Below are 60,948 nucleotides of genomic sequence, written 5' to 3'. Positions count from 1 at the left end.
ACGGGCCCAGACATGTACTGGCTAAAGCAGGGGAACACGTCTGGTACTGCAGGATTTGAGTCCCTGGTGGCGTAGTGTGTTACTGATGGTAGCCTTTGTTACTTTGGTCCCAGCTCTCTGCAGGTTCTGGGATTTTTGATCACCGTTCTTGTAATCATTTTGACCCCACGGGGTGAGATCTTGCGTGGAGCCCCAGATCGAAGGAGATTAAAAGTGGTCTTGTATGTCTTCCATTTTCTAATAATTGCTCCCACAGTTGATTTCTTCACACCCAGCTGCTTACCTATTGCAGAATCAGTCTTCCCAGTCTTGTGCAGGTCTACAATTTTGTTTCTGGTGTTCTTACACAGCTCTTTGGTTTTGACCATAGTGGAGTTTGGAGTGTGATTGTTTGAGGTTGTGTACAGGTGTCTTTTATACTGATAATGTGTTCAAACAGGTGCCATTAATACAGGTAATGAGTGCAGGACAGAGGAGCCTTTTACAGAAGAAGTTATAGGTCTGTCAGAGTCAGAAATCTTGCTTGTTTGTTAGTGACCAAATACTTCTTTCCCACCATAATTTCAAATAAATTCTTACAGGGCTCTCTCATCTTTTTAAGTGTGAGAACTTGCACAATTGGTGGCTGACTAAATACTTTTTTGCCCCACTGTATGTCCTCTGTATTTAACCATCACTATTAGTGAGCAGTGGGCACCATGACAGGCACCCGGGGAACAGTGTGTGGGGACAGTGCTTTGCTCAGTGGCACCTCAGTGGCACCTGACCGGAAACATTCTGATTTTGGGGGTGCCACCACCAACAATGACATTTAATTCCCTCCTCCATTTCAATTCAAGTCCTATTTTATGTGGAATAAGGATTTATGCAGATTGACTGTTTGTCTACCTCATTTATCTAATTTTAATTTTACATTTTGTATTATGTTAGTATATAGTATTCTTTCTCCTTTTTATGCTTTCCTTATTATATATTTCTTCTTTTTTATAGATACCTCTCTGGCTCAGTGACTGCAACTATTTTTTTTTTTTATTTTGTAATGGTAATTATATATATTTTTTGTCTTAATCTACCAGCAAATGTATTTTATGTTGATAATGCTGATATAGATGATGATAAAGAATGGAGTCTCATAAAACCTTGACAGGAAAAAAAATGTAATTTAACATCATTATTACACTATAAATACTAATTATAATAATATAATTATTGCATTCTTAATCTTAATTCATACCGTTTATTTTAAATGGCAAGGTACACCCTCCAGTCCAGGCGGTGGCGCCTCTAAGCTGCTTTGACAATCACCAGAAATCATGCAGTCGCTGCACGCTCCTCCCCCGCAGAAACGCCGCCCTTCAGATTGGTTGTTGTCAACTGATGGGCAGGAGCAGCAGGCCAATCAGCGCCGTCTCCCTCGGGCGCCGCCCAGTTCCAGTCCGCCAAGATGGACGAACTGCGGCCCGTCCCGCGGGAGCGGGCCATCCTGGAGAGCTTCTTCACGCAGCTCGGCATGTTCTCCTTCGACCGGGCTAAAGACTATGTGGAGAAGGAGAAGGACAGCAGCAGGAATGCCCACGCCGGGCCCTTGTGGGCTTCTCTCCTCGCCGCCCTCGCCCACCTCGCCGCCGCGGAGAAAGCCTACCACAACATGAGCTTTCTCGGACAGAAACTGGGTAAGACCGCGGCCAAGATGCACTTCCAGCGGGTAAAACTCTCCTATAAACCACCGTGGGCTGCGTGGACTAACTCACATCGGAACTTGCAAAGTGAAGTGACGTGATTTTCATTGTGAGACACTGAAGCACAGCACACGGTGACACAACAAAACGTGTCCTCTGTATTTAACCGTCACCCTTGGTGAGCAGTGCCTTGCTACTGTTTAGATCTATATCAAATTATGACAAAAGCCATAGAAGCAGTTTGAATACTTGCCATGTGATGCACGGGACACAGAAAACTAGTCTCACTTGTTAAAACCAACTTCCACACCAAAAATCTGTCAACTCTTTTCAGACAAAACTATTGCATGAAATATTTCAATGTATAATGGGTGTCAAAACGGTGCAACACTTCAATAATGCAATAGCAATATATGCAACTAAAATGACTAATGTAATATCTCCTCTGTACGTCCATACCAACGTAATCTTGTCTCTCCTACCATCCAAATATTCTTTCTCCAAATCTACAAAGTCGCTCTCTTTCCAATTATGCATTAAAGAATACAATTCCATACAACTGCAGTGTCCTAAACAGCCTGGAAATGTCCATATTTTTCATAAATATTTTTTGTGGCGTCCACTGCTCGGTTAAATGCAGAGGTGGAACTGACTATTTGAATGAGGTGTGATGTAACTGCAATATTTCTGGCAGTGTGAACATAACTTTTTAATAAAAGTCTTATTGTGTTCTTATAGTCCTATGACTGTTTTAAAACTGCCAGAAACGTTGGGTGACATGTTGGTGTGTATGAGACAGGAGGCCAGTCCTTCTTCAGCAGGAAGGACTCCATCAGGACTATCTACACGTCTGTGTTCAACGAGCTGAAAAAGGTGACCACCATGGGGCGCCACGCCCCTGCATGCCCCGCCCCATGCCTGGAGGACCTGCTGTGCCATCTGGCTGAGCAGCTGTGCCATTTTGCGTCGGCACGCACAGAGATCGCCGACTTCTATGAGAAGATGTACTCACTGGCCAATCAGAAGAGCATTAACTCTGAAGAGCTGCTGGTCATGCTGGAGACCATTCTGCACAAGTACAGCTCAAAGTGAGTGAGTGTGTGTGTGTGTGTGTGTGTGTTGGATCAGGATTCCACCTCCATGTCTTCTCCCGTCCCCGCAGGTTCCACCACCCGATTCTGTCCCGGGTGGAGGGCAGTTTCCAGTTGGAGCTGGACGTGCTGCTGCAGCTGCTGCGTTGCCAGGTGGAGGTGTGCGAGTGGCGCTTCCTCCCCGCCCTGCTAGCGCTGCACACTGCACACACCAAGCTGCACGCCTGGGCGCAGCTGTTCGAGCGCCAGCGCGAGACGCGCAAGCACCTGTTCGGGGGACAGTCGCAGAAGGTCATGCAGCCGCCTCACCTGTACACGTGGCTACAGCGGCTGCAGGGGGCGCTGCTCGCCAAGTTCTCCTTCTACTTCCACGAAGTGCTGAGTCGGCAGACGGCCATGACCGAGATGCGAGCGCTGACCGCCCGGACCTCGCCCGACTACTGCGGCAAGATCTCCGCGTTCATACGCAAACACGACGCCTCCAGCGTCTCGCTCGTCTTCGACAACCGCGGCTCGGACAGCTTTCAGGGCCACGGCTACCACCACCCCAACTCCTACAGAGAGCCACCCAAGGGCATGGACCAGTTCCCTGCCGTGGTGAGTCTCCCCGGGGGCGAGCGGCCGCTTACCCACTGGCCAAATGTCATCATGATCATGACGGACCATTCTGCAGAGCTCAACGCGCTGGACAAGGTGGTTCACTTCTACGATGACAAGGTCCAGAGCGCCTATTTCCTCACACGCCCTGAGCCACACTTCACGCTGGTAGTGATCTTTGATGGACGAAAGTCAGAGAAGGATTCCCACATCATCACGTTCCTGCTGGAGATCTCGTCATCGCTGCGGAACAACAAAACCTTCATCTCCCTTAAACCTGGATCGAAGGGTTGAAGGTGGAACAGGCTGTCCCATTCCTCCAGCACCTCACACTCTTTCCTACTGGTGTACATGTTCTTGTCACATGACCCCAGAAGTATACCTGAGATTAAACACATGCTTTCTGTGACACATGTATCTCAAACACAGCTTGTTTCTGCTGAAAATTCTGCATTTGAACACAAAGCCATGGAGGTATGAGGTCCCATGGTCAATCTCTGGACTAATACATTTGATGTATTTGATGTGCCTTTCAATCAATGTACATTAATGAATTTATTTAGATATCTTTATGAAATTGTATTGAATAACTATAAAAGGACTTCTTAGCCCTTGTAAAACAGAACTAAATCAGAATTATAGCATAATAGAGCTTTTTAAGCCTGACTGCTTTAAAATCAAAAAAACATATGAAATAGGACCAGGTTCACATAACTCATTTCTTTTCAATCATTTAATAATTTATGTGAAATTAACACATTAATTAAGGTATTTCAATACATTGGCTTAATGTAGTGGTCTGATGGATGCAGAGGATGCTCATTTTGGGGACCGTCAGTCTGCAGCTACAAGAAGTTAAACTGTGAGTGCAGAAAAATTCTTGATCTGAAGCTGAATTTTGCTTCTGACTTTGTCTCCAAAACATCCAACCCCAACATAAAGGTCAGCATCTTCACCGTTTTCAATTCCAGAGTCATCCTACAAACCATCTATTTATCCTATCCTGTCACTACCTTTCAATCAAACTCATCCTCCTGCATAGGATCTTCCTCACTTTTATGTCATCCTGTTCTCCACCATCTGACCTTCTGCATTCCTCTTCACCACCGTGCCGATGGAAGTCTGCTCCAGTCACCACGTTCTCACTGATCTCACACCCCACCCGCGGAGCTTCTGTAATGTTAAATGATTTAGTATTTGCTGTGTTAGAGGTGGCCACAACTCCCTTTCCGTGCTCAGAGACCCGGATAAACGCCATCTTACAGCACGACACCGAAAACTCATCATGCCATTCCCCACAGTCACAGCTTTTCACACGTTGGTGCAGTTCTCACACCAGCATGTCATGCTTCTCACTTTTAATGAACTCGGGTCCTCGTTTCCACCACATAAATTAACATTTTCATTCACGTTGGGTAGGTGCCATCATGTCTTTCGTTGTGCAGTGGTTGATGAAACGTTTTCTGCGTGGAGATGGTATGTGGATGCTCACCATAGAAGCAATGGATTCATCACCATATGTGCATCATGCCAACAGCCAAAACAGCCGTTCTATGCTGACAGACGTTCTTATCAGGAAGCTGTTTTTTGTCTATGCTTCTTCTCTGCATTATATTTTCAGTGTTTCTTTTTATTTATTTTTAATAATAATTCCATCTTAAAGTACTCTGAAAAGGGTTTATTCACTGCTGATTCACTGCAACTACTGCTGAGTAATTGACCGCTTAGCGGCTTTTGCACAGATTAGGTAATGAGTAAGTAGAACGTAATTTCAAGAAAAATGATAATAAAACCTCAGACCAAGTTCCTGTTTAGTGTGAAGTCATGACTTCTTGTACTGTTGAACTCTCAGTTTTTTCAGTCTGGGCTTCAGGTTGTAAATGTAAAGGTGCAATGTGTCTGTAAAAATGAAATTATTAAGATATTACCTACGGAAAATAGCATGCAAGAAATGAATCAATAGGGAAATTGTTCATCAATAAATGCTTCATGGAAATGGTTAAAATGTGTCTTGCTTTGAAGGATCCACGCAGTGGGGAAAGAACGGCTTTCTTTATTTCAGACATTCAGAGAGACAGTTTCCATTTAAAATGCATTTCAACAGTTAACAGCACATGCCTACATATAATCCTCTACACAAGGGTGCAACATCACAATGGAGTAACTGCTTTTATATATTTCTATATGGTTCATTCATTGAATAACAGGAAATAATTGAACAGTAAGGTATCAGTAAGGTTCATGGCTCTACGGCTCCACCGTCAAAACACACACACACACCAGACGAGGCACTTTCCCATGACCCCGTCTCAGTAGAATTGCATTTATTGCAACTATTAGGAGGAGTCAGTTATAGGAAGACCCCTAGATCTTACTTACAAACACCCCAAAATGAAGATAAGAAGTCACAAGCTCATCTTATAGGAGGAACCCACACAGATCTTGTAAAGGTTAATTCTGCAGTATATAAAGTCAGCTTGATTTGGGTTTAAAATGCTGGGTTTATGGTAGGGGGTCCCGGGTTCTGTCTGTGGGTAGGTGTGGCCTGTGGTCTGCACCTCCAGACTTGAGTGTGTGTGTGTGTAGGCGTGTTAAAGGCGGAGTTAAAGCTGTGTACTCCACTAAGCACCGTTTCACTGGCGTTGAGGCCGTTGAGGTGAAGGAGGCTAGTTGTGAAACATTCAGAAGAGATACATTCAATGGCCCTCAGGTCTCTGAGAGCGGCGGTCCTCACTTCAGGTCATCAGCGGTCAGGCACCTGTGTAACATTCTTTAGAACATTCGGCTCCATGAGAGCACAGCAGCTTATCAACAAAGAAGAAAAGAAAGAGCAGCTTTTGGAACTGTCCGCCTTGCCCCTAGACATGTACATCTGGAAAACACTCCACTGAAAGACGAGAAATCCCATGAATCCCACAGTCCTCCCCATGTGTGTGTCTGTGTGTCCTGCATGTGCCTCCTAAACTTGCACACTACACACGTTAACTGCGATAAACACATTCAGCACGAAACATCTATCTGAGCGCTCAGCTAGCAGCCCTACGCTAATCTCTGTACACGCCCCGCCCGCCGCTGGATCACATGGTTCCAGACTTGTCGTGGGGGAGCTGCTGCGTGGGGGAGGGGTGCTGGGAGGGGGTGTGGCTTTTGGGCATGACTGCAGGCTTGGGCCGCAGTATGGGAGGGCGGGGCGAAGCCATCAGGCCAGAGCTGACTGGCTCAAAGCTGAGCGGCAGCTCAGAAAGGGCGGAGCTACGTCGAGACACAGGCCCAGGAATGGGTGGGAGGGAGGGGCCAACTGGGCTTATGGGGCTTGGAGATTCAGAGGGGCTAGACAGGGTGGAGGGAGTGGAGCCTGTTGGGGGAACGGGGTGCCCGTTCTTCACCGGCTCCAGGGTATCCAGGACCAAGTCCGGTTTCGCCGGATACACGCTTCCCTCCAAGCGCAGCCCACCTGGGGCTGCCACCACTGTCTCCTCCAGGTCCTACAGCAGGATCAGAAGAACACCACACAACTGAGAGAATGCGTGTGTGGTGGTTGGTCAGGTGAGTGTTTTCACGTTTGTCACTGACCTGTGCTGGAGAATTCTCTCTCTCCATGCGCAGACCCTCGTGTCGCGTCACCATGGCGCCACTTCTCTGTCGCTGTCGGTCAGGACTCTGATTGTGAGAAAGCGAGTGTGTGATGCCCCGCAGCAGCTCCCGTGGGCTGAAGTGACCGGTGACAGTCACAGTGACTGGAGGAGAGCTCCTCTCCATGGTCACGCCATTGCCATGATAATGACCAGGACCATGACGGAGGAGAACCTCAGAGCGCTTCCTGTGCCTAGAAAAAAACAGTCTATGGGTTATGCATGTTTTGTGTGCATCACACCACTTCCGACTCCACCTTGGTCCTATCTTCCTCCGTTCCTCTGGTTCTAACAAGGTTACCAGGCTCACCACCGGTTTCACTACATCATCACAACACTCTGTTTCCCTCCATTCCTCCAGTCCAGACAGAGTTACCAGGTTCTGTGCCACCTTGGTGCTATCTTCCTTCGTTCCTCTGGTTCTAACAAGTTTACCAGGATCACCACCGGTTTCACTACATCATCACGACACTCCGTTTCCCTCCATTCCTCCAGTCCAGACAGAGTTACCAGGTTCTGCACCACTTCCGACTCCACCTTGGTCCTATCTTCCTCCCTTCCTCTGGTTCTAACAAGGTTACCAGGATCACCACCGGTTTCACTAAATCATCACGACACTCTGTTTCCCTCCATTCCTCCAGTCCAGACAGAGTTACCAGGTTCTGCACCACTTCCGACTCCACCTTGGTCCTATCTTCCTCCCTTCCTCTGGTTCTAACAAGGTTACCAGGATCACCACCGGTTTCACTATATCATCACAACACTCTGTTTCCCTCCATTCCTCCAGTCCAGACAGAGTTACCAGGTTCTGCACCACTTCCGACTCCACCTTGGTCCTATCTTCCTCCGTTCCTCTGGTTCTAACAAGGTTACCAGGCTCACCACCAGTTTCACTACATCATCACGACACTCTGTTTCCCTCCATTCCTCCAGTCCAGACAGAGGTATCAGGTTCTGCACCATCTTGGTCTTATCTTCCTCCGTTCCTCTGGTTCTAACAAGGTTACCAGGCTCACCACCGGTTTCACTACATCATCACGACACTCTGTTTCCCTCCATTCCTCCAGTCCAGACAGAGTTACCAGGTTCTGCACCACCTTGGTCCTATCTTCCTCCGTTCCTCTGGTTCTAACAAGGTTACCAGGATCACCACCGGTTTCACTACATCATCACGACACTCTGTTTCCCTCCATTCCTCCAGTCCAGACAGAGTCACCAGGTTCTGCACCACTTCTGACTCCACCTTGGTCCTATCTTCCTCCGTTCCTCTGGTTCTAACAAGGTTACCAGGCTCACCACCAGTTTCACTACATCATCACAACACTCTGTTTCCCTCCATTCCTCCAGTCCAGACAGAGTCATCAGGTTCTGCACCATCTTGGTGCTATCTTCCTCCGTTCCTCTGGTTCTAACAAGGTTACCAGGATCACCACCAGTTTCACTACATCATCACGACACTCTGTTTCCCTCCATTCCTCCAGTCCAGACAGAGTTACCAGGTTCTGCACCACCTTGGTCCTATCTTCCTCCGTTCCTCTGGTTCTAACAAGGTTACCAGGCTCACCACCAGTTTCACTACATCATCACAACACTCTGTTTCCCTCCATTCCTCCAGTCCAGACAGAGTTACCAGGTTCTGCACCACCTTGGTCCTATCTTCCTCCGTTCCTCTGGTTCTAACAAGGTTACCAGGCTCACCACCAGTTTCACTATATCATCACAACACTCTGTTTCCCTCCATTCCTCCAGTCCAGACAGAGTTACCAGGTTCTGCACCACCTTGGTCCTATCTTCCTTCGTTCCTCTGGTTCTAACAAGTTTACCAGGATCACCACCGGTTTCACTACATCATCACGACACTCCGTTTCCCTCCATTCCCCTCCAGAGTCACCAGGTTCTGCACCACTTCCGACTCCACCTTGGTCCTATCTTCCTCCGTTCCTCTGGTTCTAACAAGGTTACCAGGATCACCACCGGTTTCACTAAATCATCACGACACTCTGTTTCCCTCCATTCCTCCAGTCCAGACAGAGGTATCAGGTTCTGCACCATCTTGGTCCTATCTTCCTCCGTTCCTCTGGTTCTAACAAGGTTACCAGGCTCACCACCAGTTTCACTACATCATCACGACACTCTGTTTCCCTCCATTCCTCCAGTCCAGACAGAGGTATCAGGTTCTGCACCATCTTGGTCCTATCTTCCTCCGTTCCTCTGGTTCTAACAAGGTTACCAGGCTCACCACCAGTTTCACTACATCATCACGACACTCTGTTTCCCTCCATTCCTCCAGTCCAGACAGAGTTACCAGGTTCTGCACCACATTGGTGCTATCTTCCTCCGTTCCTCTGGTTCTAACAAGGTTACCAGGCTCACCACCAGTTTCACTACATCATCACGACACTCTGTTTCCCTCCATTCCTCCAGTCCAGACAGAGTCACCAGGTTCTGCACCACTTCCGACTCCACCTTGGTCCTATCTTCCTCCGTTCCTCTGGTTCTAACAATGTTACCAGGATCACCACCAGTTTCCCTACATCATCACGACACTCTGCTTCCCTCCATTCCTCCAGTCCAGACAGAGTTACCAGGTTCTGCACCACCTTGGTGCTATCTTCCTCCGTTCCTCTGGTTCTAACAAGGTTACCAGGCTCACCACCAGTTTCACTACATCATCACGACACTCTGTTTCCCTCCATTCCTCCAGTCCAGACAGAGTCACCAGGTTCTGCACCACTTCCGACTCCACCTTGGTCCTATCTTCCTCCGTTCCTCTGGTTCTAACAAGGTTACCAGGATCACCACCGGTTTCACTACATCATCACGACACTCTGTTTCCCTACATTCCTCCAGTCCAGACAGAGTCACCAGGTTCTGCACCACTTCCGACTCCACCTTGGTCCAGACAGAGTTACCAGGTTCTGCACCACCTTGGTCCTATCTTCCTTCGTTCCTCTGGTTCTAACAAGTTTACCAGGATCACCACCGGTTTCACTACATCATCACGACACTCCGTTTCCCTCCATTCCCCTCCAGAGTCACCAGGTTCTGCACCACTTCCGACTCCACCTCGGTCCTATCTTCCTCCGTTCCTCTGGTTCTAACAAGGTTACCAGGATCACCACCGGTTTCACTAAATCATCACAACACTCTGTTTCCCTCCATTCCTCCAGTCCAGACAGAGGTATCAGGTTCTGCACCATCTTGGTCCTATCTTCCTCCGTTCCTCTGGTTCTAACAAGGTTACCAGGCTCACCACCAGTTTCACTACATCATCACGACACTCTGTTTCCCTCCATTCCTCCAGTCCAGACAGAGGTATCAGGTTCTGCACCATCTTGGTCGTATCTTCCTCCGTTCCTCTGGTTCTAACAAGGTTACCAGGCTCACCACCAGTTTCACTACATCATCACGACACTCTGTTTCCCTCCATTCCTCCAGTCCAGACAGAGTTACCAGGTTCTGCACCACATTGGTGCTATCTTCCTCCGTTCCTCTGGTTCTAACAAGGTTACCAGGCTCACCACCAGTTTCACTACATCATCACGACACTCTGTTTCCCTCCATTCCTCCAGTCCAGACAGAGTCACCAGGTTCTGCACCACTTCCGACTCCACCTTGGTCCTATCTTCCTCCGTTCCTCTGGTTCTAACAATGTTACCAGGATCACCACCAGTTTCACTACATCATCACGACACTCTGCTTCCCTCCATTCCTCCAGTCCAGACAGAGTTACCAGGTTCTGCACCACCTTGGTGCTATCTTCCTCCGTTCCTCTGGTTCTAACAAGGTTACCAGGCTCACCACCAGTTTCACTACATCATCACGACACTCTGTTTCCCTCCATTCCTCCAGTCCAGACAGAGTCACCAGGTTCTGCACCACTTCCGACTCCACCTTGGTCCTATCTTCCTCCGTTCCTCTGGTTCTAACAAGGTTACCAGGATCACCACCGGTTTCACTACATCATCACGACACTCTGTTTCCCTACATTCCTCCAGTCCAGACAGAGTCACCAGGTTCTGCACCACTTCCGACTCCACCTTGGTCCTATCTTCCTCCGTTCCTCTGGTTCTAACAAGGTTACCAGGCTCACCACCAGTTTCACTACATCATCACAACACTCTGTTTCCCTCCATTCCTCCAGTCCAGACAGAGTCACCAGGTTCTGCACCACCTTGGTGCTATCTTCCTCCGTTCCTCTGGTTCTAACAAGGTTACCAGGCTCACCACCAGTTTCACTACATCATCACGACACTCTGTTTCCCTCCATTCCTCCAGTCCAGACAGAGTTACCAGGTCCTGCACCACCTTGGTCCTATCTTCCTCCGTTCCTCTGGTTCTAACAAGGTTACCAGGCTCACCACCAGTTTCACTATATAATCACAACACTCTGTTTCCCTCCATTCCTCCAGTCCAGACAGAGTCACCATTTTCTGCACCACTTCCGACTCCACCTTGGTCCTATCTTCCTCCGTACCTCTGGTTCTAACAAGGTTACCAGGATCACCACCGGTTTCACTAAATCATCACAACACTCTGTTTCCCTCCATTCCTCCAGTCCAGACAGAGTTACCAGGTTCTGCACCACCTTGGTCCTATCTTCCTTCGTTCCTCTGGTTCTAACAAGTTTACCAGGATCACCACCGGTTTCACTACATCATCACGACACTCCGTTTCCCTCCATTCCTCCAGTCCAGACAGAGTCACCAGGTTCTGCACCACTTCCGACTCCACCTTGGTCCTATCTTCCTCTGTTCCTCTGGTTCTAACAAGGTTACCAGGATCACCACCGGTTTCACTAAATCATCACGACACTCTGTTTCCCTCCATTCCTCCAGTCCAGACAGAGGTATCAGGTTCTGCACCATCTTGGTCCTATCTTCCTCCGTTCCTCTGGTTCTAACAAGGTTACCAGGCTCACCACCAGTTTCACTACATCATCACGACACTCTGTTTCCCTCCATTCCTCCAGTCCAGACAGAGGTATCAGGTTCTGCACCATCTTGGTCCTATCTTCCTCCGTTCCTCTGGTTCTAACAAGGTTACCAGGCTCACCACCAGTTTCACTACATCATCACGACACTCTGTTTCCCTCCATTCCTCCAGTCCAGACAGAGTTACCAGGTTCTGCACCACCTTGGTGCTATCTTCCTCCGTTCCTCTGGTTCTAACAAGGTTACCAGGCTCACCACCAGTTTCACTACATCATCACGACACTCTGTTTCCCTCCATTCCTCCAGTCCAGACAGAGTTACCAGGTTCTGCACCACCTTGGTGCTATCTTCCTCCGTTCCTCTGGTTCTAACAAGGTTACCAGGCTCACCACCAGTTTCACTACATCATCACGACACTCTGTTTCCCTCCATTCCTCCAGTCCAGACAGAGTCACCAGGTTCTGCACCACCTTGGTGCTATCTTCCTCCGTTCCTCTGGTTCTAACAAGGTTACCAGGCTCACCACCAGTTTCACTACATCATCACGACACTCTGTTTCCCTCCATTCCTCCAGTCCAGACAGAGTTACCAGGTTCTGCACCACCTTGGTCCTATCTTCCTCCGTTCCTCTGGTTCTAACAAGGTTACCAGGCTCACCACCAGTTTCACTATATCATCACAACACTCTGTTTCCCTCCATTCCTCCAGTCCAGACAGAGTCACCAGGTTCTGCACCACTTCCGACTCCACCTTGGTCCTATCTTCCTCCGTTCCTCTGGTTCTAACAAGGTTACCAGGATCACCACCGGTTTCACTAAATCATCACAACACTCTGTTTCCCTCCATTCCTCCAGTCCAGACAGAGTTACCAGGTTCTGCACCACCTTGGTCCTATCTTCCTTCGTTCCTCTGGTTCTAACAAGTTTACCAGGATCACCACCGGTTTCACTACATCATCACGACACTCCGTTTCCCTCCATTCCCCTCCAGAGTCACCAGGTTCTGCACCACTTCCGACTCCAGCTTGGTCCTATCTTCCTCCGTTCCTCTGGTTCTAACAAGGTTACCAGGATCACCACCGGTTTCACTAAATCATCACGACACTCTGTTTCCCTCCATTCCTCCAGTCCAGACAGAGGTATCAGGTTCTGCACCATCTTGGTCCTATCTTCCTCCGTTCCTCTGGTTCTAACAAGGTTACCAGGCTCACCACCAGTTTCACTACATCATCACGACACTCTGTTTCCCTCCATTCCTCCAGTCCAGACAGAGGTATCAGGTTCTTCACCATCTTGGTCCTATCTTCCTCCGTTCCTCTGGTTCTAACAAGGTTACCAGGCTCACCACCAGTTTCACTACATCATCACGACACTCTGTTTCCCTCCATTCCTCCAGTCCAGACAGAGTTACCAGGTTCTGCACCACATTGGTGCTATCTTCCTCCGTTCCTCTGGTTCTAACAAGGTTACCAGGCTCACCACCAGTTTCACTACATCATCACGACACTCTGTTTCCCTCCATTCCTCAAGTCCAGACAGAGTCACCAGGTTCTGCACCACTTCCGACTCCACCTTGGTCCTATCTTCCTCCGTTCCTCTGGTTCTAACAATGTTACCAGGATCACCACCAGTTTCACTACATCATCACGACACTCTGCTTCCCTCCATTCCTCCAGTCCAGACAGAGTTACCAGGTTCTGCACCACCTTGGTGCTATCTTCCTCCGTTCCTCTGGTTCTAACAAGGTTACCAGGCTCACCACCAGTTTCACTACATCATCACGACACTCTGTTTCCCTCCATTCCTCCAGTCCAGACAGAGTCACCAGGTTCTGCACCACTTCCGACTCCACCTTGGTCCTATCTTCCTCCGTTCCTCTGGTTCTAACAAGGTTACCAGGATCACCACCGGTTTCACTACATCATCACGACACTCTGTTTCCCTACATTCCTCCAGTCCAGACAGAGTCACCAGGTTCTGCACCACTTCCGACTCCACCTTGGTCCTATCTTCCTCCGTTCCTCTGGTTCTAACAAGGTTACCAGGCTCACCACCAGTTTCACTACATCATCACAACACTCTGTTTCCCTCCATTCCTCCAGTCCAGACAGAGTCACCAGGTTCTGCACCACCTTGGTGCTATCTTCCTCCGTTCCTCTGGTTCTAACAAGGTTACCAGGCTCACCACCAGTTTCACTACATCATCACGACACTCTGTTTCCCTCCATTCCTCCAGTCCAGACAGAGTTACCAGGTTCTGCACCACCTTGGTCCTATCTTCCTCCGTTCCTCTGGTTCTAACAAGGTTACCAGGCTCACCACCAGTTTCACTATATCATCACAACACTCTGTTTCCCTCCATTCCTCCAGTCCAGACAGATTCACCAGGTTCTGCACCACTTCCGACTCCACCTTGGTCCTATCTTCCTCCGTTCCTCTGGTTCTAACAAGGTTACCAGGATCACCACCGGTTTCACTAAATCATCACAACACTCTGTTTCCCTCCATTCCTCCAGTCCAGACAGAGTTACCAGGTTCTGCACCACCTTGGTCCTATCTTCCTTCGTTCCTCTGGTTCTAACAAGTTTACCAGGATCACCACCGGTTTCACTACATCATCACGACACTCCGTTTCCCTCCATTCCTCCAGTCCAGACAGAGTCACCAGGTTCTGCACCACTTCCGACTCCACCTTGGTCCTATCTTCCTCCGTTCCTCTGGTTCTAACAAGGTTACCAGGATCACCACCGGTTTCACTAAATCATCACGACACTCTGTTTCCCTCCATTCCTCCAGTCCAGACAGAGGTATCAGGTTCTGCACCATCTTGGTCCTATCTTCCTCCGTTCCTCTGGTTCTAACAAGGTTACCAGGCTCACCACCAGTTTCACTACATCATCACGACACTCTGTTTCCCTCCATTCCTCCAGTCCAGACAGAGGTATCAGGTTCTGCACCATCTTGGTCCTATCTTCCTCCGTTCCTCTGGTTCTAACAAGGTTACCAGGCTCACCACCAGTTTCACTACATCATCACGACACTCTGTTTCCCTCCATTCCTCCAGTCCAGACAGAGTTACCAGGTTCTGCACCACCTTGGTGCTATCTTCCTCCGTTCCTCTGGTTCTAACAAGGTTACCAGGCTCACCACCAGTTTCACTACATCATCACGACACTCTGTTTCCCTCCATTCCTCCAGTCCAGACAGAGTCACCAGGTTCTGCACCACCTTGGTGCTATCTTCCTCCGTTCCTCTGGTTCTAACAAGGTTACCAGGCTCACCACCAGTTTCACTACATCATCACGACACTCTGTTTCCCTCCATTCCTCCAGTCCAGACAGAGTTACCAGGTTCTGCACCACCTTGGTCCTATCTTCCTCCGTTCCTCTGGTTCTAACAAGGTTACCAGGCTCACCACCAGTTTCACTATATCATCACAACACTCTGTTTCCCTCCATTCCTCCAGTCCAGACAGAGTCACCAGGTTCTGCACCACTTCCGACTCCACCTTGGTCCTATCTTCCTCCGTTCCTCTGGTTCTAACAAGGTTACCAGGATCACCACCGGTTTCACTAAATCATCACAACACTCTGTTTCCCTCCATTCCTCCAGTCCAGACAGAGTTACCAGGTTCTGCACCACCTTGGTCCTATCTTCCTTCGTTCCTCTGGTTCTAACAAGTTTACCAGGATCACCACCGGTTTCACTACATCATCACGACACTCCGTTTCCCTCCATTCCTCCAGTCCAGACAGAGTCACCAGGTTCTGCACCACTTCCGACTCCAACTTTGGTCCTATCTTCCTCCGTTCCTCTGGTTCTAACAAGGTTACCAGGATCACCACCCGTTTCACTAAATCATCACGACACTCTGTTTCCCTCCATTCCTCCAGTCCAGACAGAGGTATCAGGTTCTGCACCATCTTGGTCCTATCTTCCTCCGTTCCTCTGGTTCTAACAAGGTTACCAGGCTCACCACCAGTTTCACTACATCATCACGACACTCTGTTTCCCTCCATTCCTCCAGTCCAGACAGAGGTATCAGGTTCTGCACCATCTTGGTCCTATCTTCCTCCGTTCCTCTGGTTCTAACAAGGTTACCAGGCTCACCACCAGTTTCACTACATCATCACGACACTCTGTTTCCCTCCATTCCTCCAGTCCAGACAGAGTCACCAGGTTCTGCACCACTTCCGACTCCACCTTGGTCCTATCTTCCTCCGTTCCTCTGGTTCTAACAATGTTACCAGGATCACCACCGGTTTCACTAAATCATCACAACACTCTGTTTCCCTCCATTCCTCCAGTCCAGACAGAGTTACCAGGTTCTGCACCACTTCCGACTCCACCTTGGTCCTATCTTCCTCCCTTCCTCTGGTTCTAACAAGGTTACCAGGATCACCACCGGTTTCACTAAATCATCACGACACTCTGTTTCCCTCCATTCCTCCAGTCTAAAAAGAGTTACCAGGTTCTGCACCACTTCTGGCCCCACCTTGGTCCTATCTTCCTCCGTTCCTCTGGTTCTAACAAGGTTACCAAAATCACCACCGGTTTCATTACATAATCACATCACTTTGTTTCCCTCAATTTCTCCAGTCCAGATTACTAGGTTCTGCACCACTTCTGGCCCCACCTTGGTCCTCTGTTTCTCTGGTTTTATCGAGGTTGCCAGGTTCAGCTCTAGTTCCTACTCCAAGCCAGAATGAGACTAGAAAACTTCATCTCAGCAGGGAAGACAGCCACCTTCTCCCCACTACTTTGTCCCTGTCTCTCCTTCTTTCTCTGCCCTGTTCTTCTGCTGGGAGGAGGGTCTCTGAAGCCCTGATGTTATGGACGGCTGGTCCAATGGATTCCCAGAGGGACACAGTACCAGAAGAAGAATGGCAAAGAGGCAGTCCGTGGAGGAGAGTGTGGTGGACGAGGACTGTATTACAGGATTTTAATGGAACCTCCTTGTCGCCCAGTCTGAATAATCAGTTTCCCAATAAGACTTTCCTTGTGTTCCCAATACCTATACAAGGTGTCCTGGATTAGGATTATAATGAGTGCATTAGATTAACAGTTAGGGTTGGACATTTTGGAGACAAAGTCAGAGAGGCGAGACTGTGGTGGTTTGGACTTGTACAGAGGATGATGATGCAGGTCTAGTAGGAGGTTTATGGATATGGTGAGAGAGGATGTGTGTGGTAGGTGTACAAGATGGTCATGTTCCTGTCAGAGGACAATGAAAATGGAGACGTTGATCTGCTGTGGCAACTACTTATTGGAGCAGCCGAAGATATAAGATGTCCTTAATCTCCATTCCTGGTCACTTGTGTCTGAGATCCACAGTTTTCAGTTCTTTATAAAACCTCCCAATGCCGTGCCTCTTGGCCTTCTTCTTCACACGATGCAGGTGTTATATGAACCTTTCAGACACGTTAGTTGTGAGTGGAAAACACTGACATTGGTTGCAGAGCACCGTGGACCCCCCATTCATACCTGTTCACAGGTTTTAATTATTTTGACACACTAACCCAAAATGGAGAAGTGTCCTGCCATCATCACCCTAGACAGCCCCTCATCACTCCATAAATCATCAGATTTATACTATATATTCAACATATGTATGTATAATATTTTAATTCAGATTTTGAACACTTTGAGTATTAGTATTATGAATGATGAGATTGTCAGAAACTGTACAAAATTCTGAGACAGCAACAACATTTTGGCAATGATAATAGCAATATATTAAAATGATAATATAACATATATAATAATGGCTAAATACTCTCTAATGGCTAAATACTCTCAACACATGGATTGTGGTCCAGAAGTTCTAGTGATTATTTAACCCCATTTTATTGTTGCTGTACCTGTTGAGGAACGTCTCAGGGGTTCTGCTCTCAGTAGGGGAGCTGAGACACCTCTTGTTGTCAGAAGAGCTGCAGGTCTTCACACTCTCTGTGTCGCTAGAAATTTGCACATACAGATAGAACAATTTATTTGACATTATTTGTGAAGTGAGTGTTTTCAGGTGTGGGTGGAGGTGATATCTGACACGTACCTCTCATCCAACGTGATGTATTGGTGTGGGATCAGGCCAGTGCTGCCATTGTGACGGCCCTCCCACCAGTCATCTGATGCCCGCTGGAACAGCTGAAGACACGCCCCCTTTTTAAAAGACAGCTCCCTCCCAGAGCGCCCTGAATAGTCAAACTTAGCTACTGCCTCCAGCAGTTCCCCCTCTGCCCAACACACACACACACACACACACACACAAAGAATTAGAGCTTCTGTGCCCTTACAGCTCAGTGTGGAGGGCTACTGAGCGTTCAGGCCATTTTACCATCTTCACTGGTCTGAGCCTCAGTCCCTCCATCCTGATCTACTTCCTCCAGCGGCCCAGACTCACTGTAAGGACTCTCACTGTAAGAGAAGGAGAGATTAAAATGAAAACACACACACACACACACACACACACACACACACACACACACACACACTTACCAGTATTCTGCAGTGCTCATGCACTTCTCATACTGTGGGCCATCCAGCTCCTTCCTGTCTGGGAAAATGACCTCATGGTGTATAATGATGGTCTTGATAACCTCGTTGACCTGTGCCTGACATGAAACCTGGTCCAGGAGGTCAGGAGTGGGCATTAGAGTCGGGCCGAAGCAAATGGCAAGGTTTCCTGGGTCCATCATGTTTTCATCGCTGTACTGTGACAGGCTGCAGGGTCATAAAAGCTGAGGTCATTCTTTAAGGTTCACCTGAACTTGAACATTGATCGTTTTCTTTATTTACTCGCTGTGACAAGAACATGCTGAGGTGCTCCAAAGATTGGTTCAGACATGGCATCACAACATACTGTCTCATCAGACCAGAGAATTTTGGTTCTCATGGTCTGGGTTCAGGTGACTTTTTGTCATGTGCCTTTTACTGGCTTCTGTATACCATACATGTCTGATTGACAGGGAATGATTACAAACTTCAGTAGTTGAGCGCTAGTTATTCTTGCACTGCCTGTTCCCATGTTTACATGTGGCACCAGGTTATGGGGTTTTGTCTGTCAAATTCTGAGGGAAAAAATATGTAATCCATTTTGGAATAAGGCTGCAACATAACAAAATGTGGAAAAAGAGGTGCGCTGTATAGCACCATAATAAAACATATTGGATTGGATAATCTGATAATATTTTATACAGCTCAGTATCTACATAAAGCGAGAGTTGAGTTTTGTGAAATAGGCTGGCACAATGTGTGGGGAAAAACATTTGATAGGACGAATAAATAAGTTTGAAATTCAAGTAGTGAAATGGAATCATTCTGGACCATTGATTACAGAAAGTGTGTGTGTGTGTGTGTGTGTGTGTGTTAGAGAAAGAGAGAGAGAGAGATGAAGAGTAAGGCTCACTGGTTGAGGAAGGCAAACAGGTATCTCATTAGTAAAACTGATGAGTGTGGTGTCGTCATCAGGATCTTCCGGATACTTAGAGCCCTGTCATACAGATTCTCTATTCCTGAACGAGAAATACACACACACACACACACACACACACACACACACACACACACACAGCTCATTAGGTAGAATTCACCATTACGAAACACCACACCATGGCTGACCTCAGTCCCTTGTCCCCATACCCACAAACATCCCATGTGACTTACGCACGCTGGCGGTGAGATCAGAGAACAGCTCCTTGTGGAACAGTGGCTTTTCCAGGTTGCGGAAATAGAGCTTCAGAACTCCAGCCACTGAGTTTATATCAGGAGCGTTGTCCCCGTCCACCAGTGGATCATTTCCTGGGCAATACAGTTCACAGACGTCCGATCAGTAATTTCCAGTGACTGTAATATCACCTGTAAAGTCTGATATACTGGACCTTTAAATATCTCAAGGAGGACAGTGATTCTGAATAAAAAAATCTTCTGGACCAATAACCAATTATACAAAAAAGAAATCAAGTAAAACTTCACATTAACATCACATTATTTTATCTTTTTTGTCCGAAAAATGAATGGCAAACATGAGTGGAAAGTGAGACCCTTGGTGTGTGTCCCCTGCATGATGGTTTACACTAACCTCTCTCAAAGGAGTTTTTAATATCGTTGACCTCCACTTGAGACCCCGAGACTCTGAAAATGCCTTGGTGCTGCAGACCTGCATAGACCATAGACCAGTTACGCTCTTTATTTAAGCAAGTGTATAAAAGAAGAAAATCTATATTTGAAAAGGAGTTCCATCTTGTATCTGGACCAAAGTGCTTCTAACTGTGTTATCAATGGATGTGGCTGGAAATAAACTGCATTCAGTTTTTAGCAATTTATACCCATATAACATCTGTACACAAAACTGATGGAATAAACATTTACATTTTTTTTGTACTTTGTTTAAAATACAAAAATTAAAAGTAAACATTACTTTTCAGTGTCGATGGTGGCCTAGCAGTTAAGGAAGCAGCCCCATAATCAGAAGGTTGCTGGTTCGAATCCTGCTCCGCCAAGGTGGCACTGAGCAAAAGCACTGTCATGTGATGGTTAAAAGCAGAGGACACATCACGTTCACTTTCAAAGTGAAATGACTGTCATTATGAAACACATGACTGTCATTATGGGCAGCCATGACAGGCGCCCGGGGAGCAGTGTGTGGGGACGGTGCTTTGCTCAGTGGCACCTCAGTGGTACATTGGGGGATCGGAATTCGAACCGGCAAAATTCTGATTATGGGGCCGCTTCCACCACTGCCCCTCTTGCACTGCCTGTGTCCCCCCCACTTTATGTAGCCCACTTTGTCTGTGTCGCACACATGCACTTTATGTCAGTATGTAACTTTATTTAAATTTTACATGTAACACCAGGTTCCGAAGAAACATTATTTTGTTTCACTATGTACTGTCTAACATGTATATAGCTGAAATGACAATAAAGCTCAACTTTAACTACAAAACTACATAAGTTTACCTATGATGCAAATTACAGAACCTTTTTAAGTGGATCAACTTGCACAATCGGTGAAATAATAATAATAATAATAATATTATATTTATAGAGTGTTTAATGAGGACTGTATATGTGTGCAAGTCCATGCGTGTATTACTGATACCATGAAGGTTGATGTATCTGATGCAGCTCTCCACTATGAGAGGAATTATTTTTCCTGTATCCTGCAAATGACATGAAGAATGGAGTGAGCAGCATATTTCAGCATTACATCAGATCAGATCACAGCACAGCCTCAATAACCAGACCAAATCTCCATCTGGAGGTGGGCATTACCTGCTGCCTGCTGTGGGAGTTCCGACGTCGGCTGAAACCAATCACAGATGATGAAAAAAGGTCATATTCACTGGTTGGACAATAAATGATGAAAATTGCCCCGAGACAATGAGGTCCCACTGGCTGAATGTTTTAATTCCAGACTCACACAGTGTCGTTTCATCTGGAGTGAAAACATTCTGGAAGGGTGGGGAGTAGTGTAGATCGTAAATACTTAATTATTATCATTAAAAAAACATCATTATGTAAAAACTAATTATAATGAAATGATTTCTTTCTCAGAATTCCAATAAACTTAAAAAATCTTGATCTATGTGTAACTACAGCTAACTGCAATTATATGATAAAACATTAACCAAAATGTGTCTTTTACTTTTCAAAGCTCTAATGAGACCTGGCGGTAGGTTGGTTCATAATTTACTCATTGTGAAAATATAAATATATATCTCAAGAATCCCAGGTCCAGGCAAAATTCACTCACATTCTCAATATCTTAAAATAATTTAAAGAGATAATTGAAATAATTTTAACCTCCTGTGTGTCACTGAATATATTTTGACCATTTGTGTCATAAACTGTTTGCAGCCACTTTGCAATCAAGCTGAAAACCAGTCAATGGTAGCTGAAATGAGTGTGAAATTAAAATTAAGTGGTACCTTATAAATCCAGCCCTACTATAATCACACATTACACACCCAGCAGAACACCCAGTCATGTCTGAGCCTTTACTCAAGTGACAGCAAAATTGGAGTGTCCCATGGATGACAAAAGACCAGACCAGAAAAGAAAATGGCCAACAGAGCAGACAAATCCAAAAACCTACAGCAGCCACTAGAGGGCAGAGTGTGAAAAAAGAAGCTTTATATGTATGTTGTGTCGTCTTGTTTATTATGTGTATTTTGCGTAAATAAGATTCAACAGTATATTTTATATATTGCTCTCTATTGTACTGGGGTAGTACTATGAGCTGGTAGTAGCCTAGTGGGGTAACACACTCGCCTATGAACCAGAAGACCCGGGTTCAAACCCCACTTACTACCATCGTGTCCCTGAGCAAGACACTTAACCCTGAGTGTCTCCAGGGGGGGACTGTCCCTGTAACTACTGATCGTAAGTCACTTTGGATAAGAGCGCCTGATAAATGCTGTAAATGTAAATGTAAAATACTGTGTTGTACTGTGTTCCTTGTGGATGTGCAAACATACTCAATAAAAACTTTTCTGATTCTGATAAGCAACCACAGACATACCTAGTGGCGATAACATCAGCCCGAAAACCTGAGGAGAACACAAGCACAACTGTCATATACAGACATCATAAATACATGCATGAATTACAAGAATGAAGTTTTTCCGTATTTTATTATCACCTTCTGCTATGCTCTTCTTCAGCAGGTCATGCTTGGCCTGGAGTTTGGCAATCAGGTTACTGCCCTCCAGATGTTCACGAAGCTTCTGCAGAACAGAGATACAGCAAATGATTCATTCTGGTGATTGTCCAGACATATTGTTTTTCTTGATATAGTTAATTATGATGGTGAATCAAAAATGGGCATTAATACTGTTCTGTTTTTTTTGTCTATTTATGAAAGTGTTTCATATTTTGATTATTGCATCTCCCTGTTTTCACCCCCTTTTCCACAGAGACAATTTATAAATTCAGAGAAATTCTTAGAAGTGGGAATGAAGAAGATAAAGATGTTGCAACCATGATGGAGAAGTAAAAAATGCCTGCAACCAATCCTCCTTCCTTGCCCCTCTACCGCAAAGCGCAAAGTTACTGCTGCTGATTCTGGCAGCCGTGTCAGACCTCCTGGTGGAGGAGTGTGAAGCTAAATTCACAATCACATTAATCACAGCTGTTGTGATGCATGGCGCTAAAGAATTCAAAGTGAGCTTTATTAAATGGAGTCTCCATTTGGGCACTGGTTATAATACTATACATTGTGAATGTGATTTTTTAAAATTTAATTTAAACATGAACAATAATTTCATAAATGACATCATATGTAATACAATGCAGTACAAATATAAAAAAATAAAAAAGTAAAACCCCAAAACTCCAACTCACCCAATTCTCTCTCATATTCTTCCCTTATACAAATATAAAAGAAAATCCACCAATTGACCATTTCAGCAAAGAGAAATAATGATAATCCATGTTGTCTTTGATTTAATCTATTTATGAATCAGTGCTTGAGTTCTTCTCTGTAGAAGCTACTATATTTCATCACTTTTTATAAAGTCATTAAATGGTCCCATTTTTTTATATAAGAAGCATATGTGATTCTTTTCTTTGACATACATTGTGCCATATTATTGATCCACTGTGCAATAGTGGGAGTTACTGTTTTGGCGGTAGAATGGCAAAGTCATTAAATACATATTGTTTAGTATGCAAATTAAGATGTGCCTAAAAATGTGCCTAAATGAACACTACCATTCAAAAATGGCTCTGTATATAAATGTAGAGAAGGACTGCTGTGACGAATGCATGTCTGTCACAGATTATTAGAAAACCATTATCATCTGCACAGTCACAGTCCGCATCAGTCGTAACTTGCGTATGCACCAGGACAAAAATATAGTTCTCAGACTGAATGTCTGGACTTTTGGTCAGGTAATCTGTGACCCACCAGCAGATGGGATCTAGGATCTGTTCTAGGATCTGACTCCTCAGACAGCAGGAGGTCCAGCAGGTCCTGGGCTGCTGAGCTGATGGTAAGTCACTGTGTATTAACATGTATTGTGTATTGACGTGGTTCTGTGGTACTTTTCATACAAGATCGTGCCTGTACTGGTGACTGTCATCGTAAAGTGGAGCAAGCACAGCACACGGTGGGGACGGTACCTTGACCAAGGGGACCTCAGTGGCACCTTTGTGCCTTTCCTTACCCGCTAGGCACCACTGCACCAAACTGAGACTGTATGACAACAGAGTGTCTGTGTATTCATCCGGCCTGCAAATCACTCAACATTACTCATCATGCTTAGATTTTAGTTGCATGGGAGCTGTTGTGTTAGTTGCACACACAGTATTAGTGCAATTGTGCCACAATAATTAGCATTTATGAGAAAAGTCCATAACAACACAAAAAGATGGAAATGTAATGCTTGCACTGGCTATAGTACTGTGCTACTTGCTACTCATGAGCAGATGTAAGGTCGAGTTACATGTCTGGGTGGAGATGTGAAGTCTGTGCCCTTACTGTGAAGTAGAACTGCTCAGTCTCCTGCTGGTTGGCGCGGCGCTTGGCCAGGCTGGGCTTGCTGAGGTAGGTGTCAGACACGCTGGACTTCACTGATTCTGTGGATCTGCTTCGCTGGAAGTTCTCAGAGACGTCATAGTCTTCCAGGTTCACCAGGTCCTGGATGGTTCTGAGTGTGGCCTCTGATGTTTTCTTAATCTACACACACAGTTTGTAATACGATATAAACCCACACATTTGCTTGGAGAAACCAGGATAATCAATGAGAAGCTAGCATGTTATTTCAGACATGAAAACAGACTTGCACTGTGCTGTGGTCAATAAACCCAGTTCAATTCTATATTCAACTGCTTCACATCAGCATGCCGGTGCGTATGACCTCAAAACATCTTTTATTTCGTGTTTCCTGTAGGCCAGTGATTATCAACGTTCTCACCTCCTCATTCTCGATATTGAGTGTTGTGAGACGTGACTGCAGCTGTGTGTACCGCAGGAGCAATTCAGACTGGACTTGAGGCAGTGCGGTCAGTTGGGTCACCTGACAGGAAGAACACATCCCAGAATGCATTAGTATTCAGAATCAGCGTCAGCGTCAGCGGTGTGTAAAACTGAACATAAAGACAGCATCACCATTTGCATTTGATTACATTTACATTTACATTTACAGCATTTATCAGACGCCCTTATCCAGAGCGACTTACAATCAGTAGTTACAGGGACAGTCTCCCTGGAGCAACTTAGGATTAAGTGTCTTGCTCAGGGACACAATGGTAGTAAGTGGGATTCGAACCCGGGTCTTCTGGTTCATAGGCCAGTGTTTTACCCACTAGGCTACTACCACCACTAGGTCACTGATTAGGTCACTGTTCTGTTTTTAGTACTGGTGTGGATTGTAGATATCAATAGATGTATGGAGTAGTAAGGACAGTGAGCTGAATCACCATGAAACACTATTTTTTTTCACTACTGGTGTCTTAGGCCCCGTTGACATGAGAATGACTTTCTCTTAAACCACTTCATCCATCCATTTCTCTTCATCCACACGGAGACACAGAGAACATGCAGAATGCTGTTTTTACCTCCCTCCACACCTGTAGGTGGCGCTGTAACTCTTCTGTGATGAGTTAAATTAGAAATGTGCACCGTAGAGATGATTTCTTGTAGTTTCTGCAGCACAACCACCAGGGTGCTATCCACCATTGTTGTGTAGAACTCGTTTGGGGTTATAGGTCAGATTGAATATTGGGTTAATATGAATACGGGTAAAAGGGAAATTCACTGTGAAACCCGCTTTAGAAAATAACCGTTCAGGGTCCCCTGAAACGCCATTTCCATGTGGACGCAAGGCCAGAACTGATAGAAATTTTCCTTAAACCCCAGCACCACTGAAAGCTCCTCCTAGTTATATTGTAACAAATACATGGGTGTCTAGACCAACCAATACCCCACAAGCTGTACCAGGCAACACACACCCCTGGTAAACAACAGTTCTCCAACCTGATCTCCAATGTGTGCCTGGAACAGGAAGCACGGAGGCGGGGTGAAGGCAGAGGGGTGTGTCTCCATGAAGCGCTGCCGATCGCCACGGGGATCCAGCCCCTCCACCGCCCCCTCCAGAATGTCCAGGCCTTCGTGCCGAGCCGCCTCAAGGCCGAGCTCTGCTGACAGGTACGTACGCAGCGCACGACTCAGCCCTGCGTGGTAGCCCAGGTCACAGCACTACAAACCAGATACATATGTCACCCCATAACATACACACACCAGCATCGATTGCACAGATGATGTCACTTCCTCCATTTCACATTATTTAGATTTCAACATACTTATGATGGGTGAGCAGATGGCTGGCAGAAAATAATGAAGCAATCTTTGGACACACTTTATAAGAAAACAGAATTTATTTTAAAACCATAAAGCCCCAAACAGGTTAGGACCGCCCCAGGTTATTTCCGTGTGCTCTATCAGTACCCAATCGTTGCCATATGCCCGACTGGTTCCACACCATGGAAAACCCTGCCGTGCGCTCTGCGCTCTCGCTGAAAACGAATGCCTCGTACTGCAAGTAATCAAAATGTCTCCCATTGGCCAATTTTATATTGCATAGTGTTTATACCGGGATGGATGTAGCGTATTCTTGTAACAATAATGTAATAATAAGATAACTTTGTATGATATGACATGGGTTTCAGTTACCAAGACTAGACCATAATGAAACTTGATGGGACTGAAATGAGTGTGGACGAGACTAAGACTAATAAAAACTAAAACAACAGCTAGACTTAAACCAAAATGCAAAAACAGGATAATAAAGTGCCAGTACATACACACACTCTGTACATATATAACAGGTCTGCTGTGCAGGGTGTAAAGGACTCACGTCTATAAGATGAGACAGGTCGTGGACGTAGTACTTAAAGAGGGCAGCGTTGGTGGCCTCCAGAGTCAGAAGGTACTCGTTCCGTGCCTTCATCACCTTCAGCTTGTTCTCTGTGTATTTGGCCTGCCGCTGCAAGGAAGATGGACCCTGACATTTAGCCACATTCACACAACTCAGAAAACATGACAGAGCGTCCATACCTTCTCCTTCATCTTCTGGATCTTGCGGGCAGCATTGCGGCGCTGTGGACGGTCCTCAGAGCGCAGGCTGAACACGGCCTCACCCCCCCTGCTGCCCCGCTCCCCTTGACGCTCCGCTTCTCGAAGCTTATTTTCTGCACTCAGTGTCTCGGTGTGGTACAGGTGGTACGTCTTCATCACCTGCACACACAAATGGAGTAGTGGCTGGTGGGTGACACACCAGCTTATCGAGTTGCAGGTTCAATCTCCCTTCATTAACATACTGAGGAGGAGAAATGTGCTAAAGATCCAGCGAGGAACTCACCGTGTAGAGCTCATTCAAGATCTTCATCAGGTCCTCCTGAAGCTGAAACATGATCTCCTTACTCTGCAACGAGACAAAGGAGGAACACAGGATTGGTCAGAGGAGATCTGAAATCACTTAAAATACTGTGTGAGAGTGTGTACCTTCTTCAGCAAACGCGTTGTGTCCTCACTGATGTGTGTGAAGCGTGTGATGACATTGTTCAGGTAGAGGTCACTCAGGGTGGCGTGGTCTTTGCTCTCTCTGCGGACTTCATTCAGGAGTAGGTACCAGCAGTTGACAGGGGAGAGAAGATTCTGGTCCTTTCTGAAATCCACACAGAACAAGAGCTAAACTACTGATTAACAGCAACTGCAACACTGCAGGAAGAACAGAGAAAGGTTTTCAGGCAATGTTGTGATAGTCAGAAGTTTAAAGTTCAGTTCATAGAAATGACCTAATCAATTTTCACAGCTCATATGAATATACAGTACTGAGCAAAAGTTTTAGACAGGTGTGAAAAATGCTGTAAAAAATTATAATCACAAAAGAAAAAGTTTTCATTATTTGGTGCTATTACACTTTGCCTTTAAACAGAATTATGTCTTATATATTTGCACAAAGGGAGGGATCTTGTATTCAGGTGTTTGATAAATCAATTATACCAAACACGTCCTAATAATTTCACATATAAGTTGAAAGAAAAAAGTTGGAAAAAAAAAAGCTGTGCAGGAGGGAAGAACAGTGTCATGGCTGCCACCCGCCCACCAGACCAGCAGAGGCCGACCCCGGCCTCACTGACCTGGAAGTGCATCCACCCATGGACAAACCATCACATAAAATGGCGGTGAACTGTTGGTTGTAGTAAAAGCCGCTTCTTGATCCTGTTGCCCTGTGTTACCGACTGCCTGCCTTTTGACCACGATTCCTGGATTTCCCTCGTATGGCTTCTGTTTGCCCTCCATGTACTCTGACCCTTGCTACGCCCTCGATGATCTTTCAGTTCCTGCCTCCGACACCGCATCTGACCCTGTGACGACCCGTTTCTGTTCCTTCTGGGGCTGCTGGCATTCCTCCTGGCGTGAAGACACTCCCCGGCCTGTACCCAAGCACACCGCCCTGTCCCCTCAGCTATGCTGATGCTAATTTGCATCCTCACTCTCTCCAGCACCCGCCGCAAGTGTGCCCCAGTCCCACGTTCCTGATAAACAGTCCAACTCTGCCACCATGAAGAGGTTGTGGATGACACCTTGGTCATACACCTTGGCAAGAATAACCACAGCAACTAAACTATAGACAAAATCATAGGAACTGGGGTGCAGAAAGTAGCACAAGGTGCTCTGGCGTGATGAGTCAAAATCCACTGAAGGCAACAAGGTTCCTCACAAGCTTGAGGAACTTTCTGCAAATGGAGTTGGTCAGAATGAATGGTGTCCTCGATGTGGAAAAATACAGGCAGATACTTATTCATCATGCAATACCATCAGACATATGGGGTGTATGATCAGCTCCAACTCTGCAGAAGGAAACATCTGTGTAGCAATCATCTGTGTAAAGAAGAAGCAGTCCTGGAAGTGATCTCAATATCATCAAATCTGTCTGGGATTACATGACAAAACAGAAAGGAAGAATAGAAGATCTGTGGTTAGATCTCAAAGATGGTTGGAACAACCAACCAGCAGAGCTCTTTCAAAAAGAGCAAGTTTAAGAATTGATTCTGTTTGAAGGCAAACAAATATTGATTTGATTTAGATTTCTCTTTAGTCCATTCACTGCATTTTGTTAATTTATGAAAAACAAACATTAATTCTTTCATTTTTCACATGACACTGTATAGGGAGAGGAACCACAGATGTGATAGGTTGCTAAAATGTTAGTACATGTTTTAAATTAATTTTCCAAAATACAGCAGACCTTGATGCCTAAAATAATTTATACAAATGGAGCACACAAAGTTAAATACACTATAGATAGCTTCATGGAAGGAGAAGGAGAGGTTCAGAAGGTCTTTTCTTCCAACCGCTGTCAGACTCTATAACAAAGACCTCACAGTTGACCACACACACACACACACACACACACACACACTTCAAATACACCATGGTAATTATCAACTGTACCGGTGTACCCATTGTACATGTGTAGATTTCAATTGTACATATACATAGATATTTACATATTTATTTTTTGCTGCTATTACCTCTGTTTCTATCCACTTTCTGCCGTGACATATGCAATTTCCCACATGTGGGACTAATAAAGGTTTGATCTTATCTTATTTTATGCACTGAAGGACTTTATTAAAGTTATACTGATGATGAAATGTTGTTACAAATTTTCTGCAGAATACCCTGAAATTGGAACAATAATATGACTCCATAAGCACTTAATCCACATCCTGGGTCACTGGGTGTAGGGTGCGGCACCAGCCCACCATTCACTCACCATTTACTTCAATTGAAAGTGGTTAGCGGTTCCTCTTTTCTGGTGCTAACTAATTAATTAAAGTCTCAGGAAAGGTATTCACAACTGTTCACGACTTCTGTGTTTCAATAATGTCTGAAACTTGGCTGAACCCACTGATTTCCGAAGCGGCCGTGCACCTAGTAAGTCATGATTTTTTCTTACCGAGAGAGCTAGTAGCTGTCCTCAGTGCTAATGTTAGCGTAGCTACTATCTGACACCAACAATAAGCTACAGCAGATGTATCCCGAAGTAAGGAGGACACACCGTAGCTTGTGACTTTAACAAGACAAACTTAAAGTCTGTTCTGTCTAAGTTCCAGAGGCCTAAACACCTTATATCACGTCTACAGCAACATTAAACACGCTTACCGAGCCCCACAGCTTCCACACTCAGGCCAGTCTTCTGGGTCTTCTGGTTCATAGACAAGTGTGTTAACCTCTAGGCTACTACCACCCTTCTTCCCACAAGCCATTATTGCAGTAAATACACATAAACTCATAACAATACCAGTCTCAAATGGTGCATCATTGTTGTCCAGAACTTTATGTGGCACTCTAGGGCACTGACTACCATCTTCACTGTCTATTTGTCTGTTTGCACCATTAAGTAGCCTCCACAATTTCACATATGTAGCATCCTCCTTCAGTGCAATGACAATAACGGCATAACTAACAAAATAACTAAATCAATTTAGAGTTATCAAGTCACCTACTGTACATGCCATTGGGCAATGGGAGGAGAACCGAGGACACCTCTCCCCATACTCAATCAATCCAGCTCTAACCTCTCCACTGTGGGTAAGACCAAAGAGCTGTCTAAAGACAAAAATTGGGACAAAAATTGTCGACCTGCACATGGATGGTCTACATGACCATAAATGTGAGATGCAACAATGTTGGCACAATTATTAGAAAATGGAAGAAAAGGTGACTGTTGATCTCCCTCATACTGCAGCTCCATGCAAGACCTCGCCTGGTGGTAAAACACCAGGTCCTCATGGATTAACATCCTGCAGCGCTCAAAAGGTCCCCCTGATTAAGCCAGCACATGTCCAGGCCCGTTAAAAGTTTGCCAGAGACCATCTTGATGATTCAGATGAGGCATAGATGAGGTTGTATGATCTTTGGGTATGTTTGGAGGAAGAAGAAGGATGAGTACAGTCCTAAGAACACCATCCCAACCATGAAGCATGGAGGTGGAAACATGGGGGACAGGACGACAGGACAACCCAGGATGACCATGTATTAAGGAGAGGATGGATGGGTTTATGTATCTCAAGATTTTGGCCAATTGCCTGCTGCCCTCAGTCAGATCATTGAAGGTGGGTTGTGGTTGGGTCTTCCAGCCAGACAATGAGCCAAAACACAGGACAACTAAGGAGTGGCTACATAAAAAGCATTTCAGTCTTCAGACCTGCACCCAATAGAAAAAAATCGCTGCTGCAGTGTGTGCAAACCTGATCAAGAACTACAGGAAATTACTTCTGTAATTGTTTCTACTTTTCTATTGTATCAAATACTTATTCTATAGAATAAAATGCAACATAACTGTGTAAAATCCCTTTCTATCACAGGTGTACAAACTTACAGATCTCTCCATTATTTGTAAGTGAAAAATTTAGCTAGAAAAAAGCTTGAAAAATTGGTAGTGTGTTAAATACCTGCTTTCCTCACTATACGGCACTGAATACAATACAGAATACAGGCACTGAAAACATGATTTTACATGATTTTGCTTTAATAAATATACTTGTTTAGTATGTTAAACAACAATTGGAAATAAAATTTCTTTTACCAGACACATTTAATGATCATTTGATCCATTTTCCTAACATGAATTATTTCATGAGCAATCGTTATGAAGTTATGCCCTGCATGGGGTTGGTGAGATGCAAATGTACTCTGATCGAAAGTAAAATAAGAGAATCAGGTTCTTTGTAATAGTCCAGGTGTTTCCCACCCAACACACACATAGCATCACATTTTCTCCTTTTATCATTATTCTTTCTGCAGGGAAATTGAAATTGCAGGGACATGAGCACAAACACGAAAACCATCTCTGCTCTGTCAGCAATAAACAAAATAAAAAAAGCATTATGGGCAAGAAATTTGCAATATCACATCTTCCTGGCCTCTCCACCAACCACTGCATAATTAGGGAAAGAGAAAGGAAGGTTAAAATGATGTCCATTGAAATGAAACATTTTTGATCATTCATGTTCTGCTGCCTCTAACCAACACACACATGCATATCTCGTACTTGTACTGCTGGTGGTCCTTTGTGCTGCGTGTCTTGGCCATGAAGCGTTCAGCCAGTTTCTCCAGGTTGCGGGAATACTCCGCCTCGATCTCGCCCTTCTTCCTGAAGAAATCCTGCAGGTCTTGGAGCAGCTGCACACGCACCTCCGTCTGCTGCTCCAAACACTTCTGCTGTTCTACCAGCTGAGCTCTGATCTCTGCACACACACAAAGTCAGTCTATTAGGAATTGATGATATACTTATTGGATAGTAAAATACACAAGTGACTTAATTCTCTTATACAAAGAATAAATCTAATTTTTGAAGAAATTTTTATTTGATTCTTTTAATTCTAAGAATCATCCGTACTTGATTCTGGTCAAGAAGGACAGTCAAAAGTAACAGAAATCATTTAGTCACATTCTGGATATCATGGAACAGCTTTCAGTGTTATACTCATAATGTTCCTTCCAGTGTGATATTACACTGAAGAGGACGGAAAAACAAACTAGCAAATCTGTGGAGAGTAAGGAATGCATCTCTCATCCAGTCAACAGTAGTCTTAGCAGTATTCAATATATCAACTAACCTATTACATGAAATATCAAAATCAAATAGCACACAGGGCTCTGAAATCAAGACCCACCAACCCACAGGCAGTATCACATGTACCTACAATAAGATGGAGTAGAAGATCTGCAATCCTTGACAATTTCATAAGATTCGCCGGGCGTTACTATAATTCAGAGGGTTCTGTTCTATCTGAAGAGCAAAATATACCTTTATATGTCAATGTGCCTGGACTTTCAGGATCTTAAAGTGACGGTTCTCATGTCAGAACTAGGTGTAACAGATCTGCATTATCAGGGAATAATGGGCTAATCAGAAGGTTGCAGGTTCGAATCCCGAGCCACCAAGGTGCCCCTGAGCAAAGCACCCAGGTCCCTTTCATGGCTGCACACTGCTCACTAAGGGTGATGGTCAAAAGCAGAGGACACATTTCACCATGTCACCGTGTTTAACAATGACAATCACTTTCACAATGAACACAGGCACCGTTCATTCACATATTTATATGATGTGGTGGGATGTCATGTTCACTGACCACCATGAACCTGTGCAGATGATAACGGACATTTTATTAGGTGGTGTCTTTTAGTTCTTAAGATCAACTAACACTTCGGACATCGATATATGTTTTCATAGACTAATGATCATGTCAGGGGAGACTAGGATTCCTTTGTACATTTTAAACGAGACTAGCCCTTTAACGTTGCATGTATCATAATTCATACCAGACCTCTATCTCAGTAACATGATGACCTCTTTCCACAAAAGCCTGTTGTATACAATCCTATACATGTATTCTGTCCTCTGGTTGATGACCTATGTACAGCAGGGGTCAAAGGTCATTCCCCCCCCAAAAAAAATTGGTTGCGGGCACTTTGTAACCTGCAGGATTTTCATGGAACAGTTACAGTAAGTGCAATTTAACAAAAATGTTTTTAAAAATGAGTATTTAAAAATGAGCATTTACTAGTGTGAACCAACTCGTAATAACTTGAAATAATGGATAGAAAAAATATATATACCATAATACAAACATTACCCAATATTACCCAAGTTTAGCATGAATATTTCTTCTAATATACATTTTTAGCAGTATATAGTTTGTAAATGTAATAATTGCTTTTTGGCCTTGAATGAAAAATCACCCCACGCAAACAATGAACTACTGTCACGCGTCCAGATGTAATTTTGTATTTTAATTTCATAATAGTGACAAACTAGGACGAGTCTTAAAGCAAACACTGTTGTTACCTTCTAACATCACAAACGGTAAAAGGCATGATGGTGCTTGACCCTAGATGCTAAAATTGTATTTAAAATGGTAATTTCTTGCAAAAAGAGCATTTTCCGAGGCCAAAAGGGGCAGGTGCAGGAGTGCCACCTTGGTTCCATCTGTGAATATGCCTATATATTTTACAATTCCAGCCGATATTAACTTTGCTGTAGATGCAGCCTCTGTCCAGTAGCTTTGCTGTTTTTTTGCTTCTCAGTATTTGGATGAACATGGTGTATCTGCCACTTCTTGTTGTCTCTTCTTGTCCCCCCTCTCACTGCTGAAATGAATTGTGAGTCATTAGGCCAAAAATTGATAGAATTTTCTGTAATGCTGCATGGAGACAGGAAGATGCAGAGTTTATGAAATAAGTATAATATAAAGTGGGGATTCCAGGCAGAAGGCAAATAAATAAAAGCTGAGACTCAAGAAGCACTTTCACCAGCATGCTGGGACAAGGTGCAATAGACTAAAACATAAAATATCTCAAAAGAAAATGAAATAATTATAGGGCAAATGCAGTGGAACAGATGGCCATAAACCAAGATGGCCCTTAAAACAAAATGGCAGAGGAAAAAACAGACAATGACAAGTGGCAGCTAGTAATGGCAGGGAGACTTGAGTTTGGAAATGGCATTGCAGAAGTAAATAGGATGTTCTGAAACCCCGATCTTAGTGTACAACAGTATATGAGACACAGGGGGACGATCGTACACCATATACGTCCGTAAAGGCTCCATGAAGTGCATTTTAAAAGCTCCAGCCTCTGTGCTTCTAGCCATTGCATAATTACAGAATCCAATGTGCACCATAAAGCTCCTCCTTTATACCATCACTGCACATTATAAACAATAAAAAAACTTCTTATTGTCAACTGGCATGCTTCTGTGCAATGAATTATGAGATAGGCTGGACAATTAAACTATGTCAATTTGTGATTGTGATATTGCATAAGGCTAAAGTAAGTACTTTATTCATAATGTTTTTGTAATTTACAAGATCATACATTTTATAGGGCACACATGGAAGCCTTGTTCTTTATGAGCAGCTTTACACTCTAATAAATTGTGCAGATCAAATGTATGACATGTTGCCTGATGCCTCAGCTACTGCATGCTCCCCATCCCTTTTTTAAAGATGATGGAAGATTGCAGATAGTAAGAAGGTGAGAACACCTCCCACTTCAATTCTCCAGATGTGGACCTTCTTCTTCAGACTGATTTTATGAAGGCAGTACTTCTGACTCTTCCTTAATCCCTCAATCCCCATGATGCTTGCTTATTACTGATGACACTGATATTGGTAAAGAGCTTTGGAAGAACTGCAAATGAACAGGAAACGAATTAGAATACTTCAGGTTTAATTCATTATCCTCCAGGGAGTAGTTAAGGTTAATTTAAGAAGTCTGACCTGGAGATTAAGAGGCCGAGAGAACCCACAGTGTCGGAGAAGGTGGAAGAAGAGCTCAGGAGCACTGTGTGATAGAAACCTCTATAGGCAAGAGTAAAGGTACGGTTTAAAGACCGCTGTAGGCCCAGCGATAATGTTTAGGTGAGAAACTGTGAAGAGAAAGCTGTGCTGAATGGATAAAACAAGACAAAATGGACCCAGAAAAATCATTCAAACGGTTTGGTGTATACCTGGTACATTACGACCCTTAAACAAGCCATTTATGCAATCTTATTAGCTGAAGTCAATGAACTGAATCAATAATTCAGCTAGCACATGCTAAATGTATAGATGTAAACATTCTGTTATGTTTTTCATTTTTAATTTGAGTGTCTGTAATGTCATGCACAGTAAATCATTCATTCACCCACTCACACTTACCATCTTAACATCGTTTTTGTGTAGATCCTTATGAAAATGAAATTAGCTACATCTGCTCAGAAAACCTCTTTTTCCCAGCTCAGCTTGTTAAAGTGGGAAGTTATGTGCATAGAGTTCTAATATTGGTCACAAGGCTAGATGAATATATAAATAAGATATGTACTGATATTTTAAGTGTATAAGAAAAAAAATAAACTAGACAGAAGACTGTGTAAGTATAAAAATGTAATGGTGCTCTTGAGATGCTCTGGATGGCAATCTATGAATCTCTCAGCTGAATATCTCGGGTTATTACAGGTTATTCAAATTTTTATTATATTACAGTATATCCTAAAACCATGCAGAGGTCAACTGTCAATCAGAACTAAAGTTTTCATCAGCCTTGGGGGATCAGCCCCCAAATGTCTAGTAACATGGTACTGATGATGCACCATTACAGATACAATAATGCTGATTCCTGCAGACGAGGTAGAACGTTTTCAATAAGCATTTGGAGCACAGCACACACACAAATGTCACCCAGCTCCTTTAACACAAATCTCACTGTCAGCATATTTCTGTCCAATTAGTCCGTGAGCAAGTGTGTTCGTACGTGGGCGTCGCTGGGAGGCCGGAGTTACATCATGAATATTCTGCCTTCCAACAAACACACACACACACACACACACACACACACATGTGTGTGCACGAGCAGCAGTCGCTGTAGGAACAGCTGCTCAAGGTCAGATCAAACCTGCACACACACACACACACACACACACACGCACACACACACGGTTGTGTTAGAACATACAGGATGCATGAAAGCAAATCTTCTATTAAAATATACAGAAAATAATAGGAACCGCACAACTCATGGACACACACGTCCACACGTTCCAGAACTTTCCCAGGATTCCTGTCACAGACCCAGGGGTGACCCCCCATAAACCCCCCTTCCCCAAAATACATACATCAGGCCAGCAGCCAGGTCTCCATGGCAACAGCCACAGTGCAGCAGGCGCCTGTTGCCCTGCTGAACAGGCAACCAGCTCCACACTCCACTACACCTTCACACACCACACCACACACACACACACGGACACACCTGAGCACAACCGGAATGGTTGCCATGGCACCCAGCAGAAAATTCATGCATTCATCGGTCCGCGAGATTTTTCCACGCACCACACCCCGCTCACCTTTCACCTGGCTCTCGTACTCGGCCAGGATCTCCTTCTCCTTCTTCAGCTTCACTGCGTGTGACATGATGCGGCGCTGCTCAGCGCGGTGCGTGTGACGGCGGAACAGTGCGCGCGTCCGTGCCTCCAGCCCGCGCACCACGGGAGACGCCGCAGCCCCGCCCCGCCCGCCCCGCCCACCGGGTACCTGGTCACGTGGTGTTCGGTTGAAACACGTATAACAGGCATACGTCATTATTATAATTCTTATTAAACACACACATATGCAGCTCTTCATCCGACCTTTCTTGGGGTCGGAAAATGCAGCTTTTCTCCCCACAATGCAACGGTATTCAAACGTTCCGATGAAAAGGAAGTTAGTCGATGGCTTCCCATACTCTGTGGCATCAGTGGTATTATGGGCAGGGTTCATCTCTAGTCCTGGAGATCCTTTTCATCATCTTTAAAGACAGAGTGAGCCTCCTGGCGGCCAACATTACACACTGCACCACAGCCGGCCTGTAGAAACAGGCCCTTTATTATACGGGGATTAGGGATATTATTTAAAATTGACCTGACCACTAAATGAATTAAACACACTTTACAATTGATGGTTAAGAAGAACTGATTCTACTGGTGTTGGCTCACTTGGAGTTGCTCCTGCAATTTGATTGGTGGACAGACTGCCCTCTGATCGTAAGTGGGAACTAGGCTTCTACACATTTTTTTCAGCCTTTAAAAATCTAGATGGAATATACAAATGACCTCTGTTGAGAAGGAGTATTCACAGGGAGGTGGTGGACTAGGAGGTGAGGAAGGTTGCCAGTTTGAATATTGAGGTGCCACTGTGCAAAGTGGCACTATCCCTACTCCTTTTCCAAAACCTTCCGAAATCTCAGATCTGCTTTCACAAATCTATTAACCAGCATTCCTCTCCACCCTCTCTGACTGGCAGTACACAATAACTGGTTACATACTACAAAGATACACTCTCAACTTGCCCCACTCACTCAGCACCACGGTTTACTCTGGAACAAACCAAAATGAAAACCCATAAATGGCCACTACACAAAAAAGTGGATTATCTTATCACCTCCGAGCATACAAGGAATCCTTCACTGCTGCACCATCAAACTATTATCACAACTCATACAGTCTGGTTCCAGGCTTTTTTTCACTATTAAACCGCTGAAACCCATTACTTCCACATCAGGCCTATTCTCTGCAGACAAATGCTCAGACTTTCTGTTCTTTTTAAAACAGAAAATAGAAACCATCTGCAAAGAGTGAGGAAGTGGACCTGTAATCAGAAGGTTGCAGGTTCGAATCTCAAACTGCCAAGGTGCCACTGAGGAGCCACTATGCGAAGCACCGTCCCCACACACTGCTCCGGGGACACCAGTCATGGCTGACCACTGCTCACTAAGGTGATGCAGGGTTAAATGACAGAGGACACATTTCCTTGTGCCACAATGACTATCACATCACTTGGCCTCAGCACCAGCCCCACTCTTCTCCACCTACCCCAGTTCTCACCTGTCACCCTCACTGAACTCAACAAAGCGCGAAAGCACTTTTTTATTGTGTCCTGGACCCCATTACTTCCAAATTTTTTGAAGACTGTCTCATCCTTGATGTCATCAACTCCTCCCTCCGCTGTCCCCTGTTCACTTAAACTTGTTACTTAATCCTCCAAAAACCTAGACTCAACCCTGACATTATGGCAAACTTGTGGTCACAACTCAAATAAAAGATCAATAACCTATTTTAAACACTTCAGTCCATCAGTTTTGCGCCCATCACAGTACACAAACTGCTTTAGTCAAACTCACCAATGACATTCTCCTTTCTTCTCCACATGTGTTCATTCATAGTTTTGATGCCTTCAGTGAGAATCTACCAACGTAAATGGTCATGAAAATAAAGAAAACACATTGAATGAGAAGGTGTGTCCAAACTTTTGGCCTGTCCTGTACATGCCGCTCTGCTCTGCACCTTGCAGTGCACTCTGGGTGCGAGGAGCAGCCACCCCTCCCATCAGAGAAACAGATCGTTGGGAGGGTGTAACTCATTCACTTGTTATAACTCTCAAACAGTGTGATTTTAAGTAGCACAACTTGTATTGTGCATTCAACAAACATGAATATATTGTTGAAAAAAAAATATGGGGTTTTATGGGGTTTTGGGGGGGTCCCCTTTGTCCCCCATCCACCCCAGGATTTTTGTCTATGTCTGTCAGGACAAAGCACCAATCCTGGGATAACCAAGCCTTCTCTGCAGGTGCACCTGTCTCACGAATTCCCTACCACAACCCATAAGAAAATGGGTTCTCAAAATACATCTTTTAAAATCTGCATATAGTTTTTAAAAATCTACAAACCTGCATATATTCTGTTCTGTTATTTGTGTCCTTTATGTAGGTTTAAACATTAAATATGTTGGTCACATTGCGATATAAATTAACCAGATACGGTAGACAGTATTTATTTTGGTGTATAATTTGTAATGTAACTTTAATGTAAATTTAAATGTAATGTAAATTTAAATGTAATGTAAATTTAAATGTAACATGTACCCACAGCAAAGGCACTGCAGCAGGAAGTTTTTTTTTTACAAATACATCAACATGTAGCATAAACGTACCATAAATTGCACCACATAAAACTATATCTGGGCAATATCGAGACCAGTGATGTAGGATTTTCTAGATTCAGCTGTAGAGTTTACAATAAAAATATTGTCTAGCACCAAACAGGCAAGACCCTGATCGTTTGCATACACGCTGTCAGTACGCAATTAGTGCCACTTGCCTGATGGGTTCCACGTCTGCGTCATCATGACCTTGAGCAAGACTATCCCAATAACTACTGATGGTAACTTGCTCTGATTAACCCCACAGAAAAACAGACAATATAGAATGATGGGTGGTAGTAGCCTAGTGGGTAACACACTCGCCTATGAACCAGAAGACCCGGGTTCGAATCCCACTTACTACCATTGTGTCCCAGAGAAAGACACTTAACCCTGAGTTGCTCCAGGCGGACTGTCCCTGTAACTACTGATTGTAAGTCGCTCTGGATAAGGACGTCTGATAAATGCTGTAAATGTAGAATTTACTCAAAACAGGTCTCAAAACCGGACCAATACTGTCATGGCAAGAGCCTGGGGGGACACTCGCTGACATACTGGAAGCAGGAGAAGGACGGGACACTGCGGGACGGAGCCGTTTGGGTCACAGCAGGTAAGAATGAGGAGATGGGGACCGAAGACGGAATTGAGCAGCATCTGTGCTGTCCGTGCACAGTGTCTTGTAGTGATTGTGGCGAATTACATTATGTTTTGGAAATCACCAACTTCCGCCTGCACAAACCGGCATGAGATGTAAACTGCAAGAACCAACAAGGACACTACTAGGCCCAGGTAGTAACCCACGCAATGTTAAAGGGTGCTTCAGAGCACAAATGGAGGCACTAGGACAGAACATCTTCCTCGTAACAGGGTTGCTATGTTCACTGCTGCGCAGACTGGACTGTGAGACCTTTGCTTTGGTGTACAGAATGGAGACTGTCCGGAGACATATTTCAGAGCAGCATATTCAGGGCAGTGGTGACCTAGCGGTCAAGGAAGCGGCCCCATAATCAGAAGGTTGTCGGTTCGAATAATGATCCACCAAGGTGTCACTGAGCATACTACCGTCCCCATACACTGCTCCCCACTGCTCACCAAGGGTGATTGTGTGCTGTGATGCAGTGTTTCACAATTACAATCACTTCACTTTCATATCTGGAGTTTTTTTTGTGGTTTAGAACCTTATCACATAGAGCTGGAAAAAGGTCCAACACCAAGAATAGTCATAACCCTCAAATGCAGTTGTGAAAAAAGAACTCCATATTCTTCCTGCTGTAGAGCAAACTCTTGCAACAATGAAAGAGACCAAAGTTAGAGGGTAAATTCACATCAAAATCACAGCCCCTCACATCACTCCATTCAGAAGGTATCAATTGAAAAGACTATCGTCACAGCATCTGCTCCTGAGTATTTCCAGAGGAGGATGACACATGATGGAGGATTTACTGTAGAAGGAATAATCTGTCACACTGACTATCTTCTCATGTATGGGAGAGACAGACAGGAGTATGACAGCAGGCTGCACTGACTGCTGCGGAAGTTTCAAGAGGCGGGCGAAATGTGAGTTTGCAAAGACAAATATAATCTCCGTTGGCCACAAGGTCTCAGGTAAGAAAATCAAGCAAGATCCAAATAAGGTTAAAGCAATCCAGCAACTGCCACAGTCAAAGTGTGTGGAGGATGTGCGACATCTCATGGGCATCTCATGAGCATGGCCAGTCTAGCAGAGTTCATGGCCCAGTTGGTCACCACTGAAAGTTGCGTCTTTGGGAGGGAGGTTCTGGCAGGTTGGACAGTAAATGTTGGTGGACAGCCATTTTTAGGTCTCTCCAGAAATGCTCAATTGGGTTTAAGTTAAGGCTCTGGCTGGGCCATTAAAGAACAGTCACAGAGTTGTTGTGAAGCCACTTCTTTGTTATTTTAGCTGTGTGCTTAGGGTCATTGTCTTGTTGGAATGTAAACCTTCACCCCAGTCTGAGGTCCTGAGCACTCTGGAAAAGGTTTTCATCCAGGATATACCTGTACTTCATTCATCTTTCCCTGCAACCAGTCATCCTGTCCCTGCAGCTGCAAAACACCCCCACAGCATGATGCTGCCACCACCATGCTTCACTGTTGGGACTGTATTGGACAGGTGATGAGCAGTATCTTGTTTTCTCCACACATACCACTTAAAATTAAGGCCAATTTCTTGGTCTCATCAGACCAGAGAATCTTATTTCTCACCATCTTAGAGTCCTTCAGGTGTTTTTTTGCAAACTGCATGGGGCTTTCATGTGTCTTGCACTGAGGGGAAGCTTCTGTCAGGCCACTCTGCCATTAAGGGTGGCAGTGATGGTTGACTTTCTACAACTTTCTCCCGTCTCTCGACTGCATCTCTTGAGCTCAACCACAGTGATCTTTGGGTTCTTCTTTATTCTCTCACCAAGGCTGAGCTCTTCAGGCAGTTCCTTTGACCTCATGATTCTCATTTGCTCTGACATGCATTGTGAGCTGTAAGGTCTTATATAGAGAGGGGTGTGGCTTTCTTTATCAAATCATATCAGTATAATCAAAACACAACTGGCCTCTTGATTTACTGCTGAAAACACCAGACATGAATCACACATCTCACAGTGTCAACTTATGTTGTTTTCTGCAGATATGTGGGCATATTCATGGTACATCTGAATGATGGGTTTTTGAAGGGCCTCTGGAACAATGTATTTATTTTCTGAGGATGATTCCATCTTGAATTGTGACTAGTTGCTCCTGCTGTAAGTGTGATACAAGCTCTCCATCAGAAATCCATAGATCTTTCAGATGTTTTAAATCAGTAGGTTGAATTTGGACCACACTTATAGCAGGAGCATTTGTTGTGTCTCTGTCACTTTTCACCAATCTTAGCTGTAGTTTTAGCTAGCTTGTCTGCTATGTGAACTCCTGAAACAGGAATACAGTAGTCATGCAGCCCCCCACAAGACTTTCCCCTTAGGACACTTTTGTTGGCCTTTCAGCACCCTGGTGATACTTCTTGTGACTGGAAGGCCACAGCCTGGCGATAAAGGGTGTGTATGGGGGGGGTCTTTATTACGAACATAGAATTTCCCATCTTTCCCAAAAATATCTGTCTTGAGCTCCCATGTCTAGGGTCTTGCTCTTCCCTTTTTTCTCATTTATCAGTAATATTTTGTGCTGATGACAGAGCACATGGTGGCAGACCAACTGTGTACCTTTTTACTGTTGTTTAAGCAAAAACATATATTCATATATTCTACTATCCTAAAACAACATGCATGGTGTGGATGTTACATGTCATATACTCCGGTCATTGATCCTGACCAAGGGACCTCAGAATTGGAGTCGGTCCCCTGGCTGGCATAGCGATCATAGATACGGTTCAATGCAGAGGACACATTTCCCACCTGTTTCAAGTGCAGCTTCATACGCATAGTACATTGAAATCTTTTGGTAATTCATCTATTAAAATTCCAAACAAAACCTAAAAACCTTAGAGAGCCCAATAAATTTTTTTAATTTATTTTAATTATTTATACCAAAAATAAATTGGTGGTGGGGGTATGGACGATTTCGAGGGTCTCCCTTTTGGTCCCTTTTCACGTTAAATTTACATTTACAGCATTTATCAGACACCCATATCCAGAGCAACTTACAATCAGTAGTGACAGGGACAGTCCCCCCTCGAGATGCTCAGGGTTAAATGTCTTGCTCAGGGACACAATGGTAGTAAGTGGGGTTTGAACCTGGATCTTCTGGTTCATAGGTGAGTGTTTTACCCACTAGGCTACTATCACCACCATGTTTTATTTAGGTGCCATTTAATTTAAGAGACTTTTTTTAAGCATCACACACCGAGGACACCCTGACGTGAGCACAGTAGCACCCTGGGAACAGGCAGGGGGGAACCTCCCTTTTTTTGGATCCCAAGCTGCGGTATGTGCATTCCGTTTTTTTTTTTTTTTAAGAGGCTATGGGGTTTTTAATTTTGTTTTATCGTGGTTGTAGAAGTGTCTTAAGATTTAATTTTAAAAGAAATCTAAAGAGTTAAAAAGCAAGACTCTTTATTGAATTTTATTGGAGTTTTAGTAAAGATGCTTGTTGAATGTGTATTTATATGAAGGTTTTAATTTATGAATGTATTGTGTTTTATTTGTTATACCTTTTGTTTGTCTTTTTTGAAAAATTTCAATAAAGTGATCTTTGGAAAAAAAAAAATCTACATATTAAGCGGATGTTTAGAACAGGGAGTCGGCATCAGTTTCTGTGTCCGTGACAATTGTTCACAGGCTTGGCTGTGGAGTAGGGTGGAGCTGAATCGATTTGCCGTGGTTGTCCGGACCTCGGCCTTAAGGTGCGACACATGCTGAATTCAGCACCAAACACACAAGAGACACTCTCCACCTTTACAGCCCTGTTATTGTCGCTTGGGTTCAAAGAATTGTCACGTTCCTAAGACTAGGGGTCTCAGAAACGCAACAAGGGTGTGGAGAGGAGGAGGTCCACTGTTACACATGCAACCAAACAAACGATACAAACAGTGCTTTTATTCACAGTGAGCTAACAGAAACAATAAAACAGCAGACTCAACACAGCTAACCAACATTAAAACAGCCTAAAGGAATGGATGGTCCAGCGGGAATAACTCAAACACACACAAGTTAACAAAAAGGGCACATAACAGGCTAACATCTAACAGGCTAACACAGGCAAACAACAAAGGGTCTATCACACAAAGCAACAAAAAACATGAATGAGATCCCCAACGGAGCACCATGCAGATCTCCGTGGACCCTGGGGACCTGTGAAGGCAACACCAGTTGAGGTCTTGAAGACGGTGATCTAACTCGGGTGGCTGAATCCTGGCCCAAGTACCTTTCTCAAGCCCCAAAAGGGCTTGAGTACCCCTTTTGCTGATTAGAGTCTTATACAAGATTCTATGTTTCAGCAAGATTTCACCGAGACCCTCTGCCTGGATGGACTTCTAATCTAACTGCATAACCGTAGTGAGCAGGCAGCGTCTCGGCCTTGGGAACAGCATTTGTCCACAATGGGTCTAAATGGTGCATCAGGAAACTCAGTCACAGACGTACAAGGTATTGGTGGGGGTGCGTGTGAGGAGTGGCCAGACGGCGACAAAGCTGCGAGAGGTAGAGGCAATCGAGTTTAAGAGGGATGTCAGGTATATCTATCCCCCCCTCCTCCTTCCTCAGGTACATGATTTCACGCCTCACTCATACCCGCTGCCCCAGATGAAGCTAAAAACATCCTTTGTTAAAACCCATTTCATAGCACGGGTAAGGGGGTACGCCTGAGCAAGGTAGAGCAATGTGGGCAGAATGTCCACTTTTAACACCAGTACCGAGAATGGAGAGGGACCTCCCCTTCCACAGTTCTTCCCAGTTGGCCTGAGCAACCTCTTCAGACTGGACGCCCAAGACTTTAAGAGGGTCTTCACATTGGGGTAAGTCCTCAAAAAGGTCCTCCCTGCCCTTCCAGCTACCAAAGTATGTAATCACCGACTTTTGAAGATTAAGTGCTGCACCAGAAGCTCTGCTGAATGCCTGGACCAGGTCCAGCGCCTGACCAAGAGACCAGCTCGAGCATGCAAATATGGTGGTATCATCTGAAAACTGAGCCAGTTTAACCCTTAAACCACCGCTCGCTGGAAGCAGCGGACCATCCACTCTGGGGCTGGCATTGATGGATCCACACGTGGGATCCAAGAGCCGAGTGACTGATTAAGGCACACACGACTGCCCACCTCCCGGTAGAGGGACTGGATCCACCCTATGAACTTCTCACTGATGCCAATTCTCTCCAACACTTTAAACAGAAAGCAGTGGTCAACACGATCAAACGCCTTCTATTGATCTAAACTCAATAGCGAGGGGGACCTGACGATCCTCCGCCCATGCGATCGCATCCCGGATGAGGTGTAAATTCCAGAATGCAGATAGTCCAGGCACACCGCATGTCTGGTCAACATGAACCAGACTGGTCATAACTTTCTTCAGGCACTCAGTCAGTATCTTTGCAATTAGCTTTGCATCAACGCAAAGCATGGTCAGGGGTCTCCAGTTGGCCAAGTCAACTTTATCACCTTTCTTGTACAACAAGAAGAGCACACCTGACCTCATGCTTTTTGTCAGCTTCCCTTGGCTTAGCACCTCTTGAAGGACCATAAATAACTCTGGTTAACCCAGGACATCCCAAAATGACATATAAAATTCCACTGGGAGTCCATCTAGTCCCGGAGATTTCCGGCAATTCATACAATGAATTACTTTGGTGACTTCTTGTAGGGTAATGGGAGCCTCTAGGCTGCCCCGGGCATCACTAGGAAGAACCTTCTCTAGCTTGGCCCAGAATCATGAGCCCCCAACCGGGTCTGTTTTTTAAAAAGATTTTTATAAAATGAAGATGCAACCTCTAGCATCTGGGATGTGTCGGTGAGAGACTTCCCATTTTGGTTGCGGAGTGTATCAAAACTTTTGTCCGCTTTGGAGTCTATCACCTGGTTGAGGAAAAAACCAGTGCATTTTTCATTTTCTTCCAACATTTGAGACCTGGCATGGAACAAGAACTTTTTAGCTTGCTGCTCATGCAGCTGCCGCAAACAGTCCTTGAACTCCATGGCCCTATCGGGATCAAAGATCCCCCCATTGTTAAACCAAGAGTACAAATCCTGCAACTCCTCCTCTAAACGTGTGATACGCCAGTGCTGGGAGGCTCTGCACTGTTTTGAGTAGTTGATGGTGAGGGTCTTGATTTTACTCTTGACCCCTTCTACCACCGAGGAGCCAGGTTCTCTGTACTCAGTCCAAAGCTTAAACTGGTCTAGAAACAACTCCCTGTACTCCTTCTCTTCTAAGTGAGAAATGTTACATTTCCAGTAGCCCGAACCATGGGCTGGGGCATTGATAATAATTTTTGCCTTCAGCGTCACATGATCCAATGGGAGACCGCTTTGAACCGCATGGGGAGTGCTGCTAAAATGTAGTCGATACGACTACAAGAGCCACATTGTGCCAGGTCATTCCCAGATCGCTATGGTTGAAACCGTCAGTAAGGTTGAAATTATGCACAAACTTAGTAAAATGTGGAATACTGACATCATCTTTCCTTTCGAGGAAGATGTTGACGTCCCCCCCAATGACAAGATGTCTAGATGTTAAACAAAAGGGGACCAACTGCTCTAACAGCTCTATGCGAGAGGTGGCTTTCATTGGGGCGTAGACGCACAGTACTCGAATATGCTCCCCCCTCCATGTGGCGTCCACCCCCAACACCCTTCCGTGAAGAACCCTGAAGGGGCTTATACTCTGAAAGGCATGGGTCCAAAAAAGGATTCCCATACCTGACAAATGGACGCCACCCACATTCTAGTGAGACTCACCCAAGTTCCAGTTCTGGTCCCGGAGGTGGACTTCCTGCAGTAAACACAGGTCAAAGGGAGAGGATGCCAGTTGGTTAAAAACGCGGTGAAACGCTGAATGCCAACGTGGTGTTGCTATCTGGGTCGTTGCTTAACGGGGCCCTGGTTGGGGAGAGGGCCCCTTCTGGTGTTTCAGCCTCCTGTCTGCTTTGTTTGACCATGGTGTTGCTCTTCATCTCCCATTTTCTCTTGGGGGGTCTGGTTGCCAGGGTCTCAGGAGCCACAGCGGACCTCGCATCTTTGGTTGTCGGAATGTCTTGAGACCCCTGCAGCTGACCCCGGGCCTCTTTAAGGAGGGGGGAAGTCCACCAGAGTGTCCGAGTTTATATTGTTGGCAGGACCGGGCCAGATGGTTGTCACCGCCGCAGATCTTGCACTGGAGTGGCCTGGTGCAGCCCTTGACCATGTGTCCAAGCAATTCCTGCACTTCTTATTGGTGCAGGGTTAAAATATCCCAGTGGGTGGCACAACCTGTCTGGAGCCGAGTGATCAGGGCATAGTCAGGCCCGGAACTGACGTCTCCCGTTCCAAATGTACAGCTCGTCCCGCATCTCCCGATGGCCAGGCTGAAGATCGACATACTGCTGTAAAAACCTCCTGACGGTCTCTGCAGGGAGAAAAGGGTTGAAGACGTGGACGGTAATGATCTTCCTGTCTGCCCACCAGAGTTGTTTGACTATGTAGTTTTTCAACACTTCCTCTTTCTTTTCTCTGCAAACCCCCAGTAAGGTACTGAATCTTATGTTGCCGAGAACTGTAACATCCACAAAGCACTGGGGACCATTCCTCTGAACACAGACAATGTCAGTGGCCTTCAGGCTCAGGACTCCGAACAGGACTTCCTTAATGAATGGCACTCACTCCAGGAAGCCCTGGGGGTCTGCTCCCCTCCACCGAAACATTAGCGTGTTTTTCATCCTTGTTGCTGGTACTTGGAGTCTTTGAAATCCCCCGGTTGTCCAGAGCCCTGGCCCCAGCCTCTGTGCTTGATTTGCCTTCATTTGAAACCTCTGCTACATCACTGGCTTGCTGTTTCCCATCTTGCTCTTTGGTCTGACTGGGCTGGTCCAGCTCCCGAAAGGTCCCCACTTCAATGCTATCCTTCATCCTCACGAACTGGACTTTAGCTGGAGTTTTGCTACGTGCTCGTCCCGCCAGGTCTTTCATCATTGTCGTTGTCTTCTTCCTGGCCTTGGCTCCAGGCTCCATCATTGTACGAGTGCAGAGCCATAAAAGGGCTCCGTAAGTGCTAATGCCTTTGAAAAAGCTGATGGGGCTCAAAGTGCTAGCGGTTGGGGCTAAAAAAACACTTCTCAGTGGTGCCCCATTCACCCCACGACTCCCACCGAGAAACTGATAAGAACAGATACTACACTTGATCTTAGCCAAAAGGCCAAGAAGCGATAACCAGAAAAACGTGCCGTGTCGTGCCATTCTCGGAACGTGTGCAGTATTTGCCAGATTGTGCGCATGTACGCAGCGCACACCATGTTTTCCTGTGTATTCTTTGAACCCATCGTGTAGCTCTGTCAAAACAGAGCCCCCCAAAATATTGTGAGCTTGTTGACGCCCCTCTCCAAGCAAATCTTTAGTAAAAGGCGAAAGATTTGTACGTGATGAAGAGAAGCCCAAGCGACAATCACAGGGCCGCAAAGGTGGAGAGTGTCTCTTGTGTCTTTGGTGCTGACATCAGGGTGATTTATTCATCAAAATAAAAAACATAAAAAAAAATGCTCATTAAACATTTCCTCAATATCCAATGAAAAATTATGCAAACTATTAAGTCAGTATAGTTACTAAGGTTTATGCCAAATATTGAAGTTATTGTTTAATAATGTAATGATAAAAAAAAAAAAACCTCTGTGGAGTCCACACACTTTGCCGAGAAACACGATTAACAACAAAAAGGTGAGAGGCGAACGGATGTGGGTGTGTTTCTGAGACACAGTTTGGCATGTGTATGCCTGTGTGAGAGAGCACATGGTCAACTTACCACAGACAAAAATGGTTGGTGTCAAGGGAACTTGGTCCATCTGCCGAAGTAAGACAACAGGAGCAACACCATCTCCAACACATCACCTGGAGGCCCTATGTGCTCTCTCCTCATCAGCTGAATGTTTGTAGAAGATTGGACTAGCCTCTTTGACTTGTTCACAGCAACTGTTTTCAAGTCATTTAAGAGTCATTCCCCCTTTAGGTCCAAATTCCTAACAAATGTCTCTTTCAGACTAACTCCAGCAAGCTCTTCAAAGTGAACAGCCATGCCCATTTCATCAAACAAAAATGGCCAGCCTTCCAGTAATTATTTGATTTCTTTCCCATTGTTGACCTATTTGCGTTGGTTGTAGAATGTCGACCTGGTGAGCTGTTTAACCACATCCTGGTTTGGGGCATTTTGTTTAGACCGGTTTTTCAGTTCGTCTCGGCTCTGCTGTTGGCTCTCTGCAGTCTCTCCAAGGGGCATGAACTTCATTTCCCATTTGATGCAACCATAGGTCTCCTTTTTTCAGCAGGCATTTCATCCGTGTCAGACTCGTGCAGTTTTCTTTTTCTTCTTTTTGGTGTTGTGGAGCGTTTTGCATTTTCAATTCTGTTTTGGAGCTTTTTTACGAGGGAATTACATCCTGCAGTGATTTGGGATATGTAGCCACTGTTTTTTTGGCCACAATAGTGCTGTGCCTTTTACTTATGTCTGATGACTTCTGCATCATTTCGCGTACCACAATCCTCACCATCTCCCTCCTCTTCTGTGGACTTGGACGCTTCCCTCTCTCTAAGGACTGGATCAATTCTTCTGGAAACTTCTTCCATGGAATTTCAAAAGTATCTGCCCAGTCAACACCTGGGCTGCAAGAGGCACTGGAAGAGGTTGATATTGGTGAGAGAGACCGAGAGGATGAAGAAGGTCCTGGTGAGACAGAGGGAAGACATGAAGCACCTTCCTGGATGCTGAATGAACTGTTGGTAGTATCCTGGCCTTTAAAATACACACAAAAACACAGATTATTAGGGACATACACATTTCAGATCAATGTTACTTCCTTTTCTGGCTGACTGCATCATACTTACATTTTACCTTCCATGCAGCCACAGCTTTCTGTGCTTGAATGGGTCTTAGCGCCTCTGTTATATACTGCAAGTCAGAGAATGTCTCTACCCCCTGTGCTAACAGTGTTTGCCACATCAGATAGGTCAGGCAGGACCTCACAGATGGAATCATGTAGAAAAGACATTTCTGCATGATAGGGAAAAGAAAAAAAAAATTCATAAATTTAGCTCACCTTTCTAGCAAGCATACTAACTATATACATGTTCACCTATAAACTATACACATAAGTAAACTATACAAATTATACCAAGTCATGGCTTACTGGTTGACACAGTGTGTCTGATAGCATGCTGTAGATAGACATTTTATCTACAGTACAGTGTGTGTGGAAATTCACTGTGACAATATACTATGCTTTAATGGAATGACTCAATGCCCATTGATGTTGTACGACTTTAAGGGATAAAAATTGACCAAATTAGTGATGTTAAGGCACAGCAACTGTGAAGTCAGTTTTGTTACAGAGTACATGTAATATTCATTGTGATACTCAGATGTGTGCATGTCCAACACAAAATAAACAGTTGCATTATGTTGGATTAAAATGACAACAAGCTCTCCAAACTCCATGGACTCATCGTTTTTTGTAACGAGGAAATCTCCCTTCTTATATGATGTGCCCTTATACTGGATGTCTGTGGAGAGACGTGTCATTTTCAGAAAAGCCGATAGATAAGCCTGAAACATTTGATGTCTTTCAGATAAAGTGAGACAGATGTTTTAAAAGTTTTTCAAATGCCTTGCAATGGCACCAGATCCTTTATATTTGATTAGCTGATTCAAAATACCCTCAAATAAGTCATGGCCCAAGCAAGGTGGAAGACCCAGCTGACATACATGAAAGGATTCCAAGTTATTGAAAACAGAATTTACCTTAATTCTTTTGATGTCTTCTGCTTGTAGGTGTCCAAGACCTGCCTCGTAATTGTCTGGGTTGCGCTGTGGACCACAAGCTTCATCTGCAAAAGTACTGAGATTGACCGAAGTTTTCTGTAAACCCTCCAATACTGTGTGATCCCAAATTGTCACCACCAACACAATACAAAGCCCCTTTGACTGTTTCACCACCAACAGTGATCCCATTTCCTTCTAAATCTTTTACATCCTGTAACAACTCTGAAAAGATCTCACCAGGTCCTAAGTGTTTTAAATCATTCTCATCACAAAGTAAGACAAGGGACATGTGATCAGCGTTGGACCTCACATGAACAGAAAAGTAGACTGCAAGAAGTTTGTGTTTTTTCTTTGCTGAGCCAAGAGGATTTACGATTTCAAAATCAGCTTAAGACACTTTGGATTTTCTTTGAAGAACTTGTTTGACTTGCAGATTTTTCCATCTTTTATATCACAAAGCACATCTGTATCTGAGTCACAAGACTGTGATATTGCATTTTTCCATAATTTAGATTCTAATAAGTTGGCCAATGTCTGCTTCACTGGAATGTAATAAGCAAACCTCTGTGTCAAACTTTCACCACTTCCTAATGCAACCTATGTAGGTTCTATGTACCGGAATATGCTTTTGAATGACTGTGCTCTTGAATATATTGACCTCAGTGGGCCCTGGTGAGACTTGGAGAAGAGATCTGAATCCCTTAAACAGGCTTCAATTTTATCAATGGCATCATCGGTCAGACTCAGTTCCTCTCTCAAAAGTGTATGCAGTTTACCTTAATGTGTATTCCTGTCCCATTTCATGCAAATTTTGCATTTCTTCAACAATTATTTGTATGGTTGAAGGAGGAGCTGGCCTTGCAACTTAAGATAGAACACGCACATATTTCTAAGAAAAGTCTTGTTCAAATTCTCAGGCAAGTCATTATTTGGCGCATCATTTGGGGCTAGATTCTGGGAGGCATCATGAAATGCAGCATCAGAGGACTGTGGTGTAACCTCCTTATATATTTCACTGATGGTACTAGCTGAACAGTCTCCCCTCCACAAGATGTTCTTTTAAGTGGGATAGAAGTTCTTTAAAGGCCTGAAATTGGCGCGCACACAGTGGAACAGCACAAGCAAATTTCGCAATAATGGCTGATGTACCACAATCAGAAAGAAAAGAGAGTGTAGGTGTGTGGTGTTTGCGATAAAAATGACCCTTAAACGCTGAATATGTACAAAATGTCTACTTACAACCGGTGGATTCACATTTAAAAACACAACGGGGTTAATTTCTGTGGATTCTACAGTGCAGTACATAACCTTTCAAACTCGCAAAATGTCGATTGCCATTTTGGCTAGTGCTAAACTCTCACATAACACCCAAAAGAATAGCTAACATTACCAAACACATATTTGAAAAACGTTGTCTCTAAAAGGCAGTGCAGATTTACCATGCTATATAAGCAGGTAGCACTTAATGTTCTATCCAAATTGTATAAAGCTTTTTAAACACCACGACGAGAGATTTCTTGCTGAGTGAGGGCGTGCATGCAGCAAATATGGCTGAAACAAAGTACAAAAAAACTCTGAACATAAGACACTATGTGTGGTCACCTACCAGCATAAAGTTTGTCTTTTGTAGTTGTCTTCTCTGTCATTTTGCAGTTTCTTTTACTTTGATATCTCATCGAACGTGACGTTATGAATATGGCCGACTTGGATATGGATATCCAAATCCTTCAGGCTGCAGCGATAGGCTTCTTCTCGGACTAGAACGTATGTTATCTCACCTTGGCAACGAGTCTATAGCAACCAAATGAGGATGTCTGAATTGAAGCAGAAAAAAAATTGATTTCAACGATTTTAGACTACTTACCAGAGACACTTTGCACTGATCCTCTAATGTTCTTCAGTGTTCATTTACCCAGGATGTTTTGTTTGAACATTCCCCTAAAATCATTGCCTAAACATTTACATTTACAGCATTTATCAGACGCCCTTATCCAGAGCGACTTACAATCAGTAGTTACAGGGACAGTCTCCCTGGAGCAATTTAGGGTTAAGTGTCTTGCTCAGGGACACAATGGTAGTAAGTGGGATTCGAACCCGGGTCTTCTGGTTCATAGGCGAGTGTGTTACTCACTAGGCTACTACCACCCTAGTAGCCTACAATCCAAATACTGCTCAACTTTCATCAAATAGTAACAGGCTAAAAAAATAGGCAACATTGAAGTGACAGTCTTTCTTACAGCATTTTGGAAACCATGCATGTTTTTATGTAAGTCTACAGAATTTAATTGTAATTTTAACATTATTTCATTGCCATTTATACTGCATTGCATTGTAGTGCAAAAACAGTGTTTGTATGTCAAAATAACACCAATATGTCTTTTAAACAGAGAAAGTATGTTTAAAAAACATCATTTTGATGTTGAATTTACAGTTACATTTAGTTTAACATTTTACTAAATTACACTGTAAAGTATACAATGTTTCACTGTAATTCAATTTACAGTATTTTAATGTTGTGATTTTACAGCATTTCACTGTTATTTTAACAGACGATTTTTACAGTGTAGCAAAGAACTACTGGATGCTCAGATGAACAAAGCAGTGTATCTTCTCTGTTAAAGAAAACAGACGAAAGACATCAGTGCTGCTCGTTCGCTCAGGCATTCCTTTATTTAAGGAAACTAACGCTTTCCCCTAGTGGTCAACATGGCTCTACACCCTCTGTGCTTATACAGACACAATGCATTTAAACGTTGATAAAAAAACGCACACCTAAACATTACACTTGAACTTGTGTTTGCATCACACATATCCCAGAGTAGACCGATGCAGCAGTGACGTCTATGCCATATTCACTCAGGTCTTCTTCATGTTCTCATTTCAAGATAACCTCAGAAGCACTGGTCTGTCTGTCTGACTTATTTGTCAGAAACATGATATCCAAGATGGCGCCGGTGAGGTCGGCTGCCGTCGCGACTGCTCCGACCAAGTTTAGTTTGTTTTTGTTTTTTAAACCCTCTTTTAACAACCCTACACCGGCAAATCTACCACCATGCAACACATTAAATACAGTAGAGACACTCTTGTTTCTATTAGTATACAATGCACTTACAATACGAAGACTTTGACTGCTTTTCCGGATCCCAGCTGGCCGAGTGAAATCCTGAGAAAGAACAAAGGACGCGACGCGAAACGGCGGCCCCAGGGGAAACGAGCCGGCGTCAGGAACAGGCTGAGGGCCCGTGCACACAGCACACCCCTGCCTAGCATCCTGCTCGCCAACGTCCAGTCACTGGAGAACAAGCTCGATGACCTCAGGGCCAGGGTAAAGTTCCAGAGAGACATCCGGGACTGCAACCTCCTCTGCTTCACCGAGAAATGGCTGAACCCAGCAGTGCCGGACCACGCCATCCAGCCGGCCGAGTTCTTCTCGGTCAACCGCATGGACAGGACACGCGACTCGGGGAAGACACAGGGAGGCGGAGTGTGTTTGATGGTAAATAGGAACTGGTGTAATTCCATTTCTCCCCTCACACACTCGTGCTCGCCGAATCTGGAACTACTGTCCATCAAGTGTCGTCCCTTTTACCTTCCTCGGGAGTTCACATCGGTCATCATCAGCGCCGCTTACATTCCGCCGAAAGCGGACACAGACACTGCCTTAGGCGAACTGCAGGAGGCGCTCACACAGCACCAAACACAGCACCGGGACGCTGCGCTTATTGTGGCAGGAGATTTTAATAATGCCAGCCTCAAACGCGCAGTGCCGAATTTCCATCAGCACATCACCTGCCCCACCAGGGGCGAAAGGACACTGGACCATTGCTACACGACAATAAAGGACGGATACAGGGCACAATCTCGTCCACCATTTGGAAAATCCGACCACGCCGCCATCTTCCTCATGCCTAAATACAAACAAAGGCTTAAACAGGAAGTTCCGGTTCAGAGGGAGGTGGCACGCTGGACGGACCAATCGGTGGCCGCTCTTCAGGACGCACTGGAGGACGCAGACTGGGACATGTTCCAGAGTAGTTCCGGAAACATCAGTGAGTTTGCGGAAGCGGTTGTGAGTTTCATTGGGAAACTAACGGACGACACCGTTCAGAAAACGATCGTCAGAACGTTTCCCAACCAGAAGCCGTGGGTGGATAAAACCATCCGCGACGCTCTGAAATCTCGCACCGCGACCTATAATGCGGGGCTCGCTTCCGGGGACATGGAACCATACAAGGCTGCATCATACAGTGTCAGGAAAGCGGTGAAGGAGGCGAAGCAGCGCTACGGGAAGAAACTGGAGTCACAACTCGAACAGAGTGACTCTAGGAGCCTGTGGCGGGGACTACGGACAATAACGGACTATAAAGCACCAACATCCGGTACGACGAACGCGGACGTGTCTCTGGCAGACGAGCTAAATACGTTCTATGCTCGCTTCGAGGCTGCAGCTAAAGGCGCTAGCGATGCTACGGCTAGCGGCTCCAACAGCTGCAGACAGGAGGACACTGCCAGCACCGAGAACGCGTTCGTCATCACCGAGCATGATGTGAGGAGAGCCTTCAAGAGAGTGAACACCAGGAAGGCAGCAGGACCAGACGGCATCTCGGGGAGAATCCTCAGAGCCTGCGCAGACCAGCTAGCACCTGAGTTCAACCTCTCTCTATCTCAGTCAGTGATCCCCACATGCTTCAAGGAGTCCATCATTGTTCCGGTCCCCAAGAAAACCCATCCTGCCTCCCTCAACGACTACCGCCCTGTAGCCCTCACCTCAGTAGTGATGAAGATCTTTGAACGGCTGGTCAGAGACTTCATCATTTCTTCACTACCAGATACACTCGACCCACTACAGTTTGCATACCGTCCCAACCGGTCCACGGATGACGCCATATCACATCTCCTCCATACTGCACTCACCCACCTGGACACTCGGAAGGGAAATTATGTTAAAATGCTCTTCATTGACTACAGTTCAGCATTTAACACAATAATCCCAAGCTGGAGCACCTGGGACTCAGCTCATCTCTCTGTCAGTGGATCTCCAACTTCCTAACCGGGAGACCACAGGCAGTAAGGATGGGTGGACATGTCTCAGCCTCCATCACTCTCAGCACTGGAGCCCCCCAGGGCTGTGTTTTGAGCCCCCTGCTGTACTCCCTGTACACCCATGACTGTACGGTCACTACTAGCTCCACCACCATCATCAAGTTTGCTGACGACACTGTCGTGGTGGACCTGATCTCTGACAACGATGAGACGGCCTACCTGGAGGAGGTTGGAAATCTGGCGAACTGGTGCCAGAGGAACAATCTCCACATGAACGTCAGCAAGACAAAGGAGCTAATAGTGGACTTCAGTACAAGGCAGGAGAGGACCTACCAGACCCCTGTCATCAACAGGAGCCCAGTGGAGAGAGTGGACAGCTTCCGTTACCTCGGTGTTAACATCACGCAGGACCTGTCATGGTCCTGTAACATCAACACCGTGGTGAAAAAGGCCCGGCAGCGTCTCTACCACCTCAGACGCCTGAGAGACTTCAGACTGCCCTCCAAGGTGCTCAGGAACTTCTACTCCTGCACCATAGAGAGCATCCTGACGGGAAATATCTCAACCTGGTTCGGGAACAGCACCATGAAGGACAGGCGAGCCCTACAGAGGGTGGTTCGATCAGCCAAACGAATCATCCGTACCAAGCTCCCTGACCTTCAATCTATCTACAGCAAACGGTGCTGCACCAGGGCCAGGAAGATAGTGAAGGACCTCACCCACCCCAACAATGGACTCTTCTCTCTGCTGCGATCAGGGAAGCGCTTTCGCTCCCTGAAGTCCAACACAGAGAGAATGAGGAGGAGCTTCTTCCCGCAGGCTGTCCAAGCTCTCAACAACGGTACATAGAATTCCAGCACTTTCACCTCCAATCACTCCGGAAACCACTTTGCACAAAACCACTTTGCACAAAATCACTTTGCACAAAATTTTTTGAAATAAACGTCTTTTTTTTTTTTTTTTTGCTGTGAATGAACCCTTGGTCTTCACACCTGGTATAAAAGAAACCCACAAATGTTTTGTGATTAACATTTAAAGTTGAGAATGTAGAAATTCAGACTTTCCAGTCATAACTTCACATACACTACAGGCCAAAAGTTTGGACACTTTCTCATTCAATGTGTTTTCTTTATTTTCATGACCATTTATGATGGTTGAGTCTCACTGAAGGCATCAAAACTTTGAATGAACACATTTGGAGTTATGCACTTAACAAAAAAGGCACCTAATACTGAAATAAGACATCCACATTCTTTTGTGTTTTTTATGCTTTAGTAATATTAAATATGAATGGAGGATGAATGCCTCTGGAAAAATAAATTAAACTAAGCAAAAAAATATTTTTTCCATTTGTAGCTGTGGCACCTAATATGGTCACACACAAACCCCACAACTCGTCTCCTTACCCCATCTCCAGCCCGGCTTCCCGCTTCCTGCACATCACCACGGTAACCCAATGCTTGCTACTCTTTTCCACCTGTTTCTGGTGCGTGCTGCTGCCTGCTACTGAACTCTTTTTGACAATAGATTCACAAGTTAGGAGACATCATCTTGATCAGTGTGAAGTGTTCATTGCTAAGAGCACCAACTTTAAGTACAGGCCTTAGGAACAGAGTATAAAAGTACAGTCACATGCTCACAATTGGCTAATGTGTATCCTACACAGCAATTCCAGTTTTATTTTAAGGTTGCCATATATGAATTCTAAGATGATTTAGTAGTATTTTATGTTAAACACTAGCAGATTTTGAAAAGTTTATTAATGTTTGAGACTCATCTAAAGACAGGTTGATTTAATCAGTGTTCAGAAGAGAAAAAGAATCAAAAGTGATACATCATGCTGTGTAGCTTAAAAGTGAATGTCCTGTATGTGTGAACACTAGATCAACAGAACAGCACTTAACCTGGAACACCGAACAGGTTCCAGCACTTATCAGATGGCCATATCCAAAGTTAAAGTGAAGTGATTGTCACTTGTAATACACAGCAGCACAGCACATGGTGCACACAGTGAAATTTGACCTCTGCTTTTAACCATCACCCTGAGTGAGCAGTGGGCAGCCATGACAGGCACCCGGGGAGCAGTGTGTGGGGACGGTGCTTTGCTCAGTGGCACCTCAGTGGCACCTTGGCGGATCGGGATTCGAACCGGCAACCTTCTGATTACGGCCGCTGCGCCACCACTGACCCACTATCCAGAGCGCTTTACAGTCAGTAGTGACAGGGACAGTCACACTGTAGCAGCTCAGGGTTAAGTATTGTTAGTATTCCGTATTGACTTTAAGATTGACTAACTCATCACTAACTCACTCTTCTCTTTTCTCTATCCTTCACCTTCCATTCCACTGTGGAGGACAGAGGATGAAGGTTTATTTATTTAATATTTAGTTCTGCCTGTTTTTACTGCTTTAATTTAAATACAATTATCATAATTTTTTGCTTATAATCTAACCGTTGGTTGTCCACATTCAAATTCAAATTTTATTTGTCACATACATAGTCATACACGGTATGATATGCAGTGAAATGCTTTTTGCGACTGCTACAGACCACATGGTGAAAGACAACACACATTTAATGATTTAAACATTTTATTTTTCCTTATTTAGATGTAATTTCTTCCACAAACAGGAGAGCAGTAAAGCACGACGACGTCTCCTCTTCCTCCCCCAAAACCTGTGCTGACCAGCGGGCTCCAGGTTTCACTCACGAACTGTCAGCACCGGCGCTCCTAAGGGACGTGTCCTCTCCCCACAGTTTTCCAGGACCTCCTACAGAACTGCTGAAATGGGTGGGCCAGAGGGACATAAAATAACGCACGCAAGTGATCACCATTATTAGCATTAACTGCTGGTTTTATAAAGTAATCACCTGCTGGGGGTGTCTGTAGTTCAGTAGCAGCGTAAAAGAATTTCACAGATACAGCAGACAACAAGTATGAATATTTGTTGAAGGTAAATCAAGCTAGATTAAGGAATAGCCTCATGTAAAACATATAAGCAGGAAGGGATGTTTTAATCGTGGATTAAACATTTATCCACTAGATAAGCAGCCATTCTGAAAACAGACTCCACAGGGAGTTGAACCCCGCCCTGATCCTGAAGGTCAGGTGTGCCACCACCGGAGCCTTTTTTTTTTTTTGGCTTTAATTTTTTGCTACTACTGATAATTATTAAACTGTTGAAGGAACTACAGGTTAAATAAGTTCCAATTTGTGTCCAATTCATCTCCAATTGGCCTAGTTTTTTTGTGGGGAAACCGGAGAACCCGGAGAAAACCCACGCTGACAAGGGGAGAAACAGTGGGATGCAAAGGTTTGGGCAACAACCAATGATTCATAAAGGAAAATCATGAAGATTAACAAGGCTGCCCAAACTTTCTTATCCCACTGTACATGCAAATCTCCACACAGAAGAGACCGAAACTCAGATCTCCTTGCTGTGAGACATGGTGCTAACCACAATGTCACCATGCCGCCATACTTACCTGTACTAGTGATCACTATTGGTGCTGCTAGTGCTACTAATAGTGGTACTAGTAAGGTGGAGGGAGGAGGGACATCTCGAAATCCCTGGCCCAGATGACAGGAATGGAGCTTAGCTCCTCCACAAAGTCCTCAGGTAGACCAATCTGCAGATGGGGTCCCTGTGGACTGTCTGCTGCTGGGTCGCTGGTCATCATTTCCTCCACCATCTGGTCCCGAAGAATCCAGTGCTCCTTGTTGCTCTTAAGCTCCATGGATGATGTGCTGGTGGAGGGCTGATGAGCGCTGGTGACTCTGGGCAGAGGTGTGGCAGGACCATCCTGTACCTGCGGCCTGCTCCATGGAAGCAGGATGCCCATTTCCACAGCCAGGTCCCAGATTCCAGGAACAGAACTCAGCTCCTCGACGACGTCTTCAGGAAAAACTATCTCCTGACTGTCTTCCTGATGGCCTGGCTGTGGAGTAGCCTGCAGCTGCTGCATACATGGAATGCTCCACAGCAGAGCTGGATGAGAGTTAGTGTCCCTCACACATGCCCACTGCATACCTCAGAAGAACAGTGACATGAATACATCAAGATTTTTGGTGATACTGACTTTGATACCTTATATTGGACCATATCTGTTAACTGGATAAACAGATACTGGATTTACAGTGAGCTGCACCTGCACCTTCTTATTGATCTTGAGTTATGAATTATGGGGAAAGTAGAATACTGAAGAAAAAACACAGTATTATGTGGAGTTTCTTAATGTCTTACCAGTGTGAAGCATGTAATCTGGTATCTTTGGCAGGATCCTGCGCGGTGGCCTCCTGGTGACTGGTGGCTCCTTGGTCTTCCGAGGGCAGCCCATATTTTACCTGGAAAAATCTCTATCTATCCGTCTTCTAAAAAGAAAGCTGTGCAGGTTATGCTAAACTAAGTTATACTAAGTTAAGTTTTGCAGTGCTAAATTATGCTAACTTAATCCCTCATCCAGAAGCTAAAATGAAGAAACTACAAACTAAATCAAGTCTAAACAGAAACACTGTTTAGCAACTGAATGTTATTTATTTTTATTATTTTATTTTACTGTTTACTAAAACTGGTTGCATAGATTTATTCTTGAAGTATCTATTTTAAAATGTATACTTTTGAATGTAAAAAAAAAAAAAAAAAAAAGGAAAAGTACAACTTCAAATATTCTTAATTGCAATGATTTCTTAAAGATAAAGATCTCTCACTTACTCATTCACAAGGTTCACTGACGCTTACTTTGACATCAGTAGATTTCTTTCTGTTTATTTAATATGGTGGTAACATTCACTCCTTTAAAACATTTTAATATTTTAAATTGTGTTGATTAATTTAGAGATTTAATTTTCTTTTTGTCAACGCTGAACATGATATTAATGAAAATGAATCTGATGTTTATTTGTGCCAAACGTGTTGCTGTGTTCATACGAGCTACTCGCATGTTTGTACCTGCGCCAAGTGAACCTGAAACTGAACAGAAATGTGAATTGGCTGAAAGTCACTGACATTCATAGGAGATGTGGGGTCTGAGG

At 44.8% G+C, this 60,948-nt stretch overlaps 2 protein-coding genes, 1 non-coding gene and 1 pseudogene across 3 annotated transcripts; 1 reads left to right on the top strand and 3 right to left on the bottom strand.

Moving 5' to 3' along the window:
- The first annotated feature begins 1,418 nt into the window (after nt 1-1,418).
- kics2 (KICSTOR subunit 2) lies at nt 1,419-5,372 on the top strand. The gene is made up of 3 exons (XM_028954859.1): nt 1,419-1,673; nt 2,479-2,767; nt 2,842-5,372. The coding sequence occupies exons 1-3, from the start codon at nt 1,445-1,447 to the stop codon at nt 3,659-3,661; spliced, it is 1,338 nt and encodes a 445-aa protein (XP_028810692.1). The 5' UTR covers nt 1,419-1,444; the 3' UTR covers nt 3,662-5,372.
- Nucleotides 5,373-5,400: 28 nt separating this feature from the next.
- Nucleotides 5,401-36,958, bottom strand: srgap1b (SLIT-ROBO Rho GTPase activating protein 1b). The gene is made up of 22 exons (XM_028954278.1): nt 36,829-36,958; nt 31,996-32,191; nt 27,435-27,597; nt 27,292-27,354; nt 26,988-27,167; nt 26,788-26,916; nt 25,908-26,129; nt 24,847-24,948; nt 24,411-24,608; nt 22,572-22,656; nt 22,452-22,479; nt 21,203-21,233; nt 21,030-21,090; nt 20,010-20,087; nt 19,595-19,729; nt 19,338-19,443; nt 18,428-18,652; nt 18,267-18,346; nt 17,985-18,165; nt 17,794-17,889; nt 6,941-7,193; nt 5,401-6,852 (listed from the first exon to the last, which is right to left on the bottom strand). The coding sequence occupies exons 1-22, from the start codon at nt 36,893-36,895 to the stop codon at nt 6,445-6,447; spliced, it is 3,087 nt and encodes a 1,028-aa protein (XP_028810111.1). The 5' UTR covers nt 36,896-36,958; the 3' UTR covers nt 5,401-6,444.
- Nucleotides 36,959-48,132: 11,174 nt separating this feature from the next.
- LOC114765432 (uncharacterized) lies at nt 48,133-48,275 on the bottom strand (annotated as a pseudogene).
- A 117-nt stretch (nt 48,276-48,392) lies between these two features.
- On the bottom strand, nt 48,393-48,506 carry LOC114765456 (U5 spliceosomal RNA). Its single transcript, XR_003742642.1, has one exon. It is a non-coding gene; the product is annotated as a U5 spliceosomal RNA (small nuclear RNA).
- Between the last annotated feature and the right edge of the window lie 12,442 nt (nt 48,507-60,948).

This window comes from Denticeps clupeoides, chromosome 15, assembly GCF_900700375.1.
Source record: "Denticeps clupeoides chromosome 15, fDenClu1.1, whole genome shotgun sequence".
Classification (NCBI taxonomy): Eukaryota; Metazoa; Chordata; class Actinopteri; order Clupeiformes; family Denticipitidae; genus Denticeps; species Denticeps clupeoides.
This window is presented reverse-complemented; position numbering and strand designations above follow the sequence as displayed.

Bases quoted from the DNA above. Each gene is read 5' to 3' on its own strand.
- srgap1b (XM_028954278.1), bottom strand. From the start codon at position 36,895: ATGTCACACGCAGTGAAGCTGAAGAAGGAGAAGGAGATCCTGGCCGAG. The intron at 27,355-27,434 runs GTACACACTCTC...GTCTCGTTGCAG, and splicing joins CAACGCGTTTGCTGAAGAAG to AGTAAGGAGATCATGTTTCA. The intron at 26,917-26,987 runs GTATGGACGCTC...TCTTCCTTGCAG, and splicing joins TCCAGAAGATGAAGGAGAAG to CGGCAGGCCAAATACACAGA.
- kics2 (XM_028954859.1), top strand. From the start codon at position 1,445: ATGGACGAACTGCGGCCCGTCCCGCGGGAGCGGGCCATCCTGGAGAGC. The intron at 1,674-2,478 runs GTAAGACCGCGG...TGTATGAGACAG, and splicing joins CTTTCTCGGACAGAAACTGG to GAGGCCAGTCCTTCTTCAGC. The intron at 2,768-2,841 runs GTGAGTGAGTGT...CCGTCCCCGCAG, and splicing joins CTGCACAAGTACAGCTCAAA to GTTCCACCACCCGATTCTGT.